We start from the raw sequence: 72,089 nt of genomic DNA, 5'->3' as shown, positions 1-72,089 counted from the left end.
GTGTTTACTTGTACCCTTTTAACAAACCCCTCCTGCTAGCCCTGAGCATGATCGCGGGCTGCTGTGGAGTAGCGTGGCCCTGGGGCTTCGTTTAGATTATCCCCCTCTGAACGGGGAGAGGCGTGGGACCCTGGGAGAGGCATGCTAATGAACTCCAGGAGGAATGCACTACAGTGGCAACTCACACAATTGCTCCCTTGAAACTGTAAACACACTGAAAACAAACAAATGTAAGCACTGCAATTGATAATGGGCGTGTTGGGCTTTGACACCTCTGAAAAGTTCCTGTGCCCTCGTAAGAGAGTGAGGGTGAATATTGGAAATGTGCAAAATGTTTTAGTTGGAGGAAGTTTCTCTGAACTTTACATTTATGTGCATTTTAATATTACCCATTTTGCATGAAGGACGTACTTTGACGAGTTACATCCATCTAGTGGCAAGAATATTTAACTGCACTCAAAACGTGAGATGGTCTGTTTACAAACATCTACTGTGCAATGACATTAACTGTCACTTTGTTTAATTACATATTTCGCAAAATACAGCTTCTGCAATTTAATCATTTATTTTTACAACAGTCATTGTCTAAAACCTGCAAATGTATAACCTATATTGTGTGAAAATTACAGTAAAATCTATAATGACCATATGAAACACTTCAACAAAATATAATTTGTAGTCGGGTTTTGTGTTATTGTGTTTTGTGTGTGTATTGTTTTTATATAATAGCAGAAACACTATAACTGAAGATAACCTTTATGCTGACCACTAGAGTGGCAAATTTCACACCAAGTTGGCAGTGATCCATCTGACACTGTCTCGGTACAGGCTGAACCGGTCTGCTGTATTTATCAGTAGGACTGGGCCCAAAATCTATTCTTTTTTTAACCTGTGTCCAGGTGCTTGGCTTGGCTTTCCACAACTTGCTTTTGCCAGAGGGACCAGCACATGTAATGGGTCCCTTTTTGCATCAGCAGTGGAATCAGCTGCTGGAAGCATTTCGTATAGATTTTTCAGTCCTTGGGCAAGAGAAATGTGCTGCTGCTTTGTGTCCGTCTCTTGGAACAAGTTTTACTATGATGTCAAGTATTTGAAATTGCCGGAAAAGTTGTCACTTTATTGACTTCAGCTGTTGTCAGCAGAGCTGCGCCGTTGTGTGAGCCAAAAAAAAGTGGAGGCTGGCTGGTGTGTGAGGGGCAGTAGATGAGGTGTGATGGGGCATAAACAATAGCTAGTAAAAACCCCCATAGTGCTTCTGCTTTTTCCTTGCCCCCAATGGACGGACAGAGAGGAAAATAGCTCGCTTCTCGCAAGCCTTGTATTTTTCCCCTCAGTATTGAAAGGGTTTGTGTTCTGAAGTGTGAAATATCAATAGTGTGCAGATTCGAAATAGCTCGTAGCACACACTTGGCAACTTAAACTTCAAACATATTTGTGTATAGAAGAAGGGGGGGGGGGGGGGGGGGGAATCATCAAGGGATCGTCTCCAAACATGCTTCATTTACACTCCTTTTTATCATTTGAAGAAGCTGCACAGATATTTCTCAACAATAATTGCATGAAAAAAAATGCTTCTTGGGGACGTGAGTTTTGCGTTTTCATTTATTCTAAATGCTGGAATTGTACTGACATTGTTTACTCAGCAAGAAGAGTATAATTTTAGGTATGCAACTGATCTGCTGTCCATTCTTTTGTTTATTAAAGAGTATTTTGTTTGAGAACTTGGGTTTAGCACTTACCTGCTTCCTGCAAATAAAATGTGGCACACCTCAGAGCCTGAACAAACCATCGGGTTGTGGTACGCCGAGCTGTCATCGTCTGCATTGCCTGGTACGCGGAGCTGACGCTAGCTGAGCGGGGCTGTGCCGTGCGGACCTCAGCTCCTCACTCGCTGCTGCGGGTGGACACGGTCCAGACCGAGACGTCACCCTGCCCGTCGCCCACAGAGTTCTGCCACCGTCAAGGAGCAAGTGCATGTAGTGACCGCCGCCTTCCCGCATCAGGCAGCTACACCAGGAGGGAGTGGGTTCCCATCAGCTAGTGGTTTCCATCAGCTCTGAGCTCAATCTGGGAAATGATCGATTGGGGAAGCCAATTCCATTTGGCGAAGGTGTCTTTAGGAAGTGTTGAGAAAGTGAGGAGTGTTAAACGTGTCACGTGAGTTTAACCGTAGCACTCTGTAGTTTCATCCCAATGTTTTATGTCTCCTAAATCCTCCTGTGCTGCAGATATATGTTCCACGTCCAGAAAGATTTCCCTTTGTGTCACTTCAGCTAATTCCTGGGTCTGGTGAAACATCCACTCTGGTCGTAAACTCGCCAGTAACCTGTCCCCAAATAACCACATCTGTCCCTTTTACTTAGCTAGGAACTAAAGAGTCGCTTTTAAGATGCCCCAACCCCTGCAAGATGTTCGACGTTTAGTGTGAGCCTTAGATTCTTGAGGCCTAAGTTATGGGGAGTTTGACACACACGGAACCAGTAGCACGACTAATGCATTCATGGCCGAAATGCCTCTAATAGTCTGCTATAAGTACAGGTACCTTCAGAAATTATCACAAAGTGTCCGAAAAGCATATCACTTCCTTGTAATGTACATCTCTGGCCCTCTGGACTGGTGGGGGAGGGGTGCATGCTTCAGTAAAATCAAAACCACTAGCAGATGCCGACAGGCTGGGGACCGAGCACTTGGGCTCCGGGGCCCCTGCTTTAGGCACCGCCCGGCGCTTAGGGCCTCAGATCACGCCGGCGCTACTCCAATCAGACGCCCGCCGCGGAAAACCCACTGCCTGTGCCTGCCCCTTCCCACACTCCCCTGGGCTCGGGGGGGGGGGGGGGGGGGTGGTGGTGGTGGTGTAGGCTGCGCGGGCACGGAGGCAGCTCCACGCCGCCCCCTGCTGTTTAGAGCGGCCTGGCGAATGGGGGTTGGAGCCCAGAGGGAGGCTGCGCTCGATGTCGGCCACCGCTAAGGACACGCAAAGACCTCCTGATAATTCAGCGTTTAACGCCGCGCCACCTCGAACGAAAGCGTGGCGTCTGGCGCACAATTTGGACATGACAGACTGGGGAGAGGCTTCACGCCACCGTCGCAGACGGCACTGGGTACATCAGTGGTTACAGCAAACAAAAATTGCATCCCACTTATTCGTGTGCAACCCCAGTGTGTGGAAGACTATATTTAGAGGTGAAACGCCTGTCTTGGACAAATTCCTTTGCCTGGGTAGAACCCACAGAGGAAGGAGTTGCAGGCTCGGATAGTTGACAGCTTTTATTGCGAGAGAAGACATCCTGCGTTTTAAAAAGTGGTTTGCTCTGACAGGGTTGCAATAACAAAGAGGCATGACCTGCTGAATCTGAGAAAACGCCTTGTTTTGGTTTGGTTTCTTGCCTTAGTTTTTGTTTCGTTTCATTTTAAATGTCGCGGCAGCAGAACCTGCCAGCGTCTTCAGAGGAGTTGGGGGACGGGAGCATGGAGGTTTAAAGGGGCACGGCTGTTGGGAACTGTTGGGAACTCTAGTAACACGAGTTTGTATTAGAGGCTGCGTTGGGCATTAAACCTGGCCTCAGCCAACCAGGGCAGGGCCGAACGTGTGTGAGGAGGCTGGTCTGAAGTTAGTGGTGCTCACATACCCCTTACTGTATGTCAGTGGGTTGACAAGGAGACAATGTTCATTTTATTTTAAGGCTGTGTGTAGAAGGTGAGAGAAAAAGAGAGAGAGAGAGAGGCCAGGGAGACGGAGAAAGAAGGAGCAGCCTTTTCCTGTCACCTGGTGCTAAGTGTTTGCAGAGTTTCTCCCTCCAAACACCTGTCATGCTGTTACTGTAAAGTCCAATTAACACCGTGAGCCGGGCTCCATCCTACAACTCCTGCTTCCTCAGCTCGGCGTTTACCTGCGCTCGCCGTCCGATCGGGTGGGGGGGCTCGCAGGACGGAGTGCGAGTGCTTCTGGTCTTCCTCACCCTGCTTCTCACATTCTCCTGCCTAAGAATACCAGCATGAAAAAGAACAAACTTGCAAAACAGGTGTTTACAATAGCACCGTGTCATGAAATGACACCTTCAATATATTTGAGCAAATGGCTGCATTTCATCTTCTTTTTGCTATTGCTATAATGTATTATCATGTGACTGCAGCGTGGCAAAAATATATAGAAAAGTACTTATTTTGCTAATCGTGGATCAGCTATTTTTTGTACTTAAGCTCAAGCATTTCGTTTGTGGTAATGGTTAGTAATGGTGTACGTCTGTGTGCGGAGCTACATACCGAGTGCTTACTGGCTCTGAAGCATAAAGAAAACAGGTGTTTGATGTGTATTACGGAGACACTCAAGGAAATTGTGCTTTTGTTTACTGAAATAGCAACAAAAAAATCTAAGAGGCAAACTAGAATTCAACTCCTCAAAATTGTATCATTCTTAACGACATTTTGAGGAGTTGAGTATGAAATGCATGTAATATGCATTTATGCAAATGTATGAATGGGAATTATTCCTTGAATACATTTAAAGGCCAACATTTGCATACAGAGTCATAATTAACTATTTACAACTTGGGTCCCAGTGAGCTTACCCAAGTGTAATTTTTCAGCAGTACAAGTCCATCAAAACTCGCCTAACCAATTAACTATTCTGTGCAAGGCCATTTTTTTAGCGAGAGGGCTTCAGATGTTTCAGACTGTGTGTTTGAACTGGGGAGGTCCGGGGAACAGCGAAGTTGGGCACTGAGTCCCAGCGACGAGACTGGCGGCGTGTAACCTTTCCTACGTTCTCCCAGGTGGCGAGGGGAGGTGGAAGTTTCCCTGATTAGTTTACGCTTTCGTAACCAAATCAGCATAATAAAGCGCGTGGCGAAGACGCTTGTATCTGGACGCTTGTTTGCACTCGCTCGGAAAAGACATCGCCTCGCCTCCGCCGTGACCCTGAGGCACCGGGTCGCTTGGCGCGCCACTGCCTCCGGCCCCGCCCCCGCCCCCGGCCCCGCCCCGCAGCCGAGACCTGCTTTCGGGCCGCCAGCCGCCCACCTTAATGAGGGTGGAAAAAGCCGCCGATGGACCGATCGCTCTGGACTTACCCGGCGGTCCACGGAAGGAAGGGGGGGGGGGGGGGGGCGACGGGGGGGAGGGGACGCGCCGCTCACTGATCAGAGGAGGCGTGCTTCCGACGAACCGCTGAAGGCGCCCCCCAAAAAACCAACTGATTAGGCGTCTCCGTCACCCGAGCCCCTGGCTGGAAAACGCTTCTTCCTCCTCCCTCCCGTTTGTTTCTCGCGCTCCCTTCGCCTTTTGTCGTCCTCATACCGTGACGGATGCGAACTCTCTGCGGCTGGGGGCTTTGCTCGTAATTAGCTGAAACTTCTCCGAGTCTTGACATGAAGAAAGTGCACACTGAGACTCAGAAAAGCCTTCCTCGTTTGTTTGCCTTCCATTGTTTTAAGCCCTCCACCAACCTTCATTTTCTGCGCAGATCAAAGTGTCTCGCAGAGTACAGTACATGAGCCTGAGTTTTTGCTCTTCAATTTTTTAGGAAGGCCTGCCACATATACGTAGTTGCAACACACAGAATGGACTCACAAAGAGTTGTCCTATGCTGTCCAAACAATCCCTTCAGACATCCCTCAGAGTTCTGAAGATGTTTGCCTCCAAGACTCCTCTGAGTTTCTGATAGTTCCTGCAGTCCACTCCTACAAATCTTATTCTGTATAGATCCCATGTTAATTTACACCCAAGGCCATGCCGAGAAAGAGGTGCATAGAGATATGATTAATTTATAGATGACGATATTTCTTGTTTCTCACCATCTGTTCCCATGGTTATATGAATTATCAGGGCTGTCAAACGAATCTGGACTCACTCTTCTCTAAGTCTGATTTAGATACTGTGAATACTGGACACATAGCAGTAGCCAGCTTCGCAATTAAGATGTTTACAGTGCGCTGTTCCTATCTGCCTGTGACTACTCCTTAGCACCAGAAATCTCAGACTGACTCTCATATGTCTCCTGTTTGGCCCACATAGTACATAGGCAGATTTTTTTTAAACCCAAAGTCTCTCCGTTTCATTTTAAGAGCAAATCTTTCCTCTTTTCTCCACTCGGCAGTTTTTAAGCCGCACTGGCGAGGTCTGTCTGACTGGTTCTCACACGCAGCGGCCCCACGCTGACACTGAAAGTGTCAGAGGCGAACGATCGCGTGAACGATCGCGTGAACCAGTTGGGAGAAGTTGGCGCCGGTTCTTGGTGTGATTGCGTGAGCAGAGCCGGTGCTTGCATCAGAGTCCCCGCCCACTCGTGGTGTAAGCCTGGCTTCGCCGCAGCCCCGCCCCCTCTTGCTGTGAGCTTTGGCTCGCCCCAGCATGACCCCGCGCCCCCCCCCCTCCCCCCAAGCGTGAGAGCCTGGGTTTACCCCAGCGAAGCCCCGCCCCTTCTTGATGTGAGCTTGTGCTCAACCCACCTTGGCCCCTTGTGGCTCCGCCTTCTCTCAGCATGGAGGCGGCCTCTGTCTCTCTGCCCCATTAGTACCCGTACGCCATGCTAAATCCGAACACCCATTCATTATTCATGGGCACGCAGGCAGAGGCTCCTGATAAATTCGCACTTTAAGTGACAATGAGTGACACATTCTGTTTTTTTTCTTTCTTTTTACTCCTTTCCTTCTTTCTTCCTTCGTTTCTTTTTTTCGTGCCCCCCTCTCCCTTGCGGGCGGTGGCCAAAGGTCTGGCCCCCTCCTCCACTAATGACCGGCATGATGTGTGTGTGGTGTAGTGGCGGCTGACACGGCAACTTGGATGGGCTCCCCTGCGCTGGGGGGGGGGGGGGGGGGGGGGTGGAGGTGGAGGTGGAGGAAGGGGTGGAGGTGGAGGTGTAGTAAGCTGCAGCTCCAAACCCAGGGCGCCCAGTGTGGCGTGGAAACTCCTCATTAGCTCGGACACGCAGGGTCAACCTGGAGGGATGGGGGGGGGGGGGGTTTGGGCGGAGGGAGCGTTGGACAGGTGGGGGTGGAGAAGGATCCTCCACTGCAGGGAAAGTGATAGCATTCATTCATCCTCCACCTGGGGGTCAGTAGAGCATTCACGCTGCCCTCAGCAGGCACATGCTTCATAAAGCTTGTTTTCAGTCGGTGCCTTTTATGGTATATGATTGAGGCCTAACACAAGAGTAAAGTAATCAGAGTTACTTCAGCAGTGCGATTTTTTTTTTATGTAAAAATACCAGTTTGGACTGTTTTGTTCATTTTTATTATATTGGTTATTTACAGTTACAGTCATAACAGCTAAAATAGTATTTCTACAATTGTGTGCTGCTTCTTACATATCATTGCAGAATCATCACGTAAAAAAAACAAACAAACAAACAAAAATGCAACTTGTTTCCTCAGTATTCAGTATGCTGTAATGGTGAGCAGTGATTGGCTGTGTGATGATATCCAAGCTCCCAACTATTTGAGTCTATTTTTGACTCCCGACGGGGAAAGAGGGACTTGCCAGGTGGGGTGGTAGTTGTTCGTCTACACTTGTGCGAGCCGAGAGTAACTCCTCTGCTCCGGAGCTGTGCGGAAGTCAAGCGCTCGCAGGCACAACAGAGGCAGCGCCCCGCGAGCGGCTAGCACAGAGAAACGTCTCTCTGGGGTACTTCCAAAAGAAAGCCTCTCTAGGGAACGCTCTGGAGAAATACAAACACAATCTCACAATGACCAGTTTAACCCTCTTTTCTTGTCATGTATTTAAATGTTCCCAATTTAATACTTGGTGGCGGAGGCATGCTGTTCAACGTGGTGATAAGCATTTGCCGTCAGGCAATAAGTGTCAGGCATCGTTTAACAGTGATGCAAAAATCTGGAGTCTGATTGGCCAACGAGCAGACGCCGCTCCTGACAGTGACCAATATTTCACACTTACGGGGTTCATGGAATGAAGCGACTGCAGTGACGGCTTTGCTCGCACAAAGGACGTGACTGGACCCAAAGCTCAGTTGGCCTTTCTTAAAGCACCTCTGTCAGCACTCGTTCAGTGTGTGTAAAATGCAAATGACATGAAGGTTGCAATATTCTGATTTATTAATAGGTCCTCCACCATTCAACAGTTATGCTTACATATGACACACTGGTACCGGGCACTATGGTAGCTATGAAGAACACCCATGTCTACCCACCTTGCCTGTGACACAGATGCCGGTGCGACCATCGATCCTCATTAGGCAGGTGTGTCTCTAGGACCCCCCCCCCCCACTTCTCTCACTGGACACTTGTGGGAAGGCCCTCCCCAAATCCCCCAGGGTGGTCTGAGGGTCTCCTGCAGCTGCATGCCAGTCCAGCACATCCCATTCAAATCTGTTGCGCCAAGGTTTCAGCCCCAGCCAACGGCACTGCGATGAAGCTGTTAAGATACTGATTTGTGCTGGTTTGCCGGGGAACCAGGAAACCTTGACAGTGCTGTAAATCCCCCGCTGTAATCATGGGAATAGCCCTGCGGAGCCTCCTGAGATATCCTGAGATATTTACGCCATCACTGGTGGATGGAAGCTATGCTTCACCTTTATGTTACTCTGTTTCAATACCTGAACGAACAGCAGTCTGTTCACAGTTAATTCACGTCATTAATATGGACACTGGCTATTTAAACCAAATAATCAATATCTCCCGCCTATAACAGGCTTGCGTGTCTGTGCTACACGTCAAGCGAGTGTTGCTCCAATACCTACAGTTTCGTGTTCGGCCCTCTCTGTTACCAGTGCAGCCAGAAGAGGAAAGGTGCATGCTGGGTATTTATTTAAAATAGACGTCTAGATCATCTGCGTTGAGTATGAGGTTTAGGATATCTTGTCAATCTTTTCTGGGTCCGTCTCACCCTCTTCCTCTTTCTAGTCCATTCTTGCTCCTGCTCTGCAGTGTTCGTGACAGTAAGATATGTGGCCATGGTCAGCCATGTTCATGGCGTGTCCTCCGTGTTACACACACACACACGCAGGAGTCGGATGGGGCTGTCGGATCCACGCCTGACCACTCTTGTATCCCTTCATCTGGAATTTTAATTGCAGTCTCTCCTTTTTGTCCACTCTGATGAGGATGTTTTTCAAAGGGAGCTTTTGTTCATGGTTTCCCAGTTATACCAGTCAGCTAGGAGTTCAGTCCTATTCTTCTAATGGGAGAGCGAGTGTGTGCTAACAATGAGAGGCACGTGTTTGACACTCTAATTCCCCACCAGGAACAATCACCCTGGAACACGCTTCTTTAGGGGAGCGTCATGGTAACACTCTTTGTGTTAGAAACAGGCGTTTACAAAGATCTGACTTTAGTCTTAGAAACCTTTCATCATCATAGAAAACATTTTCAACAAAGGTCCATGAACAATTAAGCAGTTCGTATTCATTCAAACCAAGTGCTTCATTAGCTGTGCAAGAGCTGCGATGCCCCAAATACTGACTCTCCACATGACGTAAGGTAAATTTAGATTTGAATGGACATATAAATATTACACTTTTGTTTTCTGTTAATGCATAAAAAAAATCCAATTTCATTTTGTAAAGCTTTCTGTATTTATCATATCTATATTCTTATATCCGGTGCATAGTTTGCCTGTACTGAATTGCAAGTAAGGCTACATTTATATATAGTGACATGTCTTGTGGGCCTACAGTGAATGGGGACAAAGAGGTCGGTTTGTATAGAAATGCACTGCTAGTCATGGAGGGTCTGTGCAAAGTTTTAATGGCGTTTTGCAACTCTGTGCAGCCTGTCACGAAGCTTAAGTTCATATGCGGTGTCAGATTCATGCACAGCTGTGCGTGTGTTGGTGTGTGCATGCATGTGTGTGTGTGTGTGTGTGTGTGTGTGTGTGTGTGTGTGTGTGTGTGTGCACGCGTGCAGAGCAGGAGGAAGACAAACACCGGCGTGCACGCCCGCTGTTTCCCCGAGCGCCGTGGGAGGGGAGCAGAGCTAGAGGAGCTTACCCAGGCTGAGAGGCACAGCTCCGGGCCCTCCTCGTTAGGAGGCTGTCCGTCAAACCGGGGACCTTGTGAACTTGCCGCGCAGTGTCACGAGTGTGGGAGCCCAGGCGCAGCGGCCCGATGTAGCTCTGGGGCGGGAGTCGGCTCAGAGTCGGGACTCCACACACAGGCCTCATAAGAGAGAGTGTGTCTGCTGATGTGACTTAAAGCCTTTATGTAACATAGAGGACTACGGTAGGCCATGCAGGTATGCGAAAAACACAGGTCGCTTTTAGTGGGGAGAGGGAGAGAGAGAGAGAGAGAGAGAAAGAGAGAGAGAGAGAGAGAGAAAGAAAGAAGTGCAGGGAAGGGTAGAGATGGATGCACACTGCCATCCAGTGGTGCAGGTTGGACCTGCACCTCCTCCAACCACATATCACTTTCATAGTCATAGGTTTAGTCTTACACCGCCACAGTGTTGAGTCTGCCATAAATCTTATTAGACAGAGGTAGCCGTCTCTCTCTGGTTAAAAAATGATTGATTTATTAGACCGTACACATCCTTCAGTTCACACGCTCCATCAAAACAACCCTCACCCGAAAGAAAAGCTATTTTTCATCCAAAATATAGAAAACGTTGAAAAATCTGAAAATAAATGGTAATGCAGGCAACCTGTTCACAGTGACAGGAACATTACGCTCTCATAGAGGCAGAAGGCTTCATGAGGAAACGAAACTGCAGCTCTTCTCGGGTGACGCCATTGTTTCTGCTCTCGCGGACACTGGGCTGGTGGGGGTGGGGTCAGCACCACACGGTTCCTCCCAGCGACACCAGAGGAGCGGCAAGAAAAGAAAAGGAGAACTTTGCGAAAACTTTTATATATTTCACAGTGAAGTTCAATTAGTTTCCTGAGCACCTCATCCAGTGTGTACATCCTGGTTCATCAGCGTGTCTGCTGTATAACTGATTGTCTGACTTTTTAATTCTGTAGTGATGCTATGAAGAAATTATTTGACATCTGTTCCGCTGTAACTCACGCTGAAGGAGCTAATATGATGTTAATACTCGATGTTTGGTGATCATCTGTCCTAATTTCTTCTTTATATATAACACTATATATAACACTAGGTCACTTCACCAAGTTGAAGAAATTCAGCATGAGTAAACCACAATTTAGTTTCAGTAAACAAAAATCTGATGTTGACACAGTATTTAACACCATCCCTGCATCACTATCTTGATGCATTGTGTAGAGAGATTTTCCACCCTGTTAGACCGTTAGATTCATCATATAAAAAATAAAATAATAATAAATATGTATATGAATTTTTGCATTGGGACTTAGCAGATCTCATTTTGTAAATGTAAAATAAGGAGTGGGGTTACTAGACTGTAGAGATCCTTTTCATTTTGAAACTTTACTTATTTGTTTTTTATTATTAGAACAGGTAAGTTTGTCCAGTGTGTCAGATGTAGTTAACCTCTTCACTAAATAGTAACTCCATTTTACACATTGCTGCTTCAGAGATGCTTTTGAAATCAGCTTGGTCCTTTGCTGATGTAAGTAGTTCTCAGACTATGGTAGGCCTAGTGCCAGTGGTACAGTGCAGTGCTCCAGGACTCCACGGATATGCATGCTAGAATGTCTTAACCAACCAGCCAAGCCAACTAAGCATAATAAAGAGACAATCAATAGTGTCAGTGTATTGTTAAACTTAGAAAATGCATAAAGAACAGGGAAACGGGTGGTCAAAGCCTGGTGAATCATTTGCAATCATATAAACAATAACAGTAATCACGATGATGAGTCTTTCCTTTGCATTTCAAAATTGAAATTCACTAGCAGAACCCTCCGCCCAGACGAATGTACACTGTTATTGTGCTGACTACCCAAATTCATGCAACACCTGGAAACTCTAAGAGGAACTGACGAGAGGGGATAAATTCTACACTTTCCAGCTGTCTATTGTCTCAATACTTATTTCTCTAAAAGACATCAATAGTGCAATAATGTAATCGCTTCCTGCAATTTGACATGCTACAGAGTGAAACCAGTGGTCTGAGGTTACCATGGCAGCCTGCATGTGGGCACTGCTGAACACTGGTGGTCACCATAGCACAAACCATTCTTCAATCATATGATAGACAGGGCAACAGGAGTCAAGCCTTTGATACCTTAACCTACAACAGAGCATAAATTCCAGCTTAAATTGCTATATTGGTGAGGAAAGTCCCAGTGAGATACTTCCTCACCGTGCAACCTTTACAAATCCAGCTGTTCTGGTTGATTCCATTTGAAATCTAGTCTAGATTTGTTTAGCCTGAAGTGGTATTTGTTAGTTTGCTTCAAGCAGGTATGCCCTATTTGTCTGTATACAGAACAACACAGTCACATGTGTGTGCCTATTGATCAAGTTGTTCTTAAGCACTTGTTTATAGCACAAGGATAAACCACAAGGATAAACCATGAATACTCATTGTCAGTGTGAGTCTGTTATTAAGCTGCAAACACTATGTTAAAGCAGGTGGGAGTCTATATCCTGAAATTTATTTTAGTTCCATTGTAAAAGCATCCATAAGCAAACCATATGGATTCATACACTTTATATAAAGACCAAACAAACTTTAGAAATATAAACAAATTATCACTTTCCAATGCTTTTACTGACAGACTGCCATGTGAAATGGTCTTACTGTAACTAGCTATAAGTTAGCAGTTAATGCAAAATGGCAATTTGTAATAAACACTTTTTGCTTATAAATTGTGATAAATAATTTTTTTATTATTATATAAATCACTTTATTACATTTACATAGTTACAGAGATGCTACATCCAAGTTTTCTTTCTGTTTCTTTTTAAAAAATGATTAGCCATACATAAATTTTGGCATTAATTTACATAAATTAATGGCTAGGGGCTTTGTTTGACAAACATTTTAGCAGTCTCGATTGTAATGTGGGGATCATAATTATTATTCATCTAGATGACACGGTCCACCCCTGACTCCTCGCTTGACGTTATTGACGTGTGTCCCCCAGTGCACGCTCCCCTGATGCGCCTAGGACCAGTGTCTCCATGTTGTGTTCATTGCTTGTCTTTGTTGAATTAGTCCCATCATGCATGTGGTTGCATTGTTTATCTGTTAGCGCTAATAAATGTTATTGCTTACTTTATAATAAACCTGATTGTGAAACTGCACTCTCGCCTCACACTAGCTGCATCACACTAGCTAATGATGTTCTGTTTGGCCCAAGATAAAAACATACTTTTTTGCTGCACATGAACTGGACAATATTATCTACCAGTAACTAGCAGACACTTTATCTGCACAGGAACTGTGAAATCATTTGTCTTATTTAATAATCATTCTCTTTTAATAATCAACTTCTACATTTTCTTCAGCCATATGGTTTGAGAAAAAAAACAAGAGCAAACATTTTATATTGTTTTAAGGGTAATTGAAAGGTGAGAGTCTGTATACGTGACTGGTGCCTCCCTATTGTTGAAATACACACTTGCAACAGAGATGCAAAGGCCTTTCTGTACAGTTTGTAGTCACAGTACCAAAAGCACACAGTGGAGAAGTTCATCACCACATCAGTGCTGCAGGACAGCTTGCTGTCTTACACACTTCACACTTACTAGTGTGTGTGTGTGTCTGTGTGGTGGGCACGCGCATGCTCATATTTATGGATGAGAGATAGAAAAGTGGAAGTGGTCTGTATAGATTGAGACAGCAGCTATACTACTTTTTTTTTCAAGTATGCTCTTATGCTATCTATTCTTCCTGTCTCTTGTGCTGTCTTTCTGTGTTTTTATGGACATGTGGTTATTCTCCTGCAAATGTTGGCACGAAATCCAACAAACCTGCAGATTTATTTAAACATGGGGATTCCAATTCGCCAATTAATAAACAAAACAGGTTATCAACCAGAGAGGGAAGCAACTGTACCAGTGGAGGGTGAACCAATTAAAAGACGAAAAGATAAAGTACCAGTAGTCATTCATCAACCAGATATAGTTAATCAACCAGAGAGGGCTTAAACAGAGTCAAAATCCAGAAAACAAATTGATTTGTTGACTTGTTGCTGCTGCCTCATCAGCTGCTTTAATTTTTGTGAGCTCAAGTCTTGGACAATAAGGATTCCTGCCTCTCACTCCCTCTGCGCCACTCACGTCATAGAACGTGCAGCCAACTGGGGTAATGCGAGCAGCCCTGACTGGGCCAACCTGCGGCCTGTCTAGATGGTCGCTATTGGACAGCAGAGGCAGGAAATCGGTGAGCTCTGGTTCATGATGGACAGCCTCACCCGCTGCATGCAGAGCCTCTACATGAGTTTTGAGGCCAGGCAGGATAGCACAATGACCCCTCTTGTCTCCGATGCAGTGCGCCGTCACATTGCCATGCATGAGATCAACAGTGGAGATCCTGAAGCTTGCGAGGGGTTCGTGGTGCGGTGCAAACGTTATTTCAGCTTATAGCCCCACCTGCCTGACAAAGCCAAAGTGGCTTTCATCATCTCTTGGCTCACAGGGAGAGCTCACACCTGGGGAGCTTCGCTGTTGATTGACTACCCCAAATTTGTAAGATAATTCAAGGTGGTTTTCCATCATCACTGCTGGGGTAGGGTGTGTGGTCAGGCCCTGTTGTGCCTGTGGCAGGTTTCAACAGCTGCAGCAGAGTACCCATGGAATTTCGGAGGCGAGCCACTGGGACCCACTGGGACCCACTGAAACGATCCAGTGGATCTGGATGACTTCTTTGGAGGTCTGCAGAGAGATACAGGCTGAGCTAGCCTGAAAGCAGGAGACAGCAGTCCTCAATGACACAGTCCATCTTGCTTTCACCTTTGTAACACAAGGTTTGGACACCAGTAAGTTGACAACACCACAGAAGATCAATAAGACAGATCAGACGTACTTGAGGGTTTATTAATTTAATTAATTAATATTTTATCAGACACATGGGAGGATTGGAGGGGTAGCTGCTCACCTACAGAGGCAACACTACAAACAGGGAGCACAGCAATCATACAACCCAGCTACAAAGCCCATTACAAAACCACCCAACCATTTGGTGTGAAAAGGGTTAAAAACATTACAGCTCATCAGAAGTAAACCTCCACAAAACCTGGAATAAACCTGTACTGAACAGCTAGACTCCTCACCCCAGCCAGTGGCCCCAATGCACAAGCTTAAACCCCACTAACTAAATAGAATTACCTTTATTAGCTTTAAAACAATATCAACATACATCAAACACACATTGCCGAATACAAACTACTGCCTGCACTAAGCCACTGGCTAGAATAATTGGTGGCGCACAGTGTCCCAGTACTGGTTGGCCACCCAGTCTGAGACAAACAAAAATCAACTGAAGTAAACACACACACACACACGCACACAACCATGCATCAAATCACACGTTGAAACGGCACCCACTCGTACACTCTCCCAAATCTCAGCAAAACCCAACCACAGAGATCAAGCAAGTCACTGCTAAGTTAACCAAACCCGTCAAACGCCTCAACACACAATCGATACCTCACACACCTCACACAGACACTCCAAAAGAAATCAACCTGTACGCCACCCCCCCCCCCCCCCCCCCCCCCCCTGCACCTCCAACTTCCTGCTTTTAAAGGGGAGCAATCATTTCAGACTGGGCACTTCCTGTCACTCAGCGCCACAGCTCCCCTATTGTCCCAGTCCAGGCATTACACCCACCCTGAACACAGTCCATTCTGTTACACCCACCCTAAACACAGTCCATTCTGTTACACCCACCCTGAACACAGTCCATTCTGTTACACCCACCCTGAACACAGTCCATTCTGTTACACCCACCCTGAACACAGTCCATTCTGTTACACCCACCCTGAACACAGTCCATTCTGTTACACCCACCCTAAACACAGTCCATTCTGTTACACCCACCCTGAACACAGTCCATTCTGTTACACCCACCCTAAACACAGTCCATTCTGTTACACCCACCCTGAACACAGTCCATTCTGTTACACCCACCCTGAACACAGTCCATTCTGTTACACCCACCCTGAACACCGTCCATTCTGTTACACCTTCAAGTGTCTACTGCAGGAGATGCATTGCTCTCTCCATGGGGCTCACCTCCTCATGGGTCCATGCCGCTAGTGGGACCAGCAGCAGCTCCTGAGGTGCCCATGCTGCTGGATGGTGCTGGGGTTCAATGCAGCTGTGGTTCAATGCAAGTGGAATGAACCCAGGAGAAAGGGCAATTTGGGATCCCTGGCTATGTTCATGTGTTCGATGTCAGTGCATATTTCTCACAGGAGTTGTTTTTCTCTTGTCCCAGCATTAGTAGACTCCAGTGCAAGTTGATGGACCTGGGCTTTATCACAACACTGGGAATATGGGGCACTGAGGAAGCAGCTTCTATTCTAATTGTGCACCTGTGGGCCCAAGTACCATTACACATCACTCAGCTAACAGCTGAGCTTCAGCTAACGTCTTCTTCAGCTAAAGTAGAAAGTTGGTGGGGTGAGGCCATGAGATCTGATCACTATAGATCTGAAGATGGTATTTAGCACAACATTCAACCACAATGAGTACATATGGCCTTCAATGATGAGGACTTGGATTAATTTATCATTACTTACATCGATGACATGCTGATCTACTCATGTTTCCTTGACCACCATATGCATGCATACAGTCCTCAGCACTGTCAAGCACAATCCTATTGCAAGCTGGAGTAAGTTTCCTGGGTTAAATGAGAGAGGTCTTTGTGCACATGCACCCTTGCAAGGTGGAGGCCTTAACTGGATGGTCAAAACCCCAGATGTGCCATGAGATTGCTGAGGTTCATAAATTTCTATTAGTGGTTCATCTGGTCCTTTAGGAAGCAGGTCAGGTTCCTTTCTGACCTGCTCTGTGGGCAGACAACAAAGCGCAAGGTGGAGACTGCCTTCCAGGACCTAGAAAATATCCTGGTTGATGCTGTCCCAGCAAGCAGGTAAGGGAGGCAGGCTAAAGCCAATAGTTCATTATTCCCACAGAGTTGGAGGTTGTACGCTATTGGCAGTGAAGCTTGCCTTCAAGGAGAGAAGGCACTGTCCAAGGGAGCGTGACACGCCTTAACAGTGATCACTGACAAGAACCTGGAGAATGTGAAGAGGGGCATGCCTGGGCATCCTGGCAGTGCCACTCCGAGGTGAAGTCCTCCGGTCAGGAGCTGGTCCTCTCTCCTTCCTTTATTGTGGGGATTGTTTGCTGGAACCTGGACAGCAGCATCGAAGCTACCAACACCCATTCTTATTACCCCTTTACCCCGGCTCTATATCCCACTGAAACTCGCTCTGTATACCTCTCAAGGGCACACAGCATCCAGGACTGACACAACTACCGAGTGCATGCTACATCGTAGAAAAAGTTGCCTCCTGTTCGAACTGCGCACACATCAAAATCCCACACATATCACCAGCAAGTCATCTGCTCTCCTACCTTGACCTTGACCTCACCTGATTGTTGACTTTGTAGCAGATCTTTTCATGTTATAGATAAGAGATCAGATCTACCATCGTCCTTGTCATCATAGAGCAGTTCTCCAAAATGTTGTGCTTTATCCCACTACCACTCATGCCCACCACCTGGGAAACAGCTGACCTGCTCTTCCGTCATAATCTCAGGCAGTTCGTGCAGTTGGAAGACTGTCTGTTCTACAGGGGAGTCCAGTTCACCCTGCGAGTACGGCGGGAGCTCCTGGAGAAAAATCAGCATCACGGCGAGCATCACATACGGGTACCATCTCCAGGCCAACAGACAGGTGGAGAGAGTCAACCAAGACCTTGGTAAGTTCCTGCGTCTCTTCTGCCAACAAAATCAATAAATGTGGTACACTTATCTCTCCTAGGCAGAATATGCCTAGATCTCTCTCTACCACACAGGAACAATATTCACTCCCCATGAGTTTGTGCTGGGGTATTATCTGCCTCTGTACCCATGGAGTGTGGACATTGAAGCCTTTAAGAGGAAGGCAGACCGATGGTAAAGAGACGGGCATCACTTCCAACCAGGGAACAAGGTCTGGGTGGCTACAATGAACAGCCAGGTGTGGCCCTCAGGCATGCTGGCTGTTAAATGTGCTCTACTCCCTCCTTAAGCGTGATGTCACAGTGTTGGCTTGCCAGGGAGCAGCTGTGCATTGTTGCCCTTCCACACCTCCGCCCTTAAGCCAGTGAAGGCAAGACCTCTTGATGATGGCATCACCCAGATTAGATCCCCACCCTGTGTATGCTCTACTAAAGATGCATGCTCTACTAATGTTCCTGCTCTACTAACTGTTCCTGCTCGTGTTCCTGTTCCCGCTCGTGTTCCCGTTCGTGTTCCCGCTCGTGTTCCCGTTCGTGTTCCCGCTCGTGTTCCCGCTCGTGTTCCCGCTCGTGTTCCCGTTCGTGTTCCCGCTCGTGTTCCCGTTCGTGTTCCCGTTCGTGTTCCCGCTCGTGTTCCCGTTCGTGTTCCCGCTCGTGTTCCCGCTCGTGTTCCCGCTCGTGTTCCCGTTCGTGTTCCCGCTCGTGTTCCCGTTCGTGTTCCCGTTCGTGTTCCCGCTCGTGTTCCCGTTCGTGTTCCCGCTCGTGTTCCCGCTCGTGTTCCCGCTCGTGTTCCCGCTAGTGTTCCCGCTCGTGTTCCCGCTCGTGTTCCCGTTCGTGTTCCCGTTCGTGTTCCCGCTCGTGTTCCCGTTCGTGTTCCCGCTCGTGTTCCCGCTCGTGTTCCCGTTCGTGTTCCCGTTCGTGTTCCCGCTCGTGTTCCCGTTCGTGTTCCCGCTCGTGTTCCCGCTCGTGTTCCCGTTCGTGTTCCCGCTCGTGTTCCCGTTCGTGTTCCCGTTCGTGTTCCCGCTCGTGTTCCCGCTAGTGTTCCCGCTCATGTTCCCGCTCATGTTCCCGCTCTGTGCATTTCCCACAGCTGAATGTTCAGTGCTTCAAGAAGTTACCAGTGCTGTTAGCTATTGCTGATATCACTGCACTGCACACATCACATTGAACATCAATGACGGATTCATCACAGTGAAGATCAAGAACAGGAAGTATTCCATAAAATGGAATCAGTGACTCATTTTGTTATGTAAATGACATATTTATAGAGATTGTTACGTAAATATTGAGATCTGTGAAATTCATTAAACATTCATGAAATGTACCATTCCAGTCTTTATGGTCAATTTTTAAATAGTTAAACACCTGCTGTTTAATGGACAAAGCAGATGCAAATTGTAGAAAGGTTTCTGTCTGGGCTGTGACTTTAATGTCAAGAAAGCTGCACTTCTAAGTACTCATATGAATATGCCTCTCTGCTACTTCCTCAAACAGGCGGGAAACCAAAAAGAGAGGAAAAAAAGAATGAGCAAGGAAGTGGTAACTTGCAGCACACCCTACGCTGACGGCCCTAGAAAAGTGCAGTGTATTTTTGGTCTTCAGCTTTTAGGAAAACTAAAATAGTTTTAGACTGTTCTTGAAGAAAATGTGACAATATTCAGTGTGTAAGTTTTAGAACTGTAATTGGATTTGATAATATCAAACCTGTTTATTCATAATACAGTGTTACATTGACTGTGTGGTTTCCTCACTCACTTCATTGAAACTTTTGGCAGAATTGGGTTATTTTTAAAATCCGGACAGTTTAGAATGTTAGGACACACAGCACAGCCCACTGATTGGTAAATCTGAAAGGGAAACCCCTCCCCCTCCCCCCCCCCCCTTTCTTTTGCTTTTATACACTAGCCAATGAACATCATGCATGTGAACATAGATACTGATCTTTTTACAATTACCTCATGGTGCTACAAGTTTAACGAGCAACTGCTAATTTTATTATATCAAGATGATTCCTGTGTCAATTGCACAAACTTCCCATTCACTTTAAGATTAAACGTTTCAATTAGCATGGCTTGTATTTGCATGTAGTTGTACTGTATAGAACTATATAGACAATAACATTCACATAAAATGATAAATGTAGGCCAGTAAGTCACTCACACAAGCGGTTCTCTGTAAAGATACATATAAGAGGAGTGTAAGACATAATAGCGTGTCAATATGAGACCATTTGTTTTATAGATGATCTTGAAGCCCTTATTGTTATATAGTTAGAAAGGATGACACAGAAGTACAAGGCGTGAGATTGTGGCGTAGCTGAAAATGCAACTTCCTGTTAAGACGCCCTTAGCGCAGATGAAGGTGAGAGTGTTCCTGTCATTGCTCGCTCTCTCAAGCCTACAGCAAGCTTCAGGACACTGGGGGGGGTAAAACACCCAAGAAACCGTGCCAAGTGATTAGACATCAGAGAAAGCGTAAGTTAAAGAACCTGAACTGTTTAATGACCAAAAAAGCAGGAAAATTAGCCCCCCAAAAAGGGAAAATAGACCAGTTTAACTCTTTGTTTCTGTTTCTACCAGGACTTATGGTGTCTTAGTAGAGGCACTTGTACCCCTGGTAATGGCGAAATTTCTTGGACTAATGTGCTTGATCCTGATAGGATTAGCAAAATGTAAGTACAAAATTTTAATATGAAAATTTTGAATGGAGGCACATTTCAAAGTGGAGACGTTGGAGATTTTGGGGGCTACGTATAGTGACAGGACACTTTTAACCCAGGCTGGTACATATGAGTTTGAACCTTAGTATAACCTTAGTATAACCACACTGGATTTAATCGAATCTTTAATGATTTTTGTTTAGCGATGAGAATGTTATAGTGTGACACTGGCCTTGAAGGGCCTGCTATCCTTAACACAACAGGTCATGAATGTGAATAGTATTTTATGGTTTTCAGGGTTATTATTCTAAAATGTTTCTAATAGGAAACTATTTTATAGAATTCTTAATTTAAGAAATACACGCATTGAATAAAATTATTTTGAAAATCTAAAAAAATACAGAGCAATTTTGTAGGAAGCTATAAATGTGAAATACTGCAACTAGTCCTTATACCAACAAAGGTTATAAAATATACACTGTGTGAATTAATAGATGGAGTGTTTTGAATCTCAGAATATGGAATAGGGAGTTCCTGACACAGGGGTGATTGATGTTTGGGGCAGATGCCCTGAGGACTGTCCTCCGTGGATGGGATTATTGTTTGGTGGTCGTAACCAGAGAATATGGCTCTGGTTGATGGTCTTGGTGTTGATTACCTGGAGAGAGTGCTCTTGGATTGGTGTTTGCCGGTGGGATTGGTGTTTGCCGGTGGGATTGGTGTTTGCTGGTGGGATTGGTGTTTGCCGGTGGGATTGGTGTTTATTGGTGGGATTGGTGTTTGCCGGTGGGATTGGTGTTTGTTGGTGGGGTTGGTGTTTGTTGGTGGGATTGGTGTTTGCTGGTGGGATTGGTGTTTGCCGGTGGGATTGGTGTTTGTTGGTGGGGTTGGTGTTTGCTGGTGGGATTGGTGTTTGCTGGTGGGATTGGTGTTTGCCGGTGGGATTGGTGTTTGCCGGTGGGATTGGTGTTTGTTGGTGGGGTTGGTGTTTGTTGGTGGGGTTTGGGTGTGTCCCTGAACGCTGCTCCACGCTGGCTCTGCAGTGGTGCACTTATGCACGATGGTAGCTTGAACAGTTTTGCTCTCTGTTTGCTGTTAGCATCTCAGCCTGATCTTCCCTTCCACATTCTGCTTCACTGTAACCCAGTGGGTAATGGGTAAAGTCCATGTGAATGAATCTTACAGTGCTAATCCTCAGTGTAGTCAGGGTTTCTTTTGAACGCTATTTTTTTTAGCATGTTCTTTTTTTTAGTGAATCGTGGGCTCATGCCACTTCCTTGTTCCAGTTTGCACTGGTGTCTCTTCCTCACAAGCGTGAGCTGACAAGTTTCCACAGTGCTACAAGGATTAAAGAAGTTTAAACATTAAAGACATGGTGAAAATAAGCAGTCCCCACTACACCTTTCAAAAGACTAAACTGTAGATGCGTTTACACTGTACGTAGACAATACCAGGTAAAGCAAAGGAGGAGATGAGCAGAAGGCCTACAATAGGAAGTGTTTGAGTCATGTGCTTACATCAGAAAAGTAGACCATTTAATCATCTAATTAACATTATGGACATTACAATCATCACAGAGGTATTACAGATAACATCGCTGCTGGTCTTTTGAGAAGTGTTCTCATTTTAAAGCTTCCATACCTGTGCCTAGTGTGTTATCATCACTTTTGTCTTCTTAATGTACGAAGAGGCCATACCAGGTTACAGAGGTGTTAAACATAAATACTGTACATATTAATAAATAGTATTTCAAATTAATTACATCTAATTACAAATATAAGAGTGTAAAATATAATTTTCTGGTCAGATTAGCAACCCTGTTATAAAGTATACAATGAAATGGCTGCCTCTTATAATCAGTAAGAAACACTAGACATGAATACACATGTTAACACGAACAACCAGTTCATTTAATTGTTTTCCAAAACATTAAAAACATAAAGACACGATAGTGATTTTAAAGTTGTTTATACTGTTACAGTTGAGTAAAAATTGAGTTTCATGCAGAAAGCTCTATTCAAAAACCATTTAAAAATTTATTTCAATTTTAATTCATTTTGTGATAAATTTAGGCTACATTTCTACTGATCCAAATCTTATTATTTACAGAGGTAAATTAGTGATCACTCACGGAGGATATCAATGTTCGAACCTAATCCCATGAAAAATTAATAGGAATTGTAATGAGTCTGAGGGAGTTCATTTGAACTGAAAGCACATTTAGTCATAAAAAGACAATATTTCTGCTCTTTCTCAATCCAACCATTTGAAATTTTTTTACTCATTTTGACTCAGTTCATACACATTTGTAATCATGAGACCATGTTGCATGTCAATATGCACTTATGAAATCCAATATTTATTTATTGCTGAAAACTAAACTAATTAATAATACTGATTTACATATTATTTAAACTTCCATAATAATTTAAACTACATGTTTAAAATATTCTACCAAAAAACATGTAACATGCCAAATAATGTATCTCGATGCTGTCTGTACCTGAACTATGCCAGTTACATGAGCTGAACCCCCTCCTGCACTGCACAGGGGATCAGCCCCAAGTAATCGACATTCCACCCCAAGTATTTTGCCCTGATTGTGATTTGGTTTGAAGAACTCATTTGCAGATGTAATTAAACTATAAATATAATACACTGTATGTGCCATCATGTGAAAAAATTGTCAAAAAGGGATGTAAAAGAGGGCGGGTAGTTTTAAAAGAGGGAGGGTTTATATCTCTTTTATATATTTTTTTACTTTGGGAGATAGCATCCCCTCTCATCCCCTCATATCCCCTCTCAAATCAAGTCCTGGTTATCAGGAAATATCCAGTGAATGTTTAACATGTCCAGTAAATATTCCTTACTCCCTACTTAATGTCAATATTGACCAATAGTGCAGCCTTATCAAATTACTGATTAGTGAATCCATGGTTCTACTCAGGTAATAGCTGATGATAAAACTTCTGGATGTCATTTATTTTATGTATAAAAAGGCCCTTTTTAACCCTTTCTCTCAAAAGGCTTTTGCCATTGCAGTATCTTTTTCAAAGCAACTGAATGTCATTTAAACTCTGATATAACCACAGTTTTAAATTTCTGTCATGAAAATTCCCATGTAAAAATGTTTTATATGAATACATTATATATTTTCTCACTTTTTCAAAATGTATATCATAAAGCCATGTATGGTAAGGTAATAAGTAGGCATTGCACGCAGTGTATCATGTTCCATTAAGTGGGTGGACTTTCTAAAACTATTCTTGCAGAATGTGTGTGTAGCTCAAGCTGTGAACTGAGTTGAGCAAAACCACATCCGGGATAAAGAAAAAGACTGAAAATGTGTTCTTGCACTGAGAGTCTGGTGTGATCTCACCAGCCCCATAGACTCCAAATACAAAAATTGGCTGCTTTCTTAAACATACTTAGCCATACTTATTAAACTAATGGTTAATAGAATGTGGTAGAATGAGGAGAAAACAGATGATTATAGTACACTGTTATCATCTGGCATTTTGAATGTAAAACACATTCAAATATGTATTATATGTAAATATCTGGAAAGTGTATTCCTTCTGTTGTAGACAGTTTTGGCCCAGATGAATAAGGCCTAAATAAGCAGTGGACACACTGGTGGAACACACTGTGTATGTGGACGTATGTTCAAAATTAATTGAAGCTTAACTTTGCATGAAGCAAAACAAAAGGAAAGAAACCAAAGTGCATGTGAGTGGGGATGGGGCAGGGTTTAGCCATCACACAGGAAGCTGTGGTTAAAAAAACTGAAATAGCTTTTGTGTGCCGAGTCGCTATGGCAACTAAGATATGCCCCATATAGGCTGCTGTTAATGGAGTCAACCATTTTATGAAACATTCTTTTATATTTCTGAGAAAACATTAAATGGACAGGAATATGGTCAAAGAAAATTACTCGTTTGGTGTTCAAAGCACTGAGGATGTAAAACATTGTTCACGAATGGCGTCTTGTGCTCAACTGTTCACTAATACGAAACTCCTTCTGTTTCCACAGGTTCAGGAGAAGGTAAGATACTGCAATAATTCTGACATACTAATACTGTTCACTTTGTGTGCTCACAGTGGAGAGAAAAGCAAACTGCTGCTGATTAGATTGATGTTGGATTAATTTAACATGATTCTTCATGATTCTCCACTCACCACCTCACAACACACAGTTGTATCCATGGATGTATGTATCCATATCAATGTCTTTCTGGACATAGTTTATCAGACTATAAAAGCTTGTTCACATGTGTTTTACATGAGCACATATCAGCAAAAATCTACTATTTTGTCTGAATAGTGATATAAGGGCAAACGCTGCTGATTAGATTGATGTTGGACTCTGTAATGCTCATGATCTTGTCACACAGGTGACTCCTTAACCACACATCCTGCTACCACTACTCCTGCCCCTGCTTCCACACATCCACCCTCAAACAGCACTCTCAACACCCCTGCTGGTACAGGTAACCCTGACTCCACTCATCATACCTGTCACTCTTTATCACTCCTGCACTCTTCAAAATCCCACCTCTACTCAACATCACACCAGCATTCAACACTTTACTCTGGGCTCAGTCGCTATTAGAACACAAAATTATCAGACATTTTCCTTCCTACAAATTCACCTTGTATGGTCAAAATCCAGGTGTAAAGGTATGATGTGTTTTACTGCACAGTATCAGAGTTTTATCTAAAAATGAATATAAATTATTTCAATTATCGTTTTTTCTTTGATTGAGCTTGTTTGTTTATTAATTATTGCATTAATAACAGTGAATGGCCTCCAAATGTATTAGCATTATTAAGCCAAATCTTTGTTGTATCCTCAAGTATACAGTAGTGTCAACATCTTTCCTCCACTCAGCTCACACCAACACCTTCATGTAGCTCCATCTGGAGCAGAAAAGCAGCAATGTTACAACCATAATAGCAATAACAACAAACAGAAATCAGCAAAACAGAAATGCCAAACCAGATTATTTGACCTCTTTCTGAATTTTTACTCCATTTACCTCCATGCAATTTGTACTTCCAGAGTATGAAAACTCTTGCTTCTTTCAGCCACAGAGAATAAAACACGCTCATCCACACACCTCTGCACATCAACACCAACATTCACTTGCACGTGATGATCTCTTATAGCTGGTAGTTAAGGATGGTAAACCTAACTCTGAATCATACAGCCAAAATGTTCAAGGATTGTTGCTTCTTGTAGTCACCTGATGCTGTAGCAGGCAGTGATCTCTTATGGTGCAGAATGTCTAGTGAAGTTGTGGTGATCATGAGCTCTTTAGGGACACAATTTATTAGACTACAAGCTCTCAACCACATGTGATTTACATGTAGATGGATCAGTGAAAATAGGGTTTGACATTGCAGATCTATTTTGTCATAGAAATAATAGATTTGAACAAAGATTTTATACAGATTATCGCTTTCCTGTTGTTTTCTGGATGTAGATTAGTAGGATATGAGCTGGAAAATAAATTTAACATGATTCTTCTGGTCATAGACACAATTGCAACCAAACTTTCTCCACTCACCACCTCACAACACACAGTTGTATCCATGGATAAATCAGGAAATCAGACTACATCCTTTACTCCATCTAATACCTTACAATCACTGCGTACATCAACAAACATGAGTGTTTCACCTGGTAATTTCACACACATGCCAAACATTTTTAGTTTTCATCCAAACAACAAGATTTGCCCTCTAAACCTAGAATGGTGGCCATTTTGACTGCCAAAGTCAAAACACACACACACACACAATGTCCTTCTGGACATAGTTTATCAGACTGTAAGAGCTTGTTCACATGTGTTTTACATGCGCACATATCAGCAACAATCTACTATTTTGTCTGAATAGTAATACAAGAGCAAACGCTGCTGATTAGATTGATGTTGGACTCTGTAATGCTCATGATCTTGTCACACAGGTGACCCCTCAAGTACGGCCCCTGCTTCCACACATCCACCCTCAAACAGCACTCCCAACATCCCTGCCGGTACAGGTAACCCTGACTCCACTCATCATACCTGCCACTCTTTATCACTCCTGCACTCTTCAAACTCCCACCTCTACTCAACATCACACCAGCATTCAACACTTTACTCTGGGCTCAGTCGCTATTAGAACACAAAATTATCAGACATTTTCCTTCCTACATATTCACCTTGTATGGTCCACATTCAGGTGTAAAGGTATGATGTGCTATACAGCTCAGTATCAGACAGTTTTATCTAAAAAATGAATATTAACTATTTCAATTATCTTTTTTTCTTTGATTGAGCTTTGTTTGTTTATTGATAATTGCATTAATAACAGTGAATGGCCTTCAAATGTATTAGCATTATTAAGCCAAATCTTTGTTGTATGCTCAAGTATACAGTAGTGTCAACATCTTTCCTCCACTCAGCTCACACCAACACCTTCATGTAGCTCCATCTGGAGCAGAAAAGCAGCAATGTTACAACCATAATAGCAATAACAACAAACAGAAATCAGCAAAACAGAAATGCCAAACCAGATTATTTGACCTCTTTCTGAATTTTTACTCCATTTACCTCCATGCAATTTGTACTTCCAGAGTATGAAAACTCTTGCTTCTTTCAGCCACAGAGAATAAAACACGCTCATCCACACACCTCTGCACATCAACACCAACATTCACTTGCACGTGATGATCTCTTATAGCTGGTAGTTAAGGATGGTAAACCTAACTCTGAATCATACAGCCAAAACGTTAAACGATTGTTGCTTCTTGTAGTCACCTGATGCTGTAGCAGGCAGTGATCTCTTATGGTGCAGAATGTCTAGTGAAGTTGTGGTGATCATGAGCTCTTTAGGGACACAATTTATTAGACTACAAGCTCTCAACCACATGTGATTTACATGTAGATGGATCAGTGAAAATAGGGTTTGACATTGCAGATCTATTTTGTCATAGAAATAATAGATTTGAACAAAGATTTTATACAGATTATCGCTTTCCTGTTGTTTTCTGGATGTAGATTAGTAGGATATGAGCTGGAAAATAAATTTAACATGATTCTTCTGGTCATAGACACAATTGCAACCAAACTTTCTCCACTCACCACCTCACAACACACAGTTGTATCCATGGATAAATCAGGAAATCAGACTACATCCTTTACTCCATCTAATACCTTACAATCACTGCGTACATCAACAAACATGAGTGTTTCACCTGGTAATTTCACACACATGACAAACATTTTAAGTTTTCATCCAAATAACAAGATTTGCCCTCTAAACCTAGAATGGTGGCCATTTTGACTGCCAAAGTCAAAACACACACACACACACACACACACACACACACACACACACACACACACACACACACACACACACACACACACACACACACACACACACAATGTCCTTCTGGACATAGTTTATCAGACTATAAGAGCTTGTTCACATGTGTTTTACATGAGCACATATCAGCAAAAATCTACTATTTTGTCTGAATAGTGATACAAGGGCAAACGCTGCTGATTAGATTGATGTTGGACTCTGTAATGCTCATGATCTTGTCACACAGGTGACCCCTCAAGTACGGCCCCTGCTTCCACACATCCACCCTCAAACAGCACTCCCAACACCCCTGTCGGTACAGGTAACCCTGACTCCACTCATCATACCTGCCACTCTTTATCACTCCTGCACTCTTCAAACTCCCACCTCTACTCAACATCACACCAGCATTCAACACTTTACTCTGGGCTCAGTCGCTATTAGAACACAAAATTATCAGACATTTTCCTTCCTACATATTCACCTTGTATGGTCCACATTCAGGTGTAAAGGTATGATGTGCTATACAGCTCAGTATCAGACAGTTTTATCTAAAAAATGAATATTAACTATTTCAATTATCTTTTTTTCTTTGATTGAGCTTTGTTTGTTTATTGATAATTGCATTAATAACAGTGAATGGCCTTCAAATGTATTAGCATTATTAAGCCAAATCTTTGTTGTATGCTCAAGTATACAGTAGTGTCAACATCTTTCCTCCACTCAGCTCACACCAACACCTTCATGTAGCTCCATCTGGAGCAGATAAGCAGCAATGTTACAACCATAATTGCAATAACAACAAACAGAAATCAGCAAAACAGAAATGCCAAACCAGATTATTTGACCTCTTTCTGAATTTTTACTCCATTTACCTCCATGCAATTTGTACTTCCAGAGTATGAAAACTCTTGCTTCTTTCAGCCACAGAGAATAAAACACGCTCATCCACACACCTCTGCACATCAACACCAACATTCACTTGCACGTGATGATCTCTTATAGCTGGTAGTTAAGGATGGTAAACCTAACTCTGAATCATACAGCCAAAATGTTCAAGGATTGTTGCTTCTTGTAGTCACCTGATGCTGTAGCAGGCAGTGATCTCTTATGGTGCAGAATGTCTAGTGAAGTTGTGGTGATCATGAGCTCTTTAGGGACACAATTTATTAGACTACAAGCTCTCAACCACATGTGATTTACATGTAGATGGATCAGTGAAAATAGGGTTTGACATTGCAGATCTATTTTGTCATAGAAATAATAGATTTGAACAAAGATTTTATACAGATTATCGCTTTCCTGTTGTTTTCTGGATGTAGATTAGTAGGATATGAGCTGGAAAATAAATTTAACATGATTCTTCTGGTCATAGACACAATTGCAACCAAACTTTCTCCACTCACCACCTCACAACACACAGTTGTATCCATGGATAAATCAGGAAATCAGACTACATCCTTTACTCCATCTAATACCTTACAATCACTGCGTACATCAACAAACATGAGTGTTTCACCTGGTAATTTCACACACATGCCAAACATTTTTAGTTTTCATCCAAACAACAAGATTTGCCCTCTAAACCTAGAATGGTGGCCATTTTGACTGCCAAAGTCAAAACACACACACACACACACACACACACAATGTCCTTCTGGACATAGTTTATCAGACTGTAAGAGCTTGTTCACATGTGTTTTACATGCGCACATATCAGCAACAATCTACTATTTTGTCTGAATAGTAATACAAGAGCAAACGCTGCTGATTAGATTGATGTTGGACTCTGTAATGCTCATGATCTTGTCACACAGGTGACCCCTCAAGTACGGCCCCTGCTTCCACACATCCACCCTCAAACAGCACTCCCAACATCCCTGCCGGTACAGGTAACCCTGACTCCACTCATCATACCTGCCACTCTTTATCACTCCTGCACTCTTCAAACTCCCACCTCTACTCAACATCACACCAGCATTCAACACTTTACTCTGGGCTCAGTCGCTATTAGAACACAAAATTATCAGACATTTTCCTTCCTACATATTCACCTTGTATGGTCCACATTCAGGTGTAAAGGTATGATGTGCTATACAGCTCAGTATCAGACAGTTTTATCTAAAAAATGAATATTAACTATTTCAATTATCTTTTTTTCTTTGATTGAGCTTTGTTTGTTTATTGATAATTGCATTAATAACAGTGAATGGCCTTCAAATGTATTAGCATTATTAAGCCAAATCTTTGTTGTATGCTCAAGTATACAGTAGTGTCAACATCTTTCCTCCACTCAGCTCACACCAACACCTTCATGTAGCTCCATCTGGAGCAGAAAAGCAGCAATGTTACAACCATAATAGCAATAACAACAAACAGAAATCAGCAAAACAGAAATGCCAAACCAGATTATTTGACCTCTTTCTGAATTTTTACTCCATTTACCTCCATGCAATTTGTACTTCCAGAGTATGAAAACTCTTGCTTCTTTCAGCCACAGAGAATAAAACACGCTCATCCACACACCTCTGCACATCAACACCAACATTCACTTGCACGTGATGATCTCTTATAGCTGGTAGTTAAGGATGGTAAACCTAACTCTGAATCATACAGCCAAAACGTTAAACGATTGTTGCTTCTTGTAGTCACCTGATGCTGTAGCAGGCAGTGATCTCTTATGGTGCAGAATGTCTAGTGAAGTTGTGGTGATCATGAGCTCTTTAGGGACACAATTTATTAGACTACAAGCTCTCAACCACATGTGATTTACATGTAGATGGATCAGTGAAAATAGGGTTTGACATTGCAGATCTATTTTGTCATAGAAATAATAGATTTGAACAAAGATTTTATACAGATTATCGCTTTCCTGTTGTTTTCTGGATGTAGATTAGTAGGATATGAGCTGGAAAATAAATTTAACATGATTCTTCTGGTCATAGACACAATTGCAACCAAACTTTCTCCACTCACCACCTCACAACACACAGTTGTATCCATGGATAAATCAGGAAATCAGACTACATCCTTTACTCCATCTAATACCTTACAATCACTGCGTACATCAACAAACATGAGTGTTTCACCTGGTAATTTCACACACATGACAAACATTTTAAGTTTTCATCCAAATAACAAGATTTGCCCTCTAAACCTAGAATGGTGGCCATTTTGACTGCCAAAGTCAAACACACACACACACACACACACACACACACACACACACACACACACACACACACACACACACACACACACACACACACACACACACACACACACACACACACACAATGTCCTTCTGGACATAGTTTATCAGACTATAAGAGCTTGTTCACATGTGTTTTACATGAGCACATATCAGCAAAAATCTACTATTTTGTCTGAATAGTGATACAAGGGCAAACGCTGCTGATTAGATTGATGTTGGACTCTGTAATGCTCATGATCTTGTCACACAGGTGACCCCTCAAGTACGGCCCCTGCTTCCACACATCCACCCTCAAACAGCACTCCCAACACCCCTGTCGGTACAGGTAACCCTGACTCCACTCATCATACCTGCCACTCTTTATCACTCCTGCACTCTTCAAACTCCCACCTCTACTCAACATCACACCAGCATTCAACACTTTACTCTGGGCTCAGTCGCTATTAGAACACAAAATTATCAGACATTTTCCTTCCTACATATTCACCTTGTATGGTCCACATTCAGGTGTAAAGGTATGATGTGCTATACAGCTCAGTATCAGACAGTTTTATCTAAAAAATGAATATTAACTATTTCAATTATCTTTTTTTCTTTGATTGAGCTTTGTTTGTTTATTGATAATTGCATTAATAACAGTGAATGGCCTTCAAATGTATTAGCATTATTAAGCCAAATCTTTGTTGTATGCTCAAGTATACAGTAGTGTCAACATCTTTCCTCCACTCAGCTCACACCAACACCTTCATGTAGCTCCATCTGGAGCAGATAAGCAGCAATGTTACAACCATAATTGCAATAACAACAAACAGAAATCAGCAAAACAGAAATGCCAAACCAGATTATTTGACCTCTTTCTGAATTTTTACTCCATTTACCTCCATGCAATTTGTACTTCCAGAGTATGAAAACTCTTGCTTCTTTCAGCCACAGAGAATAAAACACGCTCATCCACACACCTCTGCACATCAACACCAACATTCACTTGCACGTGATGATCTCTTATAGCTGGTAGTTAAGGATGGTAAACCTAACTCTGAATCATACAGCCAAAATGTTCAAGGATTGTTGCTTCTTGTAGTCACCTGATGCTGTAGCAGGCAGTGATCTCTTATGGTGCAGAATGACTAGTGAAGTTGTGGTGACCATGAGCTCTTTAGGGACACAATTAATTAGACTACAAGCTCTCAACCACATGTGATTTGCATGTAGATGGATAATTGAAAATGGGGTTTGACATTGCAGATCTATTTTGTCATAGAAATAATAGATTTGAACAAAGATTTTATACAGATTATTGCTTTCCTGTGGTTGTCTGGATGTAGATTAGTAGGATATGAGCTGGAAAATTAATTTAACATGATTCTTCTGGTCATAGACACAATTGCAACCAACCTTTCTCCACTCACCACCTCACAACACACAGTTGTATCCATGGATAAAACAGGAAATCAGACTACATCCTTTACTCCATCTAATACCTTACAATCACTGCGTACATCAACAAACATGAGTGTTTCACCTGGTAATTTCACACACATGCCAAACATTTTTAGTTTTCATCCAAACAACAAGATTTGCCCTCTAAACCTAGAATGGTGGCCATTTTGACTGCCAAAGTCAAAACACACACACACACACACACACACACACAATGTCCTTCTGGACATAGTTTATCAGACTGTAAGAGCTTGTTCACATGTGTTTTACATGCGCACATATCAGCAACAATCTACTATTTTGTCTGAATAGTAATACAAGAGCAAACGCTGCTGATTAGATTGATGTTGGACTCTGTAATGCTCATGATCTTGTCACACAGGTGACCCCTCAAGTACGGCCCCTGCTTCCACACATCCACCCTCAAACAGCACTCCCAACACCCCTGTCGGTACAGGTAACCCTGACTCCACTCATCATACCTGCCACTCTTTATCACTCCTGCACTCTTCAAACTCCCACCTCTACTCAACATCACACCAGCATTCAACACTTTACTCTGGGCTCAGTCGCTATTAGAACACAAAATTATCAGACATTTTCCTTCCTACATATTCACCTTGTATGGTCCACATTCAGGTGTAAAGGTATGATGTGCTATACAGCTCAGTATCAGACAGTTTTATCTAAAAAATGAATATTAACTATTTCAATTATCTTTTTTTCTTTGATTGAGCTTTGTTTGTTTATTGATAATTGCATTAATAACAGTGAATGGCCTTCAAATGTATTAGCATTATTAAGCCAAATCTTTGTTGTATGCTCAAGTATACAGTAGTGTCAACATCTTTCCTCCACTCAGCTCACACCAACACCTTCATGTAGCTCCATCTGGAGCAGATAAGCAGCAATGTTACAACCATAATTGCAATAACAACAAACAGAAATCAGCAAAACAGAAATGCCAAACCAGATTATTTGACCTCTTTCTGAATTTTTACTCCATTTACCTCCATGCAATTTGTACTTCCAGAGTATGAAAACTCTTGCTTCTTTCAGCCACAGAGAATAAAACACGCTCATCCACACACCTCTGCACATCAACACCAACATTCACTTGCACGTGATGATCTCTTATAGCTGGTAGTTAAGGATGGTAAACCTAACTCTGAATCATACAGCCAAAACGTTCAAGGATTGTTGCTTCTTGTAGTCACCTGATGCTGTAGCAGGCAGTGATCTCTTATGGTGCAGAATGACTAGTGAAGTTGTGGTGACCATGAGCTCTTTAGGGACACAATTAATTAGACTACAAGCTCTCAACCACATGTGATTTGCATGTAGATGGATAATTGAAAATGGGGTTTGACATTGCAGATCTATTTTGTCATAGAAATAATAGATTTGAACAAAGATTTTATACAGATTATCGCTTTCCTGTTGTTTTCTGGATGTAGATTAGTAGGATATGAGCTGGAAAATAAATTTAACATGATTCTTCTGGTCATAGACACAATTGCAACCAAACTTTCTCCACTCACCACCTCACAACACACAGTTGTATCCATGGATAAAACAGGAAATCAGACTACATCCTTTACTCCATCTAATACCTTACAATCACTGCGTACATCAACAAACATGAATGTTTCACCTGGTAATTTCACACACATGCCAAACATTTTTAGTTTTCATCCAAATAACAAGATTTGCCCTCTAAACCTAGAATGGTGGCCATTTTGACTGCCAAAGTCAAAACACACACACACACACACACACACACACACACACACACACACACACACACACACACACACACACACACACACACACACACACACACACACACACAATGTCCTTCTGGACATAGTTTATCAGACTATAAGAGCTTGTTCACATGTGTTTTACATGAGCACATATCAGCAAAAATCTACTATTTTGTCTGAATAGTGATACAAGGGCAAACGCTGCTGATTAGATTGATGTTGGACTCTGTAATGCTCATGATCTTGTCACACAGGTGACTCCTTAACCACACATCCTGCTACCACTACTCCTGCCCCTGCTTCCACACATCCACCCTCAAACAGCACTCCCAACACCCCTGTCGGTACAGGTAACCCTGACTCCACTCATCATACCTGCCACTCTTTATCACTCCTGCACTCTTCAAACTCCCACCTCTACTCAACATCACACCAGCATTCAACACTTTACTCTGGGCTCAGTCGCTATTAGAACACAAAATTATCAGACATTTTCCTTCCTACATATTCACCTTGTATGGTCCACATTCAGGTGTAAAGGTATGATGTGCTATACAGCTCAGTATCAGACAGTTTTATCTAAAAAATGAATATTAACTATTTCAATTATCTTTTTTTCTTTGATTGAGCTTTGTTTGTTTATTGATAATTGCATTAATAACAGTGAAGGGCCCCCACATGTATTAGCATTTTTAAGCCCAATCTTTGTTGTATGGTGACTGAAGTAAAAAAGAATGACCACACATCTGAATCCACGTCTCTTAGATATAAGACTGATACATTCAGAACGAATGACTAATTCATTTAGATAACTAAATACACTAATAATGCAGGATTTACAGCATATTTTAGATCATTGTCAACAACAAAATAACAAATGTCACAACAGATCCCGCGTGTTGGTGTAGTGTAAAGAATAATTTGTGCATATGGCACGACAAAACAAACAAACAAACAGACAACAATAATACCAATAACAACAAACAGAAATCAGCAAAACAGAAATGCCAAACCAGATTATTTGACGTCTTTCTGAATTTTTACAATTTTGATTTCTAGAGTATGAAAACTCTTGCTTCTTTCAGCCACAGAGAATAAAACACGCTCATCCACACACCTCTGCACATCAACACCAACATTCACTTGCACGTGATGATCTCTTATAGCTGGTAGTTAAGGATGGTAAACCTAACTCTGAATCATACAGCCAAAACGTTCAAGGATTGTTGCTTCTTGTAGTCACCTGATGCTGTAGCAGGCAGTGATCTCTTATGGTGCAGAATGACTAGTGAAGTTGTGGTGACCATGAGCTCTTTAGGGACACAATTAATTAGACTACAAGCTCTCAACCACATGTGATTTGCATGTAGATGGATAATTGAAAATGGGGTTTGACATTGCAGATCTATTTTGTCATAGAAATAATAGATTTGAACAAAGATTTTATACAGATTATCGCTTTCCTGTTGTTTTCTGGATGTAGATTAGTAGGATATGAGCTGGAAAATAAATTTAACATGATTCTTCTGGTCATAGACACAATTGCAACCAAACTTTCTCCACTCACCACCTCACAACACACAGTTGTATCCATGGATAAAACAGGAAATCAGACTACATCCTTTACTCCATCTAATACCTTACAATCACTGCGTACATCAACAAACATGAATGTTTCACCTGGTAATTTCACACACATGCCAAACATTTTTAGTTTTCATCCAAATAACAAGATTTGCCCTCTAAACCTAGAATGGTGGCCATTTTGACTGCCAAAGTCAAAACACACACACACACACACACACACACACACACACACACACACACACACACACACACACACACACACACACACACACACACACACACACACACAATGTCCTTCTGGACATAGTTTATCAGACTATAAGAGCTTGTTCACATGTGTTTTACATGAGCACATATCAGCAAAAATCTACTATTTTGTCTGAATAGTGATACAAGGGCAAACGCTGCTGATTAGATTGATGTTGGACTCTGTAATGCTCATGATCTTGTCACACAGGTGACTCCTTAACCACACATCCTGCTACCACTACTCCTGCCCCTGCTTCCACACATCCACCCTCAAACAGCACTCCCAACACCCCTGTCGGTACAGGTAACCCTGACTCCACTCATCATACCTGCCACTCTTTATCACTCCTGCACTCTTCAAACTCCCACCTCTACTCAACATCACACCAGCATTCAACACTTTACTCTGGGCTCAGTCGCTATTAGAACACAAAATTATCAGACATTTTCCTTCCTACATATTCACCTTGTATGGTCCACATTCAGGTGTAAAGGTATGATGTGCTATACAGCTCAGTATCAGACAGTTTTATCTAAAAAATGAATATTAACTATTTCAATTATCTTTTTTTCTTTGATTGAGCTTTGTTTGTTTATTGATAATTGCATTAATAACAGTGAAGGGCCCCCACATGTATTAGCATTTTTAAGCCCAATCTTTGTTGTATGGTGACTGAAGTAAAAAAGAATGACCACACATCTGAATCCACGTCTCTTAGATATAAGACTGATACATTCAGAACGAATGACTAATTCCTTTAGATAACTAAATACACTAATAATGCAGGATTTACAGCATATTTTAGATCATTGTCAACAACAAAATAACAAATGTCACAACAGATCCCGTGTGTTGGTGTAGTGTAAAGAATAATTTGTGCATATGGCACGACAAAACAAACAAACAAACAAACAAACAAACACAAACAAACAAACAGACAACAATAATACCAATAACAACAAACAGAAATCAGCAAAACAGAAATGCCAAACCAGATTATTTGACGTCTTTCTGAATTTTTACAATTTTGATTTCTAGAGTATGAAAACTCTTGCTTCTTTCAGCCACAGAGAATAAAACACGCTCATCCACACACCTCTGCACATCAACACCAACATTCACTTGCACGTGATGATCTCTTATAGCTGGTAGTTAAGGATGGTAAACCTAACTCTGAATCATACAGCCAAAACGTTCAAGGATTGTTGCTTCTTGTAGTCACCTGATGCTGTAGCAGGCAGTGATCTCTTATGGTGCAGAATGACTAGTGAAGTTGTGGTGATCATGAGCTCTTTAGGGACACAATTAATTAGACTACAAGCTCTCAACCACGTGATTTGCATGTAGATGGATCAGTGGAAATAGGGTTTGACATTGCAGATCTATTTTGTCATAGAAATAATAGATTTGAACAAAGATTTTATACAGATTATTGCTTTCCTGTGGTTGTCTGGATGTAGATTAGTAGGATATGAGCTGGAAAATTAATTTAACATGATTCTTCTGGTCATAGACACAATTGCAACCAACCTTTCTCCACTCACCACCTCACAACACACAGTTGTATCCATGGATAAAACAGGAAATCAGACTACATCCTTTACTCCATCTAATACCTTACAATCACTGCGTACATCAACAAACATGAGTGTTTCACCTGGTAATTTCACACACATGCCAAACATTTTTAGTTTTCATCCAAACAACAAGATTTGCCCTCTAAACCTAGAATGGTGGCCATTTTGACTGCCAAAGTCAAAACACACACACACACACACACACACAATGTCCTTCTGGACATAGTTTATCAGACTATAAGAGCTTGTTCACATGTGTTTTACATGCGCACATATCAGCAACAATCTACTATTTTGTCTGAATAGTAATACAAGAGCAAACGCTGCTGATTAGATTGATGTTGGACTCTGTAATGCTCATGATCTTGTCACACAGGTGACCCCTCAAGTACGGCCCCTGCTTCCACACATCCACCCTCAAACAGCACTCCCAACATCCCTGCCGGTACAGGTAACCCTGACTCCACTCATCATACCTGCCACTCTTTATCACTCCTGCACTCTTCAAACTCCCACCTCTACTCAACATCACACCAGCATTCAACACTTTACTCTGGGCTCAGTCGCTATTAGAACACAAAATTATCAGACATTTTCCTTCCTACATATTCACCTTGTATGGTCCACATTCAGGTGTAAAGGTATGATGTGCTATACAGCTCAGTATCAGACAGTTTTATCTAAAAAATGAATATTAACTATTTCAATTATCTTTTTTTCTTTGATTGAGCTTTGTTTGTTTATTGATAATTGCATTAATAACAGTGAATGGCCTTCAAATGTATTAGCATTATTAAGCCAAATCTTTGTTGTATGCTCAAGTATACAGTAGTGTCAACATCTTTCCTCCACTCAGCTCACACCAACACCTTCATGTAGCTCCATCTGGAGCAGAAAAGCAGCAATGTTACAACCATAATAGCAATAACAACAAACAGAAATCAGCAAAACAGAAATGCCAAACCAGATTATTTGACCTCTTTCTGAATTTTTACTCCATTTACCTCCATGCAATTTGTACTTCCAGAGTATGAAAACTCTTGCTTCTTTCAGCCACAGAGAATAAAACACGCTCATCCACACACCTCTGCACATCAACACCAACATTCACTTGCACGTGATGATCTCTTATAGCTGGTAGTTAAGGATGGTAAACCTAACTCTGAATCATACAGCCAAAATGTTCAAGGATTGTTGCTTCTTGTAGTCACCTGATGCTGTAGCAGGCAGTGATCTCTTATGGTGCAGAATGACTAGTGAAGTTGTGGTGACCATGAGCTCTTTAGGGACACAATTAATTAGACTACAAGCTCTCAACCACATGTGATTTGCATGTAGATGGATAATTGAAAATGGGGTTTGACATTGCAGATCTATTTTGTCATAGAAATAATAGATTTGAACAAAGATTTTATACAGATTATCGCTTTCCTGTTGTTTTCTGGATGTAGATTAGTAGGATATGAGCTGGAAAATAAATTTAACATGATTCTTCTGGTCATAGACACAATTGCAACCAAACTTTCTCCACTCACCACCTCACAACACACAGTTGTATCCATGGATAAAACAGGAAATCAGACTACATCCTTTACTCCATCTAATACCTTACAATCACTGCGTACATCAACAAACATGAATGTTTCACCTGGTAATTTCACACACATGCCAAACATTTTTAGTTTTCATCCAAATAACAAGATTTGCCCTCTAAACCTAGAATGGTGGCCATTTTGACTGCCAAAGTCAAAACACACACACACACACACACACACACACACACACACACACACACACACACACACACACACACACACACACACACACACAATGTCCTTCTGGACATAGTTTATCAGACTATAAGAGCTTGTTCACATGTGTTTTACATGAGCACATATCAGCAAAAATCTACTATTTTGTCTGAATAGTGATACAAGGGCAAACGCTGCTGATTAGATTGATGTTGGACTCTGTAATGCTCATGATCTTGTCACACAGGTGACCCCTCAAGTACGGCCCCTGCTTCCACACATCCACCCTCAAACAGCACTCCCAACACCCCTGTCGGTACAGGTAACCCTGACTCCACTCATCATACCTGCCACTCTTTATCACTCCTGCACTCTTCAAACTCCCACCTCTACTCAACATCACACCAGCATTCAACACTTTACTCTGGGCTCAGTCGCTATTAGAACACAAAATTATCAGACATTTTCCTTCCTACATATTCACCTTGTATGGTCCACATTCAGGTGTAAAGGTATGATGTGCTATACAGCTCAGTATCAGACAGTTTTATCTAAAAAATGAATATTAACTATTTCAATTATCTTTTTTTCTTTGATTGAGCTTTGTTTGTTTATTGATAATTGCATTAATAACAGTGAATGGCCTTCAAATGTATTAGCATTATTAAGCCAAATCTTTGTTGTATGCTCAAGTATACAGTAGTGTCAACATCTTTCCTCCACTCAGCTCACACCAACACCTTCATGTAGCTCCATCTGGAGCAGAAAAGCAGCAATGTTACAACCATAATAGCAATAACAACAAACAGAAATCAGCAAAACAGAAATGCCAAACCAGATTATTTGACCTCTTTCTGAATTTTTACTCCATTTACCTCCATGCAATTTGTACTTCCAGAGTATGAAAACTCTTGCTTCTTTCAGCCACAGAGAATAAAACACGCTCATCCACACACCTCTGCACATCAACACCAACATTCACTTGCACGTGATGATCTCTTATAGCTGGTAGTTAAGGATGGTAAACCTAACTCTGAATCATACAGCCAAAATGTTCAAGGATTGTTGCTTCTTGTAGTCACCTGATGCTGTAGCAGGCAGTGATCTCTTATGGTGCAGAATGACTAGTGAAGTTGTGGTGACCATGAGCTCTTTAGGGACACAATTAATTAGACTACAAGCTCTCAACCACATGTGATTTGCATGTAGATGGATAATTGAAAATGGGGTTTGACATTGCAGATCTATTTTGTCATAGAAATAATAGATTTGAACAAAGATTTTATACAGATTATCGCTTTCCTGTTGTTTTCTGGATGTAGATTAGTAGGATATGTGTCAGGGTTGGACCCAGGACAGTTCCTCCGGTCGCCACTAGGAGGAGCCCGCGAGCTAGACCTGGGGGCAATCAGGCACAATAGGCTGCAGGTGTTTGCAGCCTACTTAAGGCGAGCAACTTCAGCAGTCCTTTGCTGAAGTTGTTAGTTGTATTCACGCTCGCAGCCTAAGCCAGTTACTCTTGCCTTTGTGCAGTTGCTACGTTTCTCTGTTTACTTCTGTTTCTCCCCTGAGTGTTCTCAGGTTTTGTCTCTCGTACGTTCTGTTTGTTTCTTCCCTCTCTGTTCTATGTCGGTTTGTCTACCAGTGTTCTGGTGGACAGGCTGACAGGTAATCTGGTAGAAGCTTAGGTCTTGCCTACCTAAGCTTCATCTATTTTATTTCTCCTTTTGACATGTTGAGCCGTTCTCCATGTGATTTTCGTTTTCCCGTTTTTTCTTAAGACGCGTTGTATTCCCTTCCGCGTGTTTTTGTTTGTTTACTTACCTGGTCTATACTCACGTCGAGGTTCTCCGTGTAGTTCTTCTGTTGTTCCCTCTGGGTTTTTTGTTTTCGTTTTCCCGCTGTCGCGGAGGTTTCAGTTTGGCTGTTTTTTGCCTTTTGCTTTTAGTGGGTTTGCACTTGAGTCCTACACTCCTCGAAACCAGCGCGACACCACCGTGTTCGGGGGTGCCTCGTTACAATATGAGCTGGAAAATAAATTTAACATGATTCTTCTGGTCATAGACACAATTGCAACCAAACTTTCTCCACTCACCACCTCACAACACACAGTTGTATCCATGGATAAAACAGGAAATCAGACTACATCCTTTACTCCATCTAATACCTTACAATCACTGCGTACATCAACAAACATGAATGTTTCACCTGGTAATTTCACACACATGCCAAACATTTTTAGTTTTCATCCAAATAACAAGATTTGCCCTCTAAACCTAGAATGGTGGCCATTTTGACTGCCAAAGTCAAAACACACACACACACACACACACACACACACACACACACACACACACACAATGTCCTTCTGGACATAGTTTATCAGACTATAAGAGCTTGTTCACATGTGTTTTACATGAGCACATATCAGCAAAAATCTACTATTTTGTCTGAATAGTGATACAAGGGCAAACGCTGCTGATTAGATTGATGTTGGACTCTGTAATGCTCATGATCTTGTCACACAGGTGACTCCTTAACCACACATCCTGCTACCACTACTCCTGCCCCTGCTTCCACACATCCACCCTCAAACAGCACTCCCAACACCCCTGTCGGTACAGGTAACCCTGACTCCACTCATCATACCTGCCACACTTTATCACTCCTGCACTCTTCAAACTCCCACCTCTACTCAACATCACACCAGCATTCAACACAACGCTCAGTCACTATTAGAACACAAAATTATCAGACATTTTCCTTCCTACATATTCACCTTGTATGGTCCACATTCAGGTGTAAAGGTATGATGTGCTACAGCACAGTATCAGACAATTTTATCTAAAAAGTGAATATTAATTATTTCAATTAACATTTTCCTTTGACTGAGGTGAGCGTTTCACCAGGTAATTTCATACACATGACAAACATTTTTATTTTTCATCCAAACAACAAGATTTGCTTCTAAACCTAGAATGGCGGCCATTTTGACTGCCAAAGTATGAGAACACTTGCGTCTTTCAGTCACAGGAAATAAAACATTCTCTTGTAGCTGGACATCATAATCTGTAATTATTAGTATAATATGCAATAATTAGACCACAATCTCTTGTCCACGTGCCACATGTACACATATGGTATAAAGGAGTTTGCCAACTCAACACATGCTTTTATCTCATTTGTATGACTGTGTATGTGCTTCTCCTGGTCATAGACAACAATACAGACACCACTTCTCCACTCAACTCCTCACACCAACACTCACAAAGCACTCATGAAACAACAATCCAGACTCAACCCTCACAATCACCGCAATTAGCAGCCATACATGTCCCTACAGGTAAGCATCCACATGAATGCCAGATGGATTTATTTGATCATATTATATTGCACTCTATAATTAGAGTTACTTATATCCTCTATAGGAAAGACTCATCAGATCTTTAGTATCCAAATCAAAGGGTCACGGGGTATAAGAAAGAGTTCCTCCCAGATCAGTGAGAATGGGGTTTGCTGCAGCCGAACTCTTTTGTCATAATAATAAAAATAGATTTATACAGAGATGGGCACTCGAGTGAGCGACTCCTGGTGAAGTCGCACTTAAGTCGCCCACAAAAAGATTTCAGACTTGACTTGAAACTCATTCCTAATGACTCTCAACTTGACTCAGACTCGTTCAAAATGACTCATGAACAATGAGAGTCAGTCCATTATACAGGTGCTTTCTGCGAGTTATAGAAAAAATCCTTTCTTTGTGTGTTTTTATTTGCCAATATCCCTTACTTTTGTTTCTGTGATTTGGGACGCAACCACTTTTCTCATGATGTATCACAACGTTTCTTATTGCGAGCGGGAAATCTGAGAGAAGCATCAAATGTAAATAAACGAGGGTTGCCATAGCTACAGTTGGTGTACCCTATGTGTAGCCTTTGGCTATAGGGAGTTTAAAATACTTTGACATAACCGACGAACGCAATGTGTAAAGATTGTGGGAAACAACGACACTGGAACGACCACATCAAATTTCACAAGCACCTGAAAACACACCTGGACATGATTAGTTAGTTTATGATAGCCACTTAGCCGTTATTATCGCTTGCATAGTTGCCTTTAAAATCCTTTAAAATAAGCACCTGAAATATCTCTTTTTGCTCTGTGCTGTAAAAAGCTTTTTTGGAGCCTATATAATAGCTATAACAAACAAAAATACACATACACAATCTCTTTTCTTAGACTATAAACTCTTGATCACATGAATTTTACGTGTACACAGATCAGCAAAAATGACATTTGCTACAACAGATGTAGATTGATTGAAAAGTGATAGCAAAATGTTGCTGATTAGATTGATGTTGGACTCATACTCATCATCTCGTCATACAGATATCACCTCAAACAAGACCTCTGCTACCACACAGCCACCCTCAAACAGCACTCTCAACACCCCTGCCAGTACAGGTAACCCTGACTCCACTCATCATACCTGCCACTCTTTATCACTCCTGCACTCTTCAAACTCCCACCTCTACTCAACATCACACCAGCATTCAACACTTTAGTCCGGATTGGATCAGCGCTATTATAAAAAATCTTGGGATTTTTTGTATTCCTGTAACTTCACTGTGTGATTTACATAAGTAACAAGATGTTTCTTTTTTTAGTATCAAGTTTTTTATTGAAGGTTTTTTAGACAGCAGATTTAACAAACATAGTGTAAACAAAACTCTCTCATCAACAAGCATGTTTGAGTTCATTTTGGTGTGTATTGTATTAAATGGTTGGTTGTCTCTGCAGACACTTGAGTTTTTGATACACCATTTTGGATAAATGAACTAGACTTTTCTGCCCAAATCATGCTAAATCTTCATTAATGGAATTGTACCATTGGTCACTTGTCTCACTTTAAAACCTGTTTCTAATGATGAGAATGTTGCATACCCCTTCATCATAGAGACCACTGACTCCTCATGCAACACAGTCAAAATTAACCCCACCTTACCCACACACATGCCTGCCACAAAAGGTAACAAAGGTATAATAATTAGTCATTTTATTATTCAATCAGTATTTTATTCCTATAGTAAGCCTGCACCTGATGGATGTAAAAACACATACACCTTGTGCAGCTCTCCAATATCAGAGCAGCTGTGTATCATAATATTTGTTCTACATTTTACAGTCTGTTGGTAATATTGATCATTTCCAGAGCCCTCACCCGCAAACATTGACCCAGTGATCCTTAGCACACCCTCAACCTCACCCTCAACCTCACACTCAACCTCAACCTCAACCGCAACCTCACACTCAACCTCAACCGCAACCTCACCCTCAACCTCAACCTCAACCGCAACCTCACACTCAACCTCACCCTCAACCGCAACCTCACCCTCAACCGCAACCTCACCCTCAACCGCAATCTCACCCTCAACCGCAATCTCACCCTCAACCGCAACCTCACCCTCACCCTCAACCTCACCCTCAACCACAACCTCAACCTCACCCTCACTCTCAACCTCACCCTCAACTGCAACCTCACCCTCACCCTCAACCTCACCCTCACCTGCACTCATGACTACCCAAAGAGGTAACTAGGTCAAATGCATCACTGATTTTTTCAGTTCAAATGCAAACAGTGTTTTCATCAGAACATTTTATTGACCTGGTTTTATATTTCATGTTTTGCAGGTTCTTCCTCCAAAGAATGTAAGAATCCTTCATGTTTAAATATAACCCAGCATCATCACCATTCAATACATTTGTCCCAGGCTCATTAAAATGTGGTTGTTTTTCAGGTGTGAACAGTATAACAAATAATGTCAACTGTCTTTGCAGGTCAATACAGTATCAATGCAATATATCAGGAAAATACAAAGCAATATGAAGTGAATGTTAAAGTGGAAAATAAAGTGCAAAATCAAAACTACTCTGTGATACTAAAGAACAGTTCTGGTGGGACCATTCAAGAAATGATTTTCAATGGGACTGTTTACAATATACCATTTAGTATATTGAAGCCTTGCGAAACATATACTGTCAGTTTGGACCATAACTGTACAGCACCGGATAAGAACAACACGATCCTGACCAAACCCTGGAGTAAGTAATTAACGCTGACGGACAATACATATTCCAGTGATGAAATAACACATTTTCCATACACTTGTTTTAGTAGCTCATATCATTTATAACAAATTTTAGTAGCTCATATAGTAATGCATACTGAATTCTAAGATAACAAACCATTTCTGATTAAGTAAGCAATCATAAATAATGATTAGAATAATACATCATTTGTAAACAATAATTAAATTAGCATTGCCTTATTAAAATGCAGCTATTAAAACTCAACAAAAGTATATTTGATGCCATATAATATTTTTGCTTGAAAAGTAATTCAGCTTACTTTAAAATAATTCAGGGGTCATAACTATAAACTTGGATACATAGTAATATATTAATGCATAAGCTTTCTTTATAATATATTCTCTCACTCATTCCTATGTAGAAATACAAAATCCTCAAAATATTTATGTGCACGCAGTCTATAATATAGTTTATGAAAAATGTATTCAGAATCTCAGTGGTGTTCCTTACTGTGTTAGTTGCAGAGCTGCCTGTTGTCAATTTTACCAGAAACATAGAATCCAAGTTTAAGTGGACAAACAAGCCTGAAGAATGCAGTGAAACGGCCACGTTCAGATGCACCTTCAACGGTGAGCACTGACACATCCACCACACAAGAAGAGTCGCCCGTTTCCTTCACAGTGTTGATATAATCAACAACAATATGCTAATTATGATTTTTTTTTCAGAAAACAATGAATTTAATGAAAATCAAACTGTTTATTTGGAGCCTTACCGTAATGACACATGTACTGTGATGTACCCTTCTGGGAATTTCACCCGGAATTTTTCAGTTAGTTTTACATGTGGTAAGTTAATAATTAATAATTATTTTAACTCATGATAATTAATAGTAAAAAAAAATCTTAACATTTTTGCTAGCATGCAGAATCCTAGACATGATCACACTTTCTTTTTCTGCTGAAGTTTAAACTGATCACAGGAGCTTTAAGCAAGTTGTGATTTTGGATTGAAACATTTCATTACCCCTGGTTTAAAATAGAAACTACGTCCAGGCCTGCTTCCATTAACACTAGCATCTTATAGAGTGGATCTTCTAAGTTGGAGGACAGAGTATTAAATAATTGGTTACATGTTATAAGTGATACAGAGGTTTAATTCTACCTCAGCTTCTATTAATTTATTAAACAGTGATTTGATTCACTGTTTAGTACTGGTGGTGTTTCCACCACGTTCCCTTCTGAATTATTGTTCCTTGCTGTAATCCAAATGTAAGCAAAAACAAGTATTCATAAACATTCTTTAAAATGTATTCATTTATTATGCGCACATAAACCATCAGACAGTTCATTTTCCTTGAACAGTGTATATTTATCTAACACAAACGCCCCTACATAGTGCAAATATCAACTGCACCAGAAGTGCTGATGCGGTTGTTTTTAAAATATTTTTCATTGATAACATTATGAGTAACTGCCTCACATCATGTACAGTATGTTATCAGAGCAGGTTTTAGACATAACCAACTAAATTCAGTTGATTAAGTTTTCAAAAACTGGTTATGTTACTTTTAGACACAGTAGCTGCAGCCACGTGGTTCTTGTGGTTATTGATAGCTCTCTGTTAAATTCACTGGAAGAACTTTTACCCACAAGTCCATATATAAACTCTATTGGGGAATATACTGCTCATTTCAAGTTGTGAAATGTCTTTTTTGGTGTTTAGTTCTAAATAGGTTAGTTTAAAATGTACATTTGTTTCATGATTATAATTTTTGTGTTTTGAGTCTTTATGAACTTAAATACTACTGTATTTTAATCCCATCATGTTCCACGGAATGTTTATTTGCTAAATTATGACCTTCTCAGATTTGAACAAAAGTGAAGCGAACGTGACAGTAAATAACAAAAGTATTGATGTACAATGGAATTTAACAAGCTCAAATTGTGACAATACAAAGTTTACCTATACTGTTACATGTGAAACATCCACACAAAATAAAGGTAAGAAATTATTATCTACTATAACAGACCTATAAGCAGGGGCGATTTTAGGATCTGGTCTTTAGTGCTCACAGAGGCACAATACCAAAGTATTGCGCAGGTGCAGAGCAAGTTTTTTGCATAATATAATTTTTAAAAAATGTGTTGAGCCAGGGGGTGCTGAGCAACTTCACGGTGGTGCTTTAGCACCACTAAAAATACCCTAGCCTCGCCCCTGCCTATAAGAAACTTTTTAAAGATTTATTTTACACACACACACACACACACACACACACACACACACACACACACTCTCTCTCTCTCTCTCTCTCAAATAAAGTCATGTATTCTACTGCTTTTCTACTGCTATAGTAGTCCATAAAACATGCTCTGAAGAGATCCACTCTAAGAAGCTTTGTACTGTCGAAGGACTGACATACGATGACAAATACAAATGCAAATTCAAGGCAATGTATGATGACAGGAAAATAAATTATGAGCATGAAAAGGAAATTAAAACACCGTCTGGACGTAAGTATAACAAGAATTTGCAAATGATTATGTTTCAGACATTTAGAAGAATATACTGGGATAATTGTTACTATTATAATCCATATCCTCCATGAAACACTGACCCAGGCACTACCCAGCAATGCTGCTTATCCTCCCCCTGCCCCCCCCCCCCCCCCCCCCCTCACTCGCTAGCTCCGCCCCCTGCCCGCCCCTTTGACCTGTGTTAAGTATGTCCCAGGAAGAGGGGTTCTCAGCACAGAGAATAGGATGTAAACATAACTGTAAGAAACAGGCAGAATAGAAACACAAATCTCCAGGACCCTGTTCATCGAGGAGTCTGAGTTTATCTGGTAGCTCTTTGTGAAAGTGTCCCAACTTCTGAACACCTGCCAGAGGACCCATTTAATTCAGGAGCCCCACTTGGGCCTAGTTAAGATGCAAGATAGCGACCTGTTTACAAGCTCCTCTTACTGCTCCTGGTTAAAGTGAACTGACCTTGAAGCAACCATATTTGGTGTATACAACACAAATACATTTTATGATGAACTGAATACATTTTTCATTGGTCAGTGATATCTGTGCATCAGGGATTTCAGAATGTTTCATGAGATAGTGAGATAATGGTTTATAAAGATAGGGGTCACTTTCATTTACTCCCAGTGTGACACTAACAATGACACTGCTACGTTTGGCATCTATGTCACAAAATCGTTTGCATTAGAGCCATTAGAGTTTTATGGATGTGTGTGTCAGTCATATCTTTTATTTTTTTTTAATAGAGCCTAAAATTCATGGATTACAAACAAAGAATCTGGATGACAATAATGCCTTTCAAGTGACATTTTCCATTGAATGGAATGGGAAACCAAGGGAATGCTGTCTTAAGCTCAACATAGACAAGCCGATATGTAATGATACAAAGATTAATAATTGTTCCTTCAATTTAATGAACCTCTACTACTTTACAAACTATACAATTACGGTATTTATATTTATCACTCACCATTTACAGGTTCTTATTACTAACTTTGTGCTTTACTACATTTGCATTTCATCCTATATATTTTTCTTTCAGGTCTATGCTAAAAATGCCGGAAATATTACAAGTGTTTCTGTTTTTACAAGCCATTCAACTAGATGTAAGATATTTTCATTTATTCCCACTCCATTTGTATGAATCAAGAAGTAAGATATTCTAGACATTACAGGAAATAACTCATAACTTACAATGAGTTTAAATGTATATATTATTTATATAGTAAATGTATATATGTGTTTCTCAATGACAGACAATTATAATGCTGTTTTTGGATTCCTGGTCATCCTCATTATTATCACATCTCTTGCCCTCCTGTTCGTCATGTACAAAATCTTTAATCTTCAGAGGAGGCAGTCAAGGTGTGTGTCAGAGCTCCATATGGCTGAGTTATAATCTATATTGACCTACATTTTACATTAACATTTTTACTTAATCCATTTTAAACCCAGATTCAATGTGTTTTTCTGTTTTCAGAGAAGTTTATGAGACGGATCACCTTCTTCCTCTAGGTAAGATGTCGTTTCTCTCACTTGCAACTGACCTTCTTTTGGGACGGGAGGTTTTGGTCTTAACTTAGTTCTCTTCCCACCCAGAAAACCTGCTCCATGTGGAACCCATCAGTGGTGACGCTCTGGTGGAGACTTACAGGAAGAAGATCGCTGATGAAGGACGCTTGTTCATGGAGGAGTTCCAGGTGACTTGCAGCAGTTTCTCTCCACACAGCACGTGTCTCTGCTCCGTCAGCCTGAACGAACAGAGAAACGCCACATGCTGCCACTGACGATTCATTCAGATTTGCTTGTGCCCCCCCACAGAGCATTCCACGAATCTTCTCAAATTACACCGTCAAAGAGGCCAAGAAAGCAGAGAACCAAACAAAGAACCGCTATGTGGACATTCTCCCCTGTGAGTTGAACATGGACCAAATACAGTCTGAAGTAAATTGTTCGTACATTTAGTTTCTTCAGTTTTCAATTATTACTGAATTATTGATGAGTTGTGTGTGCTTACATGTGTCCTCAGATGACTATAATCGCGTCTCCCTCTCTAGTGGAGGAAAACATGACTACATTAATGCCAGTTTTATTGAGGTATGTGTGTCACGCATCAGAAACATTGGCTGAAGTTTGCAGTCACACTAAAAGTTACACATTGTGCTTCTTTCTTGTGTGTCTTTGTACAGGGTTACAAGGAGTCCAACAAGTACATAGCGGCCCAGGGTAATCACCACGGCGATTGTTCTGACCCATAAGGCCTACGCTGGCAGTCTTCCCTGTACACTAATGTTGACTGTAACGCTGGTTCCATCCAGGTCCCAAGGAGGAGACAGTGGAAGATTTTTGGAGAATGGTTTGGGAGCAAAAGTCATCTATCATCGTCATGGTTACCCGCTGCGAGGAAGGGAACAAGGTGGGCGGAGTTTGGGGGCATGCTAACGTCTCCGGGCGGACAGAGGTCCACTTGCGTCTCTCTTCGTACGGGCGGACAGAGGTCCACCTGCGTCTCCGATCATACAGGCAGACAGAGGTGTACCTGCGTCTCCGATCATACAGGCAGACAGAGGTGTACCTGCGTCTCCGATCATACAGGCAGACAGAGGTGTACCTGCGTCTCCGATCATACAGGCAGACAGAGGTGTACCTGCGTCTCCGATCATACAGGCAGACAGAGGTGTACCTGCGTCTCCGATCATACAGGCAGACAGAGGTGTACCTGCGTCTCCGATCATACAGGCAGACAGAGGTGTACCTGCGTCTCCGATCATACAGGCAGACAGAGGTGTACCTGCGTCTCCGATCATACAGGCAGACAGAGGTGTACCTGCGTCTCCGATCATACAGGCAGACAGAGGTGTACCTGCGTCTCCGATCATACAGGCAGACAGAGGTGTACCTGCGTCTCCGATCATACGGGTGAACAGAGGTCCACCTGCGTCTCTCTTCGTACGGGCAGACGGAGGTCCACCTGCTGTGCGCTATGGTGTAGGAGAACAACTATTCTCCCCGGTCCTTTGGCAAGAGGGGCTTTATTGGCAGGACCTTCAGATTAGGAAAACGATCATCAAGTCGATGTTCTGATCAGACCAAAATCTATTTTCTTTCAGTGTGGAGAGCGTTGTATGATCTGTGCACACACAATGCTTGTTGTGTGATATGCAAAAGCTCTGCAACTTTGAGTGACGCTGTTTGGCTTTTTTAGAACAAATGTGCTCAGTACTGGCCATCGATGGAGAGGGAAACGGAGATTTTTGAAGACTTTGTTGTGAAGATCAAGCTCGAGGAAAAGTGCCCGGACTACATCATACGACAACTCAGCCTGATGAATGTGAGTTACTGCTGCCTTGTTTACGCTCAGTGTTTTCATCTATGTGCATTTTCTTGATAATCCTATTAAAGAAAGTGTACAAACATCCTTACTTCTGAGATTAATTTGCTGACTTTGATTGAGAATCCTGATTTATGTCAGGCACTACTTAGTCATATTCATGGGCTCCAGGCTTTGAAACCCTGGCCAAATGAATCTCACTGCACCTCTTAAGCATTGTTCCTGTTGCCTGGATGTGCTACTATCTGTGTGTGTGTGTGTGTGTGTGTGTGTGTGTGTGTGTGTGTGTGTGTGTGTGTGTGTGCGCACGTTTGTGTGTGTGTGCGCGTGTGTTTTGGTGCATATGTAGCGTAAAGAGAAGACAGCAGAGCGTGATGTCACACATATCCAGTTCATGAGCTGGCCCGACCACGGCGTGCCCGGCGACCCCGGTCTGCTGCTCAAACTGCGCCGGAGGGTCAACTCCTTCAAAAACATCTTCAGTGGCCCCATCGTTGTCCACTGCAGGTAGAAGGCGCTGACTCATATCTGCAGTGGCCCACTTTTCTCAAATGAAGATATTTCACAGTCATACACAAGATTCTTTGACCATTCTCTTTGCCCAAATTAGTTTTGGACAAGATTCTTGGCCCTGGGGTTTATTTTTATTCAGTTATTTTATAGATTCGTACTTATTAACGTAGTGTCTTGTAGTCGTTTACCTCCATGCTGGATGCTGAATGTGTCTTCTCCCGCAGTGCCGGGGTGGGCCGCACCGGCACCTACATCGGCATCGACGCCATGATAGAGAGTCTGGAGTCCGAGGGCCGTGTGGATATCTACGGCTACGTGGCCAAACTGCGTCGCCAGAGGTGCCTCATGGTTCAAGTGGAGGTGAGACAGACGAGAAACACGTCCCTGTTTCTCCATGGCTCATGTACTCGTGTAGGTAGCCAATGTTTCGTTTCAAAAATTATATATGTTGAGGGTTTTTTTTTTTTTTTTTTTTGGTGTGTTTTCAATCTCTCAGGCACAGTACGTCCTCATCCACACTGCGCTGATCGAGTACAACCAGTTTGGTGAGACGGAGATCCCACTGACTGACTTTCATTCAGCGGTCCACACTCTGAAACAGAAGGAAGGCAACGAGCCCAGTCTGCTGGAACTAGAGTATCATGTGAGTTCTTCACCACACTTCCCCTGCATGTCAGCTCTCCGTGTTACTCAACCTGTGTATAACAATATATAACTTCTTCATTGTGCCACACTAACGTTTTTGGCTTGTTTGCTGGAATGTAGCATCATTTTAGAATTTAATATAACTTATTATAATATTATAATCAGTGATGTCAGTAACGCGTTACTTAGTAACGCTGCGCGCGACCCTGTGAGAGCGCGAGCACGTTTTACAAGTCATTTTTTGCAGTGTCCTCCCAAAACGATATGTGGTAGTATAAAGAAACACCCCTCAAAAACAGGGGAAGGAACATTTACCTGATGAATTTTAATGCTGCTTTGTGTTCCACGTTTGAAAAGTGCTGGAATTTTGACTAAAGTAGCCTACTTTAAAATGCTTGAAATTGTAATGGTATTTCGTTTCACAAGCTGTTTGACTGAACAGTTCGCTTGTATTACGTTTACAAATAAATTTACAAATAATACCGCCCAGGTACACAAACGTAATGTCAGGAGATACTGTAGCGACTACTACTCCTCACGGCGAGTCTTGCCCTTTAGAGCCAGGTTCACACTACACGACTTTTCAGTCGTCAGGTTTTTGTGCCGTTCGCACTACACGACTGGTTGTGCTGTAATCGCGAGTCTTTCAGTTGTTGTGACTTTCACACTACATGAATGATCGGTGACGCGGGCTCACGAATTACACAACTGGGGAATCGCCGACTCATCTGGCTGCCGTCCAAAAACACGAGAACACGAAAACGAAACTCTCGCGAGAACCAGCAACACCACGTAGAAGAAGAAAAAAAAAAACAATGTACATGTACTCCACATTTTCGTTATTATTATTTTTTTACCGTTTAAACACTCCATAGTCCCAAGTGAACATAAATATAATCAATCGCACAATTTCTCCAGTGCTGTCACAATAACTTAAACACAGTGTTGTAGTAAAGTTGTAAGAAAGGTGAGGATTGTGTGTTTGCTGGGTTACTGTTTTGAAAGTATTCTTGAAAGTTTTTTACATTCTCAGAGATATCTTCAGCGGTGCCGCAGTTCTCTCTCCGCGTTCCCATTGGCTGTAGCTAGACGCTGTTCCCATTGGCTGTAGTTAGACGCTGTTCCCATTGGCTGTAGCTAGACGCTGTTCCCATTGGCTGTAGCTAGCCGCTGCTGCCGACTCTCTGTCGCCTACTGGGCTAGATATTAAACATGCTAGATATCTGCCGGTCGTCTGCGACCAGTCGGCGACTGCTCGGCGAGCGTCTTTCAGCAGTTCACACTACACGACTGAGCAAGCGACGAGTGATCGCCGATTTGCCTCCGACCACAGTTTTTGTTGGCGATCAGTCGGGGACTGAAAAACCAGCCTAAAATCGTGTAGTGTGAACCGGGCTTAAGCTGGGCGTACACTGTACGATATTTTAAATCGTGTACTCAGCTCCAGCTAAAACTGTACGACTAAATCGCAGGGTTTAAAAGTTCACAGCTCATGATTCATATACTCACACTATATGACCCGACGCTCTCATGCGATCTCACGAGGAGCGATTTGAATTTCAAACATGTTTGATATTCTTGCGACGCTGCGATTTCTGATCGGGAGTTGGTCGTGAGGTGTGAATCGCTCCTCGTTTACCTGTGTAAACTATACGATGCACGACACGCGATTGAGCCGAAACTCGGCCCGATCGAAAAATAGTCGCACGAGTGAAAAATCGGCTGAAAATGGGCCAAAAATCGCACAGTGTACGCCCAGCTTTAAGTGACACTGGGGGGGGGGGGGGGCGCCTGCGCGCGCCAGGTTTGCGTTATCAATAAAGTTTCCCTCCTCGGGATTTTTGGATTAAGCCGTTTCTGCCTCGGTTACCGAACCTGCTTCAATACATTGTTACTGTTAAAAATGCACTTCCAATAAAGTGAGTATTGGAAAAATTTATTTTGCTGCTGAATGTAACTATTAAAGTAACTTGTAATCTAACGTAGTTACTTTTAAAATCAAGTAATCAGTAACGTAACTAAGTTACTTTTAAAATGCTCCACTTTTTCAAGGTAACTTAGCCATCACTGATTATAATATAACTTATATATGTTAAGATGTGACTTTTTCATGGAAACGAATGATGAAGCACACCGTGTGTTATAGCTCCTGTGAGATGGACATCTCCAGCATTACACTGTCTGCTTTTGCTATTATCCAGAAACTGCCGAGGTTTAAACACTGGAGGTTATCAAACACAGCAGGCTCTGAGGAGAACAAGAAGAAGAATCGTTCCTCTATCGTTCCATGTAAGTGTCACATGCCGGTCCAGCTGCTGACGTTGTACGGACAGAGAGGTTTGATCCGACGTTTCAGTCATTATTATTGTTTCTTATTCCCTGCTTTATGAACAGTGTATGAATTTATGCTGTGAACTAGTATCTTTAGATTTTAATAAATGTGTTATTAATATCTATGCTAATATTTTGAAGACAAGTCTGTGTGACACTGCAGCATCTACTGATGCTGTTAATGTGTGTTAATGTCTGTGACCGGTAAATGGGGATCTCAGACGACTGACACTATCCAAGCCTCCGCCGCACTTATAGACTCTAGAACTGATCTCAAAATGGGAAGTTAGTGAGAATCTGGCGAGGAGCATGTGCGTTTGACCTCTGAACTCTGCCATTTCCCTTTGTCCCAGATGACTACAACAGAGTGCTGGTGAAACTGGAGGAAGAAGATAGCCGGAACAGCGATGGCGATGATGAGGAGGAATATTCCTCCGACGAAGATGACGAAACGACCACCAAATACATCAATGCCTCTTACGTGGATGTAAATGCTTTTACGTGTTTATTCACTTTCGACGGTCAGGAAGGGACAATTTATGACATGATGGTTAAACAGTTTTAAAAAAACCCTCAACTGTGTCAAATGTGTGTGGCTGCTGTAGGGCTACTGGTGTCCAAAGAGCCTCATCACTGCGCAGGGCCCTCTGGACAATACAGTCGAGGACTTCCTGCGGATGCTCCACCAGAAACAGGTTCCAGCTGTGGTCATGCTCTCAGACTGCACGGAAAACGACAAGGTGGGTGTCCACACATGTCTGCATGTGTCCACTCCCACTCATGCCGGTGTGGGGACACCGTGGGCACGCCGTAGGGGACGCCGTAGGGGACGTCGTAGGGGACTCCGTGGGCACGCCGTAGGGGGCGCCGTAGGGGGCGCCATAGGGGACGCCGTAGGGGACGCTGTAGGGGACTCCGTAGGGGACGCCGTAGGGCACTCTGTAGGGGACGCCGTGGGGGACTCTGTGGGCACGCCGTAGGAGACGCCGTAGGGGACTCCGTAGGGGACGCCGTAGGGGACTCCGTGGGCACGCCGTAGGGGGCGCCGTAGGGGACGCCGTAGGGGACTCCATGGGGACTCTGTGGGCACACCGTAGGGGACGCCGTAGGGCACACTGTAGGGGACGCCGTGGGGGACTCCGTGGGCACGCCGTAGGGGACGCCGTAGGGGACTCCGTGGGGACTCCGTAGGGGACGCCGTAGGGGACTCCGTAGGGGACGCCGCGCGACGCCGCGCTCACAACTTTTGCGTGTGTGGGTGTCCTTCAGGAGTTCTGCATTCAGTACTGGGCGGAGGAGAAGAGATCGTTTGGAGAGATGGAGGTGGAGGTCAAAGAGACTGAAAGTACGCCTACATACATCAGACGTCATCTACAGATACGGAACACAAAGGTAACCACTACACCATTTTTGTGAGTATATATTGACCATTAAAGAAATTAAATGAAAATAGTGACCACTGGCCTGCTGCTGATTTTGGACCTGGCTTGGTGATATTGTACCTTTAAAAATGTGATTCTGATGAAATGCTGTAATCCATTTTTGTTTTTTTCCATAGTATAATGAGTTATATTGCACTTATAACTGTTTATGATTCCTGAAGGGCAAAGAGAGTCTCATGACAGAGCAGTACCACTTCCTGAAATGGGCGGGGCATGAGCTACCAGCCAACCCTCTCGACTTGATTGACATGATGAGGAGCATTAGGCTGAAAGTTGGTCCTGGCAACAACGCAAACGCCCCCATTGTGGTTCACTGCAAGTGAGTGAAGCCACCTGTGGTTATGGGGTGTGGCCACTTTTCACAGTGTGACATGGCAGTGGTTCTGAGTAGAATCTCACCATATGTGTAACACGGATTTCCTCACACTGAAGAGCAAGCTTTGGTTACTTGTGTATAAAATAACCATTTAATATATGAGCATTTGATATATGATAATTTAATATATATATTGTAATATTCATCGTATCAGTGACGGTTCCTCGCGTTCTGGAATCTTCTGCACACTGTGGAAGCTTCTGGACAGTGCGGACACGGAGAAGCTGGTGGACGTCTTTCAGATGGCGAAATCCATGCGCAAGGAACGTCTGGGCATGTTCACCACGCTGGTGAGTCTGGATGTCTGATCAGACACCCCAGTGCCAAGGGCTGCTCAATCAAAAAGGTCCACAGACTCAGAGACTACAAAGTACAAAGCAGTGAAATATGGCAGCAAACATGACATCACATAAAGATCCTGGATTTATAAATGTGTGACGCCCGTTTGTATTGGGTTAACTGGCTGTGTTCTGTAGTGGGTTAACTGGCTTTGTTCTGGTTGAACAGGAGCAGTACCAGTTCCTCTATGAAGCTCTCCAGGCAGCTTTCCCTGTGCAGAACGGCGAGGTGAAGAAGACCATACCCTCTCATGACACTGTGCAGGTCATCAATGAAGAGAATGGTACTACCAATGCAGGCCAGAAGGAGGCAGCAAAGAGCCAGACTCCTGAGAACCAAGCAGTCGCTCCTCCTGAGAACCAAGCTGTTACTCCTCCTGAGAACCAGGCTGTTACTCCTCCTGAGAACCAGGCAGTTACTCCTCCTGAGAACCAGGCAGTTACTCCTCCTGAGAACCAGGCAGTTGAGAAACCAGACACTGCCTCACCATCGTCTGAAGAGGGCAGCAGTGAATCAAGCTCCGTACCAGAGAAAGCCCCCAGTGAAAGTACCACCAATGGCCCCTCTGTTAATGTAGACATATAAGCTGTCTGCATCGCGTTGCATATCAAACAGTCAATAGTAGTGGATTATATCAAGATTATAGTTATACATTTTATGTCATACCATCTGGAAATGTTCATGTTGATTTGGTCTAAAGATTAAGTTGTATGTCTTGGTACAGTTTGTTTTAGATTTTACTCTTTTTAATAACACACTTAGTTGTGTTGTTTTTATATTATTGCGTTTTTGTTAATATTGTGCTTGTACATAAATGTTCATTGAATTTAATGAGTACTGAGCACATTTCCATATACATGCCAGAGTGCATTTACCACCATCATTAACAAGTGTTAACAGAGTATACGATTAAGTGATTTCAACTTGTCATAATGTGTTATGAATAAATATGACATAATTATGGACCTTTAGAGACACGAATATTCATATTTAACAAGTTCCAATTTCGTGTTCAGATTCTTTTGATATAGACCTGTAAATCTAAGCTTCTAACTTTGATTGTTTTAGCCTTGTTAGTTTAAATTTCATATGTGAATGTAATGTACTCTGAAGGTTTGCTAAAATTCATTGTTTTCGTCTGATATCTAGGGTGTATTTTAAAAAATTAAGTTATGCAGTGCAAAAAGACAGTTTGTGCAGAATGTATTGTAAACAAGTTATATAAGGCAAATATGACTTTGCACTACATGCTGGGCTTCAAACTATGAATTGGTGTGCTTCTCATTAATTGATAACTATGTAAGCATGCTTCAAAATATTTTGGTTAAGATAGATACAGTTAACTATAAATGAATAAAGCATTTAAGTGTTTTTCTCTCTCTTTTCTGCAGGGGGGTGGTGAGGGTTTATTGAAAGATAAACAGAGTTACTATGTCAGTGCACGAGTTCTCTAAAGGCGTTCTGTAAGCTAGGCTAGTGGGTTTCTGTAAGTGACGTAAGTGGGTTTGTAGGGCACCCGAAGGTATTTCCATCTATATAACAGGTGTAAAAAATGGGCCATTGTGCCCATCTGCCATAAGAGATACACGTAACTCCTCCTCCCAAACACCTCCCTAGACCAAAGTCATCGCTGTGATGATTTCCTGTGCAGATGGGGTCCAACATATAACGTGTGCCATACACGTCCCAGTGTAACACCAGGTGTCAACACTGCTGCCTGTCCATGTGATCTCTATTGATTTATGATCACAGAATCCCTGAGATCCATGAGATCCTTTATTTCAGTGTGATGCAACAGGGTACATTTGTACTCCTATGAAAAACTCAATACAGATAAAAGCCTTGCATAACTCCTTCAGAAAGCTACAAGCCAGTGATATCCCACACTACTAATGTACTACACGTCTACCAGGAAACTCCCATGTTACCAATAAACTACATATTTACTTCTAAGACATGATGTCTAACACCTGATGATCCCCAACCTGCCATGTGTCAACATCACACTGAATATGTCCCCTTGTTTATAAACAGTGTGTTAACATTAGACCTGAGAGTGAAATGAATGCTCTAATGCTTTTTATGCTCTAATTTATTAAAATCATAAATGTATTAATTTGACTTGCACAACAAAATTAAACAAAAGCATTTAAATATATTTAGAAATCCAATTCCATCAAATAAACAATATTGTTTTAAGTTCTGAAGTCTGTTCTGTTCAGCAGACCTTCAGAGAGAGGATGGTCTGTAAAATTAGGTTTACTCAGAAACATGAATCTAATCTGTGTTATATTCTAAGTTTTAAAAATAGTTAATTTATTATAGACAACAAACTACTTTGTAATTGAATAAAACTTGCTTAAACATAATTATTTACCAGCAGGTAAAAATGCCTTTTCTTAGCTCAAAAAAAAATTCAGCTAGTTTTGTAAATCCTTTTGGGTTTGTTCTGTAAAGCTATTTTGTTGTGTATGCATCTGTTTCCTAGTTCTGGTCTGAGAGGGCACCTGTAAATGTGAGGGTCCTCTCTAATAGTAAATAGCTAATGAGTTAATGTCAGGTGATTGTGAGCTGATGAAACAATAAAATATGTAGCGAAGTTGTTTAAGTCTGAGACTGTGAAATAACAATATTGATCTTGTACAGTATTTTTCATAGCACGGTTAATTGCAATACCACTAATACACACTAGATGGCGTTTTAGGATAACATACAAATTATTTTCCCGAGAGAACGTGCTAGTTCATATATGAATTGGTTCCTATTTTTGTCGCGTATGCAAGCATAGTTGATGGTTCTGAAGAAATCTTGTAAATATCAGCACTGATCGGAACGTAATAGACAACAGTGACGCTAAAATAAAGCGGAAGTAAAATGCTTTGTGGTTTCTATTGTTTTTCCTTCCCTCTTAAAGACATTTTCTCACACGTTTATCCCCACAGAGAATGAGCTTTTACATATAGTTACAGTAACATATGCCTCTGTCCCGTCGACTTTAGTTTTAGTCTTTTCAAAAGACTACACAATATCTAAATCCATACATTGAAGAAAAAAAAACATTGTTTATCCTTCAAAAGTGCTTTAAGATGTTTAAGATGTGCCACGACACCATATTTTGTACTTTTTAAATGAGTTCTAATCCTGAAGGGAAAATGGACTGCTTTCCCCGAAATTCAAGAAATAAAATCAAGTCAAGCTTGTTTTTCAAATCATGTCATTAAATGTCAAAATAATTAACTTACAACAGTTACCCCCTCGGTTACCTGGTTTACATTTTTCATGCCTAATATTAAAGCTCTCTCATTGCTATGTGAGCCGTGTACCTCTAGGCTCTACAAAAAGCAAAGCTCTTGCATTGAATGAAAGATTACACACATTACACATATGCCTACATTACACGCTCACTGACGGCAGAGGCGTTACAGTTCAAACATAAACCAAACATATTTCCATGTAAAACCATAACCAGAAACATCTAACACTCTTCCGTATATTTAGGTCGGTCCATGTAGGTCTTTAAGCCCGTCCTGTGGTTTCAGCACTGCTAGCTAAGTATACACTGTACATCAAATGACAAAAACGAGGGCGATTCCCCTTTAATAAATGATTACTTGAGCTTCCGAAGGGCATTTGCATTCAGCTGCCACATGTAACTCCACCCAAGCATACAATTATCATATCATCTTTCTCTCAACCTTTGTGTCAAATAATGTCAGTGGCTGTGCGAGCCCTCTATGAATTGGTAGTAGGTGGGTGTGGGGCATGTTTACAGCTATAGATACACATAAATAAAGAATAATACACGGAAAGATGGCTCTAAATGCTATATATATATATATATATATATATATATATATATATATATATATATATATATATATATATATATATGTGTGTGTGTGTGTGTGTGTGTGTGTGTGTGTGTGTGTGTGTGTGTGTGTGTGTGTGTGGCATCGTGTCCCGTCCGCAGTGGGTCCGTGTAATTATAGCTACTGCTTTGGGATGGGTTTTAAGTAGCTATTTACTGTGCACCTCTAGTTTTGTTCTTTAGAGACTGGGAATTTGGGATTTATTTTCCGTCTATATCATTTTCTTTTTGTATATAGGTCATATCCATGATGAATTATTGACATCATGACATCACGACTGTGGGCCGATGTCTTTGTTTGAACCAGCCCGAAAAATATCGCTTAGGAGCAGCAGAACGGAGTGTATCCGCGCCAGAGCACTGGGCCAACGACACTGGCTGGGCCTCCCGTCCGAAGCGAGTGCGTTCAGTGTCTGTGCTCATGCACGGTGAGACAACCACTGTAGGCAAAATAGGGGAAATAATGACCCTTTCCACCTCGGTACTACAAAGAGCGACCACACACAAAAGGAGCAGTGTAGTCCCAGGTATGAAAACCACGCTTTGCTCTCCACATTATTTGTTACGATCTCTAGCGGATTCCTAGATACCACAGGGATTTTCCAGGCATTGCCAGATTAACTCTAATTTACTCATTCCAAATGCCTCTCCATGCCACTTTATGAAGAAGCTAATGGTTATGGCAGCCTGGTTGTTTCCATGCTGAAGTTCTCCTGAATGGGCCACAGTTATCAACTACAAATTCAGGGACTGGGCAGCTCCGGTTCCTGTGTGGCAGTTTATAGCTTCCCAAATGAAGCTAATTATTGGGCACTTGAGTTAATCAAGCAAATGTGTTACATCAGGTGTGCGGGAAAAACCCATAACTGGAGCAATGTGCAGACATACCAATGCTGGAGTCACCCAAACCTCCACCACCCCCCACCCTCCGCCCTCCGCCCACGCCGCACCCACACCCCGCCCCACCCTAGCCATTTACAGCTCGCTCCAGATGGAATTCCCATGCATATATCCATAACATAGCGCACAGTTCTGAGAGCCTTTGTCTCCATAGAGACGTCCTCGTTTGGTGTCTGGTCGGGACAAGAGGGAGCAGCGGCGTCTCAGGTGAAGCCTGAGATTTACACACCACGCTCGGGAACGGGAGGCATCTGATTGCAGGGGCGACAGCCTGGCTTGGATTAACACGCACCCTTCCCCCCCTCGTATTTCAAAGTCACACATTCCTGCGGGCCCCGCAGTCCGAGGCTGGGCCACGCGGCTGCCAGTTGTCTCTTTTCAAAGCTTAGGATTTAAATGTCCCGGCACAGAGGACCGGACCAGGAAGACCCGGGCTCACCCCCCCATCACCAGCGGCAGAAAAAGCAGGTCCAGTCCTGCTCTCAGTTTACATCTCTGCAAAGTGAGGGATGTTTTTCGTGACTCCCTGTGATGGCCCAGACGGAGTATTATCATGCAAAAAAGAGGGTCCCCATCTCTAACCCCCACCCGCACCACCCCACACACAAAGAGGGTACATATCTTATACAAAAGATGTCTTCAGCTGGGACAAAACCCACACAGTGTCGAGCCCGGCTTCATGCCCTGATACAGTCATGTTTTGTCTGTGCAGCTCCTCACAGCTGGCCAATCTGCATCTCTCTCTCTCTCTCTCTCTCTCTCTCTCTCTTTACCCTTCACTCACTTTCTCCGTCTCTCTCCCCTTCTCTCACTCTCTCTCCCTTGTTCTCTTTCACAACCACACATGCGCGTGCACATACACACACACACACACACACACACACACACACACACACACACACACACACACATCTTTGGCTCTTTCTAAAGCTCTACTTTCTTTGGCGGTGTGGTGCACGGAGTCCGGCTAAGCTTGATTCTAGGAGATCCACCTCGCAGGGTTAACACGCTGGATAAACACACCCGCTTTGCACCCTCTGTCTAGACTCCACATCATCCACTACTACTAACACCTCGCTCCTAAACACTCATCTCCAGCACGGATCTCCAGCCTGACCTGCTGACACCACTGCACACCCACATTCTCTCAGCAAGCTTCATAGTATCAAACCTCCAAATCAGAACAAAGTGGGTTGAATACAGAGGCTTCTTTTTGTACGGCAACAAAAGATGCACACCAGATTAAAAACAAACAAATAAATAAAATAAAAAAAGAATGATTTACTTATTCAAAGCCGCAACAGTTCTTGTATACAATGGGTTTGTGCTTCAGCTGTAGTGAATGCTACACGGTACTAGTGTAATTCATGATTGTATGTATAGTGAATGGGTGTGCCTGGCAGACCGACTGGCCTAAATAACTGTGACGCTCTATTGCATGCCTCATTGTTGCATGATAACACAGCGTCGTGACAACCGCCGCATCCGCCCCCTAAAACACCAATCAGATTCCACCGAGCCAGAATATAATTCCCCATGTAGGGTCCATTTATGAGGCATTATGGGAGCACTTTAAAATCTCATTAGACGCTGCAGCTGCACTTCGATACTGCATGCTGATTTTAGCGTTTTTTATTAATTCTGCTGGGTAAAGCCCCCATCACCACGACACAAGCCTCATTTTGAATGTTTTAATGGAGCTAATTCTAAACGGAGTCTAAAGTGTAGATAACTCCACACTGCACAATACATTGTATGAAAAACAACCTACCATGAATATATGTGGTGTTCTTAAATACATTAAAGGAAGACCCCTTCCCCATTTTGTTTCATTGGGCCAAAGCCAAATATATAAGAAACGTCTGTGGCAGGGCGAAAGTGTTGACAAAATGATTTCATTATGTACATTTAAGAGTTTTATGCACCAAAAATGCATCGCAGTTTTATTTTACCAACTTGTTTTTATTTCAGTGGGTTACACTGAAAGTTCTGTGACCTCATTCAGTTTGAACCTCTTCATGACAATCTCAGGTCAGGTCTTGATTAGGTGCAAACCCATTTAATAAAAGTCCTTAAAAGACATGTTAAACAAACAATTAAAGACAGACATAAATAAATAAATAAATAAATAAATAAATAATAACAACATGTGGCTAAGCAGTTTACCTATTACTACTGAAAATGTTATACATTTGAGCTTTATTTTGGGGCTTAGTGTTAAGGGTCTTCTTTGTAGCCACTCAGTGTACTGTTTGTCTATACTGAACGTGATTACTTGAGTGAGGGGTGAGTGGAGCAGTGACCATTATACCTGGGCTAATTAACCGCAATAAAAAAAAATAAAAATTGAGGCGACAGTACAGCTTTAAAAACGCAATAAACAATAACATCTGAACTAGATGACAATAACATCTTTTTCTTAAGCAAAATAAGGTTCCAACAAAATGGTTCCAGCAAAATAAGGTTCCAACAAAATAAGGTTCACAGCTCCGTGTTCCTCGGGAGCGGAATATGTAAACAATGCGCACGAGGACATCAAAGGAATGAATCGAAACTAGCTAGCGGTGGTACGCTAAGGACAGCTAGCGTCACCACAGTGTCATCATACAGTTAAGCCCGCCCACTAAGAGGGAAGATATGATTGGTCAATTTTACTGTCATTTGAAACTGGTATTGCTGAATTATAACTGCCAGGCCCTCTGTAAACGAACAGCGGGCATCACAGTGCTGATAGGGGGAGACACAGGCTCACAGGCTTCCACTCAACCCCTCACCTTCCAACACAGATTGAATAGACACGGGTGAATAATTTATTTGCTTATATTTTTGTAATTATTTAGATGTCGAATGTCAAACTGTAAGTAAATAAAATAAAATTGGATAAATTATGTACATTTATGCTTTAAGAATATTTTAGGCCCTCTGAGAGGGCGTAGAGGGCCCTGACGGTTCCCCACTGGAGTAGAGTGCTGTAAGATGTTCACTGAAGAAGGAGGTAGCCACACACAGGAACACTGTGTTCACACCTGATATTTTTGGAGGTCTCTTGTTCCAGCTAGTGGAGGGAAAAAGAGAAGAAGAAAAAAACTGTCCAAGTTTATGTGGAAACCTTGTCGTGGAAATTCGCCTGCCGTCCGAAGCCAGTGCGAGTGAAGAATGTGGCGGTGGGTATTTTTAAACCCCAGAGAAACCTCAGAGTCGGTACTTAGAGTGGGGTCATGTGAGGCAAGATGGAGACACGCCAGCCGTAAGGTCGCTCCCACGTGATGGGGCCCTGGCGGAGTGCTTCTGCTCCCCACCAATGGCTCTACCCCCAACCTCTGACACCTGAGGAGACCCTCCTGTCCCCCCTTATCCCTGGGGTCCTGACCCTTCACCTCTGACCTTCTACAGCAGACACATGTTCTCCCTCTGCCGTTACACAGACAAGGCTCATCTGTTAAACAGCAAGTGACTGGGTCAGTGTAGGTTCCCTGATGTTTGAAAAATCTTATGATGGGGAAAATTACAATAGCTTTTTGCTCAGTGTCCTACAAGCCTGAAGCGTCCAAAAAATAATAACACTGACAAAGAAGAAAGACAAACACGTACGGTCTGGAGCATCCCTAGAGCAGATATATGTTTGCAGGGTTACTTTAAAGACAAAGTGTGACAGTAAATGTGATATTAATGTTCATTTCAGAGGGTTTACTTTTAAAAAGCCTGAAAAAATTTGTAGAATGCCACCAAATTAAAATGCAAAAACTTCATCCATGTGTGTTACGTGCTAGTGCATTTCTACCAGCACGGTTTTTACGTACTTTATTGAGTGCTGACCTGTAAAGACATCACGTGAACCACATGGGCAGATGGCATCCTTAAACACGTCATTTTGCACATGCTAACGAAAGATGGAAAGGCCCACATATGCTAACGGGAAATGAAGTGAAGTCATACATGCGTGGTCCACTGGCTTCATGCAGATGCTTCAACTCCATTATGCTTTCCATGATTCTGTATGCAGGACAAGATTAAAACTGGCTGTGTCACAGACGTGTGCTTATTGTATAAATGTTTTCCCCTGAAAGACGTGAGTGAGAAAGGACTAATGGTTTAAATTTGCACACTCCATTGATGGGGTTCTCTAAGGGTTTAGGTCCATTTACCTGCTCGTGTGTGGAGTATTTTGAATAAAAAGGCGGTAATGTGTGTGTTGGGAAATATCCAAGAAATTATGTCAAATAACTCAAGAGCGCTGTGCCTGCAATTCAGTCAAATGAAGTGCTTTTTGAACATTATGAAAGCGGCAGTTACATTAATTCAGTCACACAATTTAAAGACTGTGTGGAAAAGCCAGTTGATTCAATGAGGGGAACGTGGCAGATTTTGCCGAGTAAAGTCTCCCATTCACTGACCATTAATTGTGATGTAGTCTCATTGTGGCATAGTGTGGCTACATCAGGGTTAATGACAAACAATAAGGTGTGAATGTCTTAGAGGCACAACCCTAGCTGGATTAGTGAAGACAGAGTGATGTAGAGTGAAAGCACTAGGTGATCCACAACTGCTGAATCTTATTTGACCGGAAACGTCCTACATGTCATATTAAATGACTTACAGTCAAAAGGTAAGTGAGATTATTGGATGACACAGAAAGTGAGGTTTAAAAAAAAAGCTTTTTATCTCATGAGGTCACAGCTTTATGTTTTCCGCAGGAAAGCCCACACTTTGTCTCAAACATGGTCTACCTCGACGGTCCTTGAAACCAAGTCTGAACCAAAGGATCATAGTGGGTAATAGCTGAAGCAGAAACTGTCGGACTGTGAGCCACTGTACACTGAAATGGAATCTGTTGCATTATGGTCCGAATCATCACCAAGCTTCTGAAATTACAGTTTTAAGAGAATAAATGAGGAACAATTGCTTACTGAGATGTAATGACTGATAATTACAGCTTATAGTAGCTATAGATGAGAGCTAGCAAAATAATGATTACTTCCACTCAATACTTCTAATGCTTTAGGCAGACATAAGTGTACAAGTGTGCCTGTGGGAAAGTGCAGAGAAAGTCTCGGCTCTCCTAGAGAAATAATGATTGGTCATTTTCCATACTACGCATAACCCACAAACAATATCGCTATATTATCTTCCATGACTGTTAGGAAAGTTGGGCAAGATTATGACAATATAGCCCTTATCTTTTTGAAGAGAGTGCCATTTAATCAGTGGACAAACAGATGCAAATCCACCTGAGCTTTATCAAACACAGTGAATAAACAATCATGTTTTCACATGTTGTACCACGTCACAGTGCCCAGGGAGCAAGCATGAACCCATTGGCTAGGGCTCAGAACGCTCATGAGACAAGTATTAACAAGTACCCACAGGTTTTTAAATGGATGCTGGTTGGGAAAATGTATTTTTGCTTCTCTCCCCTGGGAGCAAACACAAGACAGAGCAGGTCCTGTTACCAAACGCGAGTAACCAACAGACCCAAAAACGTGAAGATGATGGCCAAGGTGGCACAAGTTTAGCCACACCTTGTTTCCTGACCACTAACCCCTCACACTGCTTCTGGAGAAGATATATATATATATATATATATATATATTCACACATTAGTTGTTTGCATGCTGTGGTTATTTTGTCTGACGTATTTATAAGCACATGGGTGAGGTATACAATGTAGATTTATTGTTATCTTCTAACAATTCAATGATTTATTATAATTATATAGTACATATGTAAAATAGTCGAGTCGTCTTGAATATAATTAACAAAAAATGGAAATTACTCTTGAAAATTTCTGCATAGGCAATCTGTGTAGACCATAGGTCTCTATTTAAGCTTTTTTTTTTTGATGCATAATCCCAAAATTGTGCTGTGCATGCATGTGCACCTCAGTCAAAAAGCATCAAATAACAAAAGGCTTTTATTGGCTGGGAGTTTTTCGTTCTCACCTTAAATCCCTGAAGCGTGTTCTGTAACCACTAGGATATGTTTCCTGTATTAAGAGTCATTTTCCCACCACGGTGGTGGAAAACTGTCGCTATTTCTTAAGGCAGCATGACGACCCTCTTTTCTCCACGTTTGGCCTCTTTGAAGCTACAAGATATGAGGGCTCAGAAACCTGAGGGTCTGCTGCTCTTCTGAGACTGCTGAACAAAAGAAGCCCCAGAAGAACAAACAAATCACTTTGTGTCTCCATGAACCGGCATAAACCACTGAGTGGGCACCTGATGTTTGACCAGACCCTGCCTACGATGGATGTTTGACCAGACCCTGCCTACGATGGATGTTTGACCAGACCCTGCCTACGATGGATGTTTGACCAGACCCTGCCTACGATGGATGGTTCTGCTTTTGAGATCATTTGATTAAACTGACTGAGGTATGGGCACACCTGAATTTTTGAAAAAGGCTACAGTTTGATGGCTCATTAAAGGTTCTGGGGGGTTTCTGGGTGCTGCATGAACTTGGTTCCTGCATTGATGAATAAAAACGTTCAGTTTGAATATTAGCCTCTGTTTCCTAGTGTTTTCTTTTTTAAATAATAAATGGATTGACAACAGGAAATACACTGTGTATGCTTCAGGGTCCTCTAGAGACCCATTCAGTTATTTACAATTCAGCGAATTAATCATACTTAGCATTCGCAGGAGTATCTTGAAGAAGCTCTCCTTAAAAAAGCGCTGGGTGGGGTATGGGGGGGGGGGGGGGCAAGGGGGGGGGGTCTGCGCAATTCAAGACTTATTTAAATCCTCCTCGTAGATTAGAAACCGGTTTGACAAGCCTTTCACCACTTGCGATATCTGAGGGCTTTTTATGCCATACAGAAGTAGGTAATCCATTAGGAATTTACAAATGATTCGAAGTGGGCCTACAGACACACTGCTGGGTGTTTCCAAGAAAATATTTCCATATTGTAGATAATTTGTGAACTGAAATGCAAATGAGGGCTGCATTTGAGCCATTGTGTGGCCGACTGCCAAATTTTACCATTGTTGGGGCTGAATTACCCAAGGCATCTCGGCCTAATGCTCATCAACATTTCAAGTGCAGATATTGTTATTTATGGCTGGACAAATGTCATGGAAACATTACGGAAATAAATGGTGAGGTGTACTCTTGTGGTCTGGATAATGCAGAAAGAGAATGTACATGCATAGCAGGTAAGATCTGTGTTTTACTTTACTGTGGATTGTCTGCTGCTGTTGGTTAAGAAATTTAGAAGTGAGTGAGGAGTGAGTGAGGAGTGTGAGTGAGTGAGGAGTGTGAGTGAGGAGAGTGAGTGAGGAGTGTGAATGAGGAGTGAGTGAGGAGTGTGAGTGAGTGAGGAGTGAGTGAGGAGTGTGAGTGACTGAGGAGTGTGAGTGAGGAGTGTGAGTGAGGAGAGTGAGTGAGGAGTGTGAATGAGGAGTGAGTGAGGAGTGTGAGTGAGGAGTGTGAGTGAGGAGAGTGAGTGAGGAGTGTGAATGAGGAGTGAGTGAGGAGTGTGAGTGAGGAGTGTGAGTGAGGAGTGTGAGTGAGTGAGGTGTGAGAGTGAGGAATGAGTGAGGAGTGTGAGTGAGTGTGGAGTGAGAGTGAGGAGTGAGTGAGGAGTGTGAGTGAGGAGTGAGGAGTGTGAGTGAGGAGTGAGTGAGGAGTGTGAGTGAGGAGTGTGAGTGAGTGAGGAGTGAGTGAGGAGTGTGAGAGAGGAGTTTGCCCTCAGGACCTTGTGTCTTATAGCGTCCTGCCTGGCTCCTGTCCCACCACCATACATCCACCCCATGTATTACACACAACTCTTTCACGACAACTGCAAGTTGCGTGTGCACAGTTGATGTTTAACTGTAAGGATCATCAAATTGCTTATTTGGGTAACTGGTGGATATCAGAGTTTCATGAATTTTTAAAAGTTTCTAAAATATTGCAATGTCAGTATTCAGTTTTACTAAAAGTACATACGAGTGTATGAAACAGAAAATTCAGAAAAACATTCATATGATCTGTGTGTGTGTGTGTGTGTGTGTGTGTGAATGTGTGTGTGTGTGTCCTTCTTGTCCTCTCCATCCCCTCCCCTCTTCTTCTATGTGCCTCTCTGTGATTCACCTTCATCTCTCTCTCTCTCTCTCTCTCTCTCTCTCTCTCTCTCTCTCTCTCTCTCTCTCTCTCTCTCTCTCTCTCTCTGTGTGTGTGTTTCTCTCTCTCTGTCCCTCCATGTTGCCTCTCCCGTACTGGTTAAGGGCTTAACTTCCTCTAACACCTATTACATGTCTGGGCATCTGGGGCAGCCCCACCACACCAGAGTGGCCCAAAATGTCTTCCTTACGTAATGGGCAACTGTCTCCAGTCATTAGGGGCAGCTTTTTAAAAATACATGCTTCTGCCGACAGCAGTATGCTCTGGACTAAGCCTGCCTTTCACATCATATTTGCTGTAGAGCCTCTGTTTGGTTATATTTAACCCAGAGCTAAAAGCTCACTCCGCCAGCCAGGACCTCTGTCTAGTATATGTGGTCATTATTGAAAGCAAGTATAACAAGGTAGCTTTTGCCTAAGTGTCAGAGAATCAGTTTCAGGTGTGAGTGTCGAATAAAAAGTAGTGTTTGTGATATTAAATACTGTAACAAAGCAAATAATGTTATATTATTATTATCATTTGTTGCTATTCATTTTAAAGACCGTTTTTGCATTATGATTGTGTCTGTACTGTATAGGGATGGGAAAGGCTAAATTACTGTAGGGTTTAATCATCTTTCCAACCATGTTGGTTCCGGTTTGTTATATGATCACACACATTATGACACTGAAGTAAAAGCAATAAGACATTTTCATGCTTACATGCAAGACAAAATCCTATGGGCTCTGTGTGTGAGTGATGAACACAGTCTGACAGCCATGACACCTCCTGTAAGAACAGGAGCAGCTCTGACACATCTGCCCTTATAAACGCACATATACCCACACAACACACATCCGCGTGCATGCACACAAGAGCAGACAAAAACATTCTGTTTCTTGTATTATTAAAATACAAAACATTGCATTTTGTGTCTGCAGCCACGTAATGGTTATTAACAGATATATTGATATTTTCAATATATTTCTCAAATTACTGGACAATTAAGGGTGTTAACACCATACACTAAATGGTCATATCACAACCTCTATTAATTAGAAACACGGAGGTATAAAATAATATTTTATGCAGTCAGGAATATGCAGCTTATGGACTTTATGCCTCATAAAACCAAAATTATTATGATGAACAAGGAAAATGAAGACCTGTGCATTCCTTACCTGTGCATTGTGTATTTGATCTAAAATAATTTACAAGACATTCTACTGATATTTAATCATCTGTATTCAAGGATGAGGTATGAACTTATTAAATTATATGTATTTAAAATACATTAACTTTCCTGACATATGAATTATCCAGTGATTTTCAGAACTCACTCAAAAAGTCATATTTTTCATTAAATATTTAAGTTAGATAAATGTTAGTGTGGGTAATATGCTTTACTCTGTAAAGGTATAAAATAAAATATGACTGTATCTCGTTGATACAGAGGTGCTCTTTATAAAAATACAATGACCTTGCTGAATGCTAAGCTCTGTGCAGATATGAACTGAATAGAGGTGCCCAGACAGAATCAAAGGTCAGACTCTAGGGGCCTCCCATTCCCAGGGTCACATAATATCATCAGGCCGAGACAAAGAGGAGGTGTTGGCCAGGTGGTGACCTTGGAGACCTTCGTGTCATCTCCATTCATCACAGTGGACGATGTTGCCGTGAGAGAGTGTGGAAGCTCAATGCTGCAGGCCCTGGGACCCTGAGGGGGTTGTTTGTGGCCCCTCAAAGATTAGTCACATGTACTTACCGGTTCCACAGCATGGAGAGCAAAGCTTGTACATGTATGTCCGTCTTTCTTCAGACGCAAAGAGTGTCAACAGCAGCCTCAGCAAAAACAACCAGGCAACAATAATAATGATACTTGCATTTCCTGTTTATCTCATGTGCAGATTTTGCCCACACATGTACACACACACACACACGCACACACACACAAACACACAGAGGCAGGACGTCTGTTTAGAGAAGGAGAAAAATACATACAATAATAAGTTTATTTCCTTTAAAAAAATGAAATGAAATAGATCCAAGTCAAACACAATGTTACCTTATTGCTCCGGGTTAGCTTTCATTGGCTAACCAGACAGACAGACAGACAGACAGACACACACACACACACACACACACACACACACACACACACACATATGTATGCCCACTATCAATATTTTTACTGAATGATTTGACTTTTACTTTAGTCCAGCATGTAGGTCTTGCTCATTTTATGCACAGCCGCCAACCAAAAGGACTCATTACATGA

The 72,089-nt window shown here is 42.2% G+C and overlaps 1 protein-coding gene across 50 annotated transcripts; it reads left to right on the top strand.

Annotated features, from left to right (window-relative positions):
• The first annotated feature begins 24,827 nt into the window (after positions 1–24,827).
• ptprc (protein tyrosine phosphatase receptor type C) lies at positions 24,828–58,335 on the top strand. 50 transcript variants are annotated; one of them, XM_077024292.1, is made up of 43 exons: positions 24,828–24,915; positions 26,403–26,477; positions 28,035–28,109; positions 29,605–29,679; positions 31,252–31,326; positions 32,380–32,526; positions 32,824–32,898; positions 34,462–34,557; positions 36,252–36,347; positions 37,558–37,704; positions 37,998–38,072; positions 39,620–39,694; positions 41,901–41,996; positions 42,590–42,715; positions 43,759–43,833; positions 44,327–44,407; positions 44,582–44,959; positions 45,061–45,078; positions 45,208–45,471; positions 45,978–46,088; positions 46,188–46,307; positions 47,328–47,462; positions 47,814–47,972; positions 48,734–48,936; positions 49,030–49,093; positions 49,244–49,352; positions 49,468–49,502; positions 49,587–49,687; positions 49,809–49,899; positions 50,017–50,084; positions 50,177–50,213; positions 50,306–50,403; positions 51,193–51,318; positions 51,668–51,825; positions 52,056–52,191; positions 52,328–52,474; positions 54,678–54,765; positions 55,161–55,294; positions 55,413–55,547; positions 56,077–56,199; positions 56,411–56,568; positions 56,780–56,915; positions 57,133–58,335. In XM_077024292.1, exons 6-43 carry the CDS (start codon positions 32,436–32,438, stop codon positions 57,547–57,549), a joined length of 4,782 nt encoding a protein of 1,593 aa, XP_076880407.1. In that variant the 5' UTR covers positions 24,828–24,915; positions 26,403–26,477; positions 28,035–28,109; positions 29,605–29,679; positions 31,252–31,326; positions 32,380–32,435; the 3' UTR covers positions 57,550–58,335. The 50 variants fall into 50 exon arrangements, with proteins under 50 accessions (XP_076880407.1, XP_076880406.1, XP_076880411.1 ...); XM_077024291.1 differs by having other exon boundaries at positions 24,828–24,921; XM_077024257.1 differs by lacking the exon at positions 24,828–24,915 and adding an exon at positions 25,284–26,117 and having other exon boundaries at positions 37,998–38,066.
• Positions 58,336–72,089: the final 13,754 nt, after the last annotated feature.

Source organism: Brachyhypopomus gauderio, chromosome 12 (assembly GCF_052324685.1).
Source record: "Brachyhypopomus gauderio isolate BG-103 chromosome 12, BGAUD_0.2, whole genome shotgun sequence".
Taxonomy (NCBI): Eukaryota; Metazoa; Chordata; class Actinopteri; order Gymnotiformes; family Hypopomidae; genus Brachyhypopomus; species Brachyhypopomus gauderio.
Note: the sequence above shows the minus strand (reverse complement) of the source record. Positions and strands in the feature narration are given on the sequence as shown.

Coding starts and splice junctions, on each gene's coding strand:
- ptprc (XM_077024256.1), top strand. CDS start 25,952: ATGATTCTTCTGGTCATAGACACAATTGCAACCAAACTTTCTCCACTC. Junction 34,558..36,251: donor CAACACCCCTGTCGGTACAG/GTAACCCTGACT, acceptor CTTGTCACACAG/GTGACTCCTTAACCACACAT. Junction 51,319..51,667: donor GACAACTCAGCCTGATGAAT/GTGAGTTACTGC, acceptor GTGCATATGTAG/CGTAAAGAGAAGACAGCAGA.